We start from the raw sequence: 71,650 nt of genomic DNA on the forward strand, positions 1-71,650 counted from the left end.
CTGCACCCGTGCTCCCTCTTTCTGCAGATCTCTAGCCTCTTCCTGTACGTCTGTTACCTCTTTCTGCACTTCTCTTGCTTTTTCTACACCCTTCGTGCCTCTTTCAGCACCTCTGTTACTTGTTTCTGCACTTCTCTTCCTTCTTTCTGCACCTCTCTTGCTTCTTTCGGCACCTCACTTGCCTCTTTCAGCACCGCTATTGCTTTTTTCTGCAGATCTCTTGCCTTTTTCTGCACCTCACTTGCCTCTTTCAGCACCTATATTGTTTTTTTCTGCAGATCTCTTGCCTCTTTCTGCACCCCTCTTTTCTCTTTCTGTACCTCTCTTGCTTTTCCTGCCTGTTTCTGCACCTTTCTTGCCTCTTTCTGTACCTCTTTTGCCTCTTTCTGCACTTTTCTTGCCTCTTTCTGTACCCCTTTACCCTCTTTCTGCATCTCTGTTGCGTCTTTCTGCACTTCTATTGCCTCTTTCTGTACCTCTCTTGCTTCTTTCTGCACCCCGCATCTTTCAGCACATCTGTTGCTTTTTTCTGCAGATCCCTTGCCCCTTTCTGCACCTCACTTGCCTCTTTGAGCACTTCTCTTCCCTTTTTCTGCACCTCTCTTGCCTTTTTCTGTACCATTGTTGCCTCTTTCTGCAATTTACTTGCCTCTTTCTGCACCCCTTTTGCCTCTTTAGGTACCTCTGTTGCTTCTTTTTGTACTTCTATTGCCTATTTCTGCACCTCTCTTGCTTCTTTCTGCACCTCACTTGCCTCTTTCAGCACCTCTGTTGCTTTTTTTCTGCAGATCTCTTGCCCCTTTATGCTCCTCACTTGCCTCTTTCAGCACCTCTGTTGCTTTTTTCTGCAGATCTCTTGCCCCTTTATGCACCTCACTTGCCTCTTTAAGCATCTCTGTTTCTTTTTTCTGCACTTCTCTTTCCTCTTTCTGCACCCTTGTTGCTTCATTTTTCACTTTCCATGTTTCTTTCTGCATCTGTCTTGCTTCTTTCTGCACCCCGTTGTCTCTTCCTGCACTTGTCTTCCCTCTTTCTGTACCTTTCTTGCCTGTTTATGCATCTCACTTGCCAACTTCTGCACTTTTCTTGCTTCTTTCTACACCTCTGTTGCTTCTTTCAACAATTCTCTTGCCTCTTTCTACACTTCTCTTGCCTGTTTCTGCAACCCTCTTGCCTCCTTCTGCACCCCTCTTCCCTCTTTGTGCAACTATTTTGCCTCTTTCTACACGTCTCTTCCCTCTTTCTGTAGCACTCTTGCTTCTTTTTGTACCTCTGTTGCTTCTTTCTGCACTTCTCTTGGTTCTTTCTGTACTGCTCTTGCCTCTTTCTGCATCCCTCTTGCCTCTTTGAGCACCTCTTTTGCTTCTTTCTGCACTTCTTTCTCTCCTCTTTCTGTACCCCTCTTTCCTCTCTCTGCACCTTTGATGCTTCTTTCTGCACCCCACTTGCCTCTTTCAGCACATCTGTTGCTTTTTTCTGCAGATCTCTTGCCCCTTTCCGCACCTCACTTGCCTCTTTGAGCACCTCTGTTGCTTTTTTCTGCACTTCTCCTGCCTCTTTCTGCACCTCTGCTGCTTCATTTGTCACTTTCCATGCTGCTTTCTGCATCTGTCTTGCCTCTTTCTGCACCCCCGTTGTCACTTCCTGCACTTGTCTTCTCTCTTTCTGTACCTTTCTTGCCTGTTTCTGCATCTCACTTGCCACTTTCTGTACTTTTCTTGCATCTTTCTACACCTCTGCTGCTTCTTTCAGAAATTCTCTTTCCTCTTTCTACACTTCTCTTGTCTGTTTCTGCACCCCTCTTACCTCTTTCTGCACCCGTCTTCCCTCTTTGTGCAACTCTTTTGCCTCTTTCTACAGGTCTCTTCCCTCTTTCTGTAGCACTCTTGCTTCTTTTTGTACCTCTGCTGCTTCTTTCTGCACTTCTCTTGGTTCTTTCTGTACTGCTCTTGCCTCTTTATGCATCCCTCTTGCCTCTTTGAGCACCTCTTTTGCTTCTTTCTGCACTTCTTTCTCTCCTCCTTCTGTACCCCTCTTGCCTCTTTCTGCACCTTTGATGCTTCTTTCTGCACCCCACTTGCCTCTTTCAGCACATCTGTTGCTTTTTTCTGCAGATCTCTTGCCCATTTCTGCACCTCACTTGCCTCTTTGAGCACCTCTGTTGCTTTTTTCTGCAGTTCTCTTGCCTCTTTCTGCACCCCTGTTGCTTAATTTTTCACTTTACATGCTTCCTTCTGCATCTGTCTTGCTTCTTTCTGCACCCCGTTGTCTCTTCCTGCACTTGTCTTCCCTCTTTCTGTACCTTTCTTGCCTGTTTCTGCATCTCACTTGCTAATTTCTGCACTTCTATTGCCTCTTTCTGTACCTCTCTTGCTTCTTTCTGCACCCCGCATCTTTCAGCACATCTGTTGCTTTTTTCTGCAGATCCCTTGCCCCTTTCTGCACCTCACTTGCCTCTTTGAGCACCTCTGTTGCTTTTTTCTGCAGATCTCTTGCCTCTTTCTGCACTCCTCTTTTCTCTTTCTGCACTTCTCTTCACTTTTTCTGCACCTCTCTTGCCTTTTTCTGTACCATTGTTGCCTCTTTCTGCAATTTACTTGCCTCTTTCTGCACCCCTTTTGCCTCTTTAGGTACCTCTGTTGCTTCTTTTTGTACTTCTATTGCCTATTTCTGCACCTCTCTTGCTTCTTTCTGCACCTCACTTGCCTCTTTCAGCACCTCTGTTGCTTTTTTTCTGCAGATCTCTTGCCCCTTTATGCTCCTCACTTGCCTCTTTCAGCACCTCTGTTGCTTTTTTCTGCAGATCTCTTGCCCCTTTATGCACCTCACTTGCCTCTTTAAGCATCTCTGTTTCTTTTTTCTGCACTTCTCTTTCCTCTTTCTGCACCCTTGTTGCTTCATTTTTCACTTTCCATGTTTCTTTCTGCATCTGTCTTGCTTCTTTCTGCACCCCGTTGTCTCTTCCTGCACTTGTCTTCCCTCTTTCTGTACCTTTCTTGCCTGTTTCTGCATCTCACTTGCCAATTTCTGCACTTTTCTTGCTTCTTTCTACACCTCTGTTGCTTCTTTCAACAATTCTCTTGCCTCTTTCTACACTTCTCTTGCCTGTTTCTGCACCCCTCTTGCCTCTTTCTGCACCCGTCTTCCCTCTTTGTGCAACTCTGTTGCCTCTTTCTACACGTCTCTTCCCTCTTTCTGTAGCACTCTTGCTTCTTTTTGTACCTCTGTTGCTTCTTTCTGCACTTCTCTTGGTTCTTTCTGTACTGCTCTTGCCTCTTTCTGCATCCCTCTTGCCTCTTTGAGCACCTCTTTTGCTTCTTTCTGCACTTCTTTCTCTCCTCTTTCTGTACCCCTCTTTCCTCTCTCTGCACCTTTGATGCTTCTTTCTGCACCCCACTTGCCTCTTTCAGCACATCTGTTGCTTTTTTCTGCAGATCTCTTGCCCCTTTCCGCACCTCACGTGCCTCTTTGAACACCTCTGTTGCTTTTTTCTGCACTTCTCCTGCCTCTATCTGCACCTCTGTTGCTTCATTTTTCACTTTCCATGCTGCTTTCTGCATCCGTCTTGCCTCTTTCTGCACCCCCGTTGTCACTTCCAGCACTTGTCTTCTCTCTTTCTGTACCTTTCTTGCCTGTTTCTGCATCTCACTTGCCACTTTCTGTACTTTTCTTGCCTCTTTCGACACCTCTGCTGCTTCTTTTAGAAATTCTCTTTCCTCTTTCTACACTTCTCTTGCCTGTTTCTGCACCCCTCTTACCTCTTTCTGCACCCGTCTTCCCTCTTTGTGCAACTCTTTTGCCTCTTTCTACAGGTCTCTTCCCTCTTTCTGTAGCACTCTTGCTTCTTTTTGTACCTCTGTTGCTTCTTTCTGCACTTCTCTTGGTTCTTTCTGTACTGCTCTTGCCTCTTTATGCATCCCTATTGCCTCTTTGAGCACCTCTTTTGCTTCTTTCTGCACTTCTTTCTCTCCTCTTTCTGTACACCTCTTGCCTCTTTCTGCACCTTTGATGCTTCTTTCTGCACCCCACTTGCCTCTTTCAGCACATCTGTTGCTTTTTTTCTGCAAATCTCTTGCCCATTTCTGCACCTCACTTGCCTCTTTGAGCACCTCTGTTGCTTTTTTCTGCAGTTCTCTTGCCTCTTTCTGCACCCCTGTTTCTTCATTTTTCACTTTACATGCTTCTGTCTGCATCTGTCTTGCTTCTTTCTGCACCCCGTTCTCTTCCTGCACTTGTCTTCCCTCTTTCTGTACCTTTCTTGCCTGTTTCTGCATCTCACTTGCCAATTTCTGCACTTTTCTTGCTTCTTTCTACACCTCTGTTGCTTCTTTCAGCAATTCTCTAGCCTCTTTCTACACTTCTCTTGCCTGTTTCAGCACCCCTCTTGCCTCTTTCTGCACCCGTCTTCTCTCTTTGTGCAACTCTTTTGCCTCTTTCTACACGTCTCTTCCCTCTTTCTGTAGCACTCTTGCATCTTTTTGTACCTCTGTTGCTTCTGCACCCCACTTGCCTCTTTCAGCACATCTGTTGTTTTTTTCTGCAGATCTCTTGCCCCTTTATGCACATCACTTTCCTCTTTAAGCACCTCTGTTTCTTTTTTCTACAGATCTCTTACCTCTTTCTGCACCCCTCTTTTCTCTTTCTGTACCTCTCTTGCCTCTATCTGCACCCCTGTTCCCTCTTTCTGCACCTTTCCTGCCTGTTGCTGCACCTCTCTTGCCTCTTTCTGTACCTCTGTTGCCTCTGTCTGCACTTCTCTTACCTTTCTGCACCCTTTGCGCCTCTTTCAACACCTCTGTTACTTCTTTTTGTACTTCTCTTCCTTCTTTCTACACCCGCCTGCCTCTTTCTGTACCTCTCTCTCCTCTTTCTGTATCCCCTTGCCTCTTTCTGCACCTTTGATGTTTCTTTCTGCACCCCACTTGCCTCTTTCAGCTCATCTGTTGCTTTTTTCTGCAGATCTCTTGCCCATTTCTGCACCTCACTTGCCTCTTTGAGCACCTCTGTTGCTTTTTTCTGCACCTCACTTGCCTCTTTCAGCACCACTGTTGCTTTTTTTCCTGCAGATCTCTTGCCCCTTTATGCACTTCAATTGCCTCTTTAAGCACCTCTGTTTCTTTTTTCTGCATTTCTCCTGCCTCTTTCTGCACCTCTGTTGCTTCATTTTTCACTTTCCATTCTGCTTTCTGCATCTGTCTTGTCTCTTTCTGCTCCCCCTTGTCACTTCCTGCACTTGTCTTCTCTCTTTCTGTACCTTTCTTGCCTGTTTCTGCATCTCACTTGCCACTTTCTGTACTTTTCTTGCTTCTTTCTACACCTCTGTTGCTTCTTTCAGCAATTCTCTTGCCTCTTTCTACACTTCTCTTGCCTGTTTCTGCACCCCTCTTGCCTCTTTCTGCACCCGTCTTCCCTCGTTGTGCAACTCTTTTGCCTCTTTCTACACGTTGAAGAACCTAGACCTTATGGGTCTGGCGGCGCAGGGTACGCCTTAATCTCCTGAGTTCACCTGCTTTGTCGAACAGAGACACGGGACACTCCGTTAGGCATAGAAGGTTTGGTTTATTAGCTGCAGCTAAGTACAGTTGTCCCAGTAGTACACTCGGTATGTTCTTAGGAGACTGCCACTTTACTTCGTGGCGCACAATCTTTTATAACACACATATTTACAAAGAACACTCCCAATGCATACAGGGTTGGCCAATGAGAAGAATGTGAAAACAAGATATTAAGTAACTCAAATAAGCCTCCCTTCCAACTGTGTATGTCACCCTTCCCCAAAAGTTAATCAGTGGTAGTGTTTATAATTCGACTTGCAGGTGACAGGACACATTTGTATGCCCCGGAGGACAGTTGTGAAATGAGAGAATACGAGTAAAGAATAGCGAAGGCCAGAGGATAAAATAAAGTCAGGAAAGAATTGTGCAAACCAACAGATAGTCGAGACAGGGATCAGTCAAACCAGACAAGGATTAGTGGAGCCGGCCAGACCCTGACAACAGCTATAAACAGATACAGGAGGTTATTTGACACGTTGCAGTAGGATGAGAAAAAACAACACCTCGTTCACCGTGCTGCAACACAAAATGGCGGAAAGACACAAAATGGTGGCTAAATACGAAAACTGAATTACCGCAGACCCTCCTTTTGCCATTACTCAGGCAAGACACACAGACTCATTTTAATCTGAGTCGACGTCAATGGCCAGTGAGGTCATCAAGCTGTTGCTGCAACATCATTTTAATGCTCTGCGTCTTCCGTGGCACAGGCCTTGGGACACACATAGTGGCACAATGACCACAGATGGCGGGGCCACACTGCATACAGAGACAACAGGAAAAAATGATGGCCAAAACCACTCCAAGGAATGTTAATACCTTCCATCCCCATTTGGACAGTAATCCCCAAAACCATTCCAATAAAGACCAATCTCCTTCGTCCTGATGAATCGATTCGGAGATCACATGTAATTTGGAGATGGCTTGGTATACCGTAGGGGCGTCGTCAGGTATATAAATGCAACAGCTAGATCCGACCAATTTACAAACTCCACCACGATCCACAAGAATAACATCCAGAGCAATCCGGTTCTGCAACGTCATGAGACGATCCGCTTGAAGTTCAGCTGTGAGATTACTCAAGGCTCCCACAGTGACATCTATGGTAGTCTCAACAACACGAACCAATTGTCTCATGTTTCTACTGTTGGCCATTGGGCCCCAAAAAGGAAGAAATCCTTTAAGGAAATCACCCCCCTCTTGTCCTGCCGTGTCTTTAGAATCAATAATCCCTCTGCCATATCTGTTTCTGTGATGTCCCAAAGGAGCAGTGTAGGTAGGAGGGAGAAGAAAGGCTATATAGCATGTTCCTGAAAAATCCGTCGGTAGCCACGTGTACGCTCTATCATGGCAGACAAAATACGTGCCCTGGGATGGCACTAACGGTGGTGAATTCTGAGATGTGTGAATTTATGTATGGGAACAAACACTCTTTCCTTGTCCAGTGTCAGTAGTCTGGCCATTCATTTGTAAACAAAAGTTACCTCGATGAGGCACAGTCCAAATTGGTGGGGATTTTCCCTGTTTAACTCTATCTGTAAGGCTAGTAGCGTAACGAGTCACGTTCCAACCATCGTATGCCCGTTTCTCATCAACAGGAAGTACTATTCTCCACAATTCTAGCCATAGCCACTATTCCTTTTATCAGCGAACTATGACTAAAATCTTGCCCACTACCATATGAACCAACTGGACGTCTAAATCGGTTCTGATATGCATTTGAAAACATCACAAAATAGGCCCAAACGGAACCTTCATAAGAAAATGGGAGGGCTAAATATGGCATCCTTTGTCTGTGGTATGAGGCATAAGTCCACACACCCAGCAGTCGGTTGTGTTGACTACCAATTGGTGTTGATGCAACAACTGGACAAATGAATTGTTAAAATATTCTGTTTTCCTGATTAGTTCATGTTGGGGAAGCGTATGTAATTGATGTGGGGAGATATTAGAATGAAAAGGAAAGGAAATAGAAGTAGGGACAGATTTGTGCTGCATAGCATGAACAATCCAACCTATACAAGCCAATAAGATACTAGAAAACATAAGGACACACAATGTTATGCCACATTGACTGTACACTAATTTACAATATTTCTTTCTCATCTCTTCCTTCTTATTATTCTTTCCCAATTTGACATCCATCTTCTAAAATAGTTGCTCACGGCAATCTTCCTTACTCCCTTGGCTGTGATTATTAGCCGTCCTATGACACTGCAAGTCCTGGGGGCTTAGCCACTATACAGGTCACGAACCAAGACTCCTACCGTGACCCTGCAACCTGGACAGATGATACATGTTACGAAAGAGATGAGAATCTCAGGTGTCCTTGACCAGTCTAGGCCTTAAATTATATCGAGTTTTGTTCAGTACAGTTTGGTCCTGAAATAGTGTCTGTGGATCTGTAGTGTTCAATCGGAGATGTGGCGGTACGGCTTCCTGTAAAACGTCGTCATCTTCTTTCTCTGACCGAGTTCCATCTAGGTGTGCACTACTGAAAGGTACAAACCGGGGGACCCTTTCGCCTTCAAAATCACCTACACCCTTACGGACCCACTGGTCAAAAGGCAAGGGCACCTTTTTGCAGTGCACGCCATGGATCCAGTTCCTTTTCCCTTCGACCTTCACTGCTGTACGTGTCACCAGAAGAACCTGTCGAGGCGCCCTCCAACGAGGTTCCAAATTCCTTGTCCTCTGAAAATTTTTCACACAGACCCAGTCTCCCGGTTGGATAGAATGACCTGAGTCTGTGGAGGCCTCTGGTAAAGCGTTTCGAACCTGTTGGTGGAGAACACGTAATTTAGTGGTGAGGTCATGTAAGTAGTCAATCAGCATTGGATACTGTATGTCAGAATACTTTTTAGGGCGAGGGACTCCCCAAACATTAGCTGGGCGCCCAAAAACAACCTCGTATGGGCTGAGTCCCAAACGAGAATGTACAGCTGTTCTAGTGGATAGGAGAGCCAAAGGTAAAGCATCGGGCCAGGCAAGTCCCGTGCTAGCCTGTACCTTTGCTGGCTTAAGTTTGAGAGTGCCGTTATAGCACTCTACCAAACCCGCTGATTGGGGATGGTTCGCCGCATGGAATTTCTGGACGATACCAAGACCGGCACACACCTTTTTCATAATTTGGCCCACAAATTCACTTCCATTGTCACTCCAGACAATGCGCGGCAAACCAAACCTAGGGAGGAACTCTTTTAGAAGAACTTTGGCAGTGGACAAAGCAGTGTTGTCTTTTAGGGGGTAGGCCTCTATCCATCTGGAGAAGGCACTCACCACCACCAAAACATATTTGAGATTGTTGCATCGTTCCATGTGAATGTAATCAATTTGCAACACCTCAGAAGGATATGTTGGGGGAGCAAAATGACCTGCTGGATTTGGGGTTCCCTTTCCTGGATGATGCATCAAGCAAACGATACAATGCTTCACTAAATTATCTGCACATTTTGGAATCCCTTCGTTCAGCCACACTGGAGCCAGAAGCTTACATATTCCTTTTGCACTGATGTGGGCTGGACCATGTGCCATGGCAACTACAGGCAGTACATAGGCATCTGGTAACAGCCAACGCTGATGTTCTGACAATTCTATCCAACATTCCATCGCGTCTAACATTCCTGTACTCTCTTTCCACTTACTCAACTCTTTCTCTGTAGCCTCTCCTTGAATCGATCTCACACTTTCTATTGTATCCTCACACATTCCTGTTTCCTTGACCCAATTTGCAGGGCCGCAACATACATGCGACTCATAGCATCTCTGGCTGTTTCTTTCGCTACCTCATCCGCAAAAGCATTCCCGCGACCAACATCATCAGTAATCCTCTTATGCGCACTACACTTTATGATTGCTATCTGGGTAGGCAAAGCAAGTGACTCAAGAAGATCAGTTACCAACTGACCATGCTGTATTTTAGTACCGTGGGAGGTAAAGAATCCTCTTTCCTTCCACAAACAACCAAAACTATGTGCCACACCAAACGCATACTGGCTGTCGGTATATACATTCACTCTCTTCGCCTTAGATAACACACACGCTCTGGTCAAAGCTATCAGTTCAGCCGCCTGAGCTGAATTATGTCTGATTCGTGCTGTCTCCACGATTGTATGCAAGGTGGTAACAGCATAAGATTAAGTTGTTTCACCATTAGGGAGTTTAAAACAAGAACCATCCACCCATAGGATCCCATCCGGGTCCATTAGTGGTGTATCTTTCAAATCAATCCTACCTTTCGTCTCCTCCTCAGTACGGAGAAAAAAATCATGTTGTTCCTGAATACCTTTCTCTTCTGGAAGAGGTAACAATGTGGCTGGATTTAAAGTGTTACATCGTTTGATGTGCACATGACTAGCCAAGAGCGTCAGCTCATACCCAGACAAGCGAGCACTCGTAAGATGCTGCGTTTTCGTCCTATTTAGCAAGGTATCCACTGCATGTGGTACCATAACAATAAGAGTGTTATCTAGCACCACTCCAGCAGACTGACGAATAGAAATTGCTGCTGCTGCTGTAGCTTTAAGACAACTAGGCAATGCCTTGGCTACTGGATCTAATGTAGCCGAAAAGTAGGCACATGGCCGCTGCTTGTCTCCAAATCGTTGTGTTAAGACTGACAACGCACAACCCTCTCTTTCATGGACATGGAGCGTGAAGGGCTTACTGTAATCCGGAGTACCCAACACAGGAGCAGAGCACAGAGCAGCACGTAAATCAGAAAAACTCTTCTGACATTTGTTAGTCCAAGGAAGGGGTTGGGGTGTGTCTTTCAAAGTGAGTGCCATCAAAGGCTTAGCCAACAAAGAAAAATTTGGAATCCACTGTCTACAATAAGAGGTAATGCCCAGAAAGGCACGCACTTCTCTTTGTGTGGATGGCACAGACATTTGTGCAATTGCTTGAATACGTTCTGGGGTCAGTCGCCTTCCCTCCTTCGACAAGAGATGACCTAGATAGGTAACCTCTTGGCGGGCATATTGTAATTTAGTAGGTGAAACCATATGGTGAAGGTCAGACAAGTGACGCAATAGTGCAATAGTCACATTTTTGCAAATATCCTCTGAATCAGCAGCAATCAATAAATCATCCACATACTGAATAAGGGTAGCACCTGGCGGCAAAGGAAAAGCATCAAGCTGGCACTTCAGAGCTTGGCTATAGATGGAGGGACTTTCACAATAGCCTTGGGGTGCGCGCTTGAACCGGAAAATTCGGCCTCCTAAAGAGAAGCCAAAAATATCCCTACTCTCTTCAGCAATGGGGATGCTGAAGAAAGCATTTTTCAGATCAATAACAGAAAACCAAGCTGCCGAGGCAGGTATCATGGTTAACAGGGCAGTGATATCTGGAACGACAGGAAACTGCGGTACAACAATTTTATTAACCTCCCGGAGATCAATAACAAAACGATAAACAGGAGGCTGAGAAGGATCAGTGCGTTTAAGAACTGGGAGAACAGGACTATTGCATACATTTCCCCTCGTCTCCTCAACCACATTCTTCTGAACCAAATCATAAATAATAGCAAAAAGTGCTCTTTCACCATCATTGGGAATTTTGTATTGAGGGATGCGTGGCAATTTAGCATTGGGCTTGAGGGTAACGACATAGGGTGGGATCTCAAGACAACCAACATCATTTGGACCCATAGCCCAAAGTGTCGCAGGGAGAGAGAGCAATTCAGGTGGAAATTGATCTTTAGACAAATACATTGGAGAAGTCAGTTTTCGCCCCAAAACGAGATGTACACCAGAAGGAGAATAATATATCGTTGCATGCAGTCTTTTCAATAAATCCAAACCCAACATATTTTCGCCGCAACCAGTCGTTAAAAGAAGCGGAGCTTCCAAATCATAAGAACCAATTGAAATAGGCAGAGGACAAGAGACCGGGCTATGAACTGGGGTGCCAGAAAATCCTACGGATACGTTTGTTAAGCCAGACAAAGGTGCCCCAGGGAGTTTGGAGTGAATAATAGAACTTCTCATCGCACCAGTATCTAAAAGAAATGGCTCTGAAACACCCATTGTAGTGACATTAACATAAGGCCCATTCTGATCTACTGGAATCGATACAACTCCTCCACTTTGTCCATGGCTGTCCTAGTTAGCGTGAAGACCGTCATTCTCACCTTCAACATAGTAATCATCATGGTAATACTGTGTAGACTGAGTATTTTGCTGATCAAAGTAGTTTGTAGAATGTGGAGGTGGAGGGGAGCGCTGTGTCTGGGGCGACATACCTCGACCTCTACCCCTGGGCGCTAACTGGGAACCACCACGACCTCGTGGAGTAGATAGTCCTCCATTACGCTGTAATAAAACCGGGCAGCCATTCTTAAAATGACCTTCCTCCCTACAATAGGCGCATTGGTTAGGACCTAACAAAGGGCGCGGAATATAGGGCTCAGGCTTTTGAAACACCCTCTGAAACTGGGGAGGCTGTTGAAACTGGCGCTGAGCAGAGCGAGGAGGATAAGCTTGTTGCAGAAGAACCTTTGTTTTTAATTCTTTAGTCTTTTTTTCTTGCTTGTCTTTTTCCTCTTTGTCCCTGTTTTCGTAATATTGAGCAGTAGCCAATATCTGAGCAAAAGAAGAAACAGCCCATGAACTTTCAGAGTCTTTTAATTTATGTGACAACTCGGGAGAAAATTAAATATGAATTTATCTACAAATAATCGCTGTCCACCCTCCGTAGTCATATCCTGACCACTGTGATCAATAAACGTCTCCTCAAAACGAGTGAAGAAATCGGAGACACTCTCATCTTTCTTCTGTTTACATGCAGCTAATTTATCCCAATTAACTCGTAAGGCGGGCATCATTGTTTTCATTAAAGTAATAATTCTACCAGGGAGTTCTGTGATCAAAACATCAGGCTTAGCACCACCCACTTGTGCTCTATCCGAGGCAGTTATAGCATTCCATGTACCACCCAATTCTTGAGCGTGATCCTCTTTACGAATCCGAGCCCATAACGCTTGTGGGACTACATTTCCCATCAACATGTCAATATCGGCTAAATTCATAATACAGGCATCAACAGTCTGGGACAATTCTTTATAGTAACCAGCAGGGTTTTTACGGGGATCCGGTAAAGATTGTTTGAGGGCCAAAACATCAGATCTCTTCCAGGGCACATATACCCATATACGCTGGAAGTGAGCGGGAATAGCTGGATTATTACCTGCTTGCGCAACCTCTTCCCTCCATATCGGAGGAACCTCTCTCATTGGGAATGTTTCAATGTCTGCCGAACAGCAGGATCAGAATCAAGAAAAGTTTGTGAAGAAAATAACGACCTAAAAGTAACAAGTGTCCTTACGGCGTCCTCAACCTTAGAACCCACAATGAGTCCTTTATCAAAATTAGCCTGAACATCCAACAGACCCTGGGGAAGTAAACCCAAATCCATATCCTCCCATCCTTTAGCAAGAGTGTCACACATAACATTAAATACATATCTCTGCGTGGGCGCATCCCACTGATGAAAGGTGATCATGATATCCCTCACACTATACTGGGGACCCTTCTCGATCCATTTGCGAGCGAGAGAGTCCAATTTTTTGTTGAAACATTTTTTTATTGTTTTCAAAGCAACAACTCAACACACGTTCCACTACCCCCACCCTTCAAAGGAGTACTGTACATTTATCGTCGCTACCAATTATCCAGGAGAAGAAACATCCTTCCCACACAGTCCCCTTCCCCCCCTCCCCCACCCCATGTCAGTGTGCCCCCGTTACCTACCCCTCTTCTGATGTACCCCTGCGAGAGAGTCCAATACCACCCGTTCGTCGGAACCTGGAAGTTGACTACGAGACTGTCTTCGAGAGAAAGCCGGAGACATGTTCAGAGTCCCAAAGAAAGGGGACAAAAAGCCAGAGACAGTATCTGTTATTCGTTTGCGCACAGTAGGAGAATTAGACATAAGGACAGGGGACACAGTATTAGGCGATACAGGAGAGGAACTGGCAGTTATAAGGGGAGCCGAAGGCAAAGAAGATTGATGTTCAGGAGATGGAGACAAAGGAATCGGTGGCATGAGAGGTGGGAGTGGCAACACCGGAAGGGGCAAATGTGGAAGAACCGGAACAGGTGGGGGGACAACAGGTAACTGAACAGGTTGTAACAACGGGGGTGCATTAGCACCTTATACATAGGGCAGAGGCAATCTCAATAGGTGAGACATCAAAGGGTCTTCCTCCAGATCTTTACTTTTATCAGAAGGGGAATTAGGCAACACCGGATAGCATCTATCTATTGCCATACGATGCTGTCTCTCTGAAATTTCCATTGCATTATCAATCTCATTAACTTTAAACTGCTGTGCAGCCTGTATAATCGTCATATTTTGTGCTTTCCTATCTCGTTTTGCCTGCTTAATTTCTTTCTATTTGGCTTCCTTACGCCAGAGGCGGAAAGAGTCAAACATTGCCGGCCGGGCTTGTCTTTTGAACAATATCGCTTCCAAATTGTCTAATATGTCAGGCTCAAAACTACCATTTAGTGGCCACTGAAGAACGCCATTGTTCTTCATGTATCGGATCCATGCCTTATTAAAGGCAATGGGGCCGACACCATGTTTTGAATAAAGCTCATAGGTGGGAGTTCCAACCGGAGGAATCGGACAAGAGTCCACCAGCCGGGAATCCCTATTACAACCAAGGCAACAGAACTTCCTAAACTTACTCAGACCAGGCATCGTTATTTCACTGGACTGTTCACAAACATCAAGGGGTTAAATCAAAATAATACAGCACAAACGTACTCACCCCTCGGCTTCGGCTTTTGCAATAGCCGAATCAAAGACCCAAATCAAAACAAAATAGTGGGAGCTACCCACCAATACTTAACTAAGTGTCTTCTTACGCCAACAGTGGCCCGTCTAATGTCTCGCGATACCAAACATCATCAAAGGGACCAAAGCAGGGCGGCAGTCAGGGCAGCAGTCGTCAGCAGCCGTCAGAAAGGAGAAACCGCGCAGCAAAAGACCTTCGGACCACTTCGACATACAGGGGTCGCTTGATGTGGTTCGCGATTCCTCCAGAATTTTCTTGCGGGGTTCCTCACGATCCTCGGGCAGAACTGCTACCTCTGAAGCCGCCCCACGTTGGGCACCAAATTGAAGAACCTAGACCTTAGGGGTCTGACGGCGCAGGGTACGCCTTAATCTCCTGAGTTCACCTGCTTTGTCGAACAGAGACACGGGACACTCCGTTAGGCGTAGAAGGTTTGGTTTATTAGCTGCAGCTAAGTACAGTTGTCCCAGAAGTTCACTCGGTATGTTCTTAGGAGACTGCCACTTTACTTCGTGGCGCACAATCTTTTATAACACACATATTCACAAAGAACACTCCCAATGCATACAGGGTTGGCCATTGAGAAGAATGTGAAAACAAGATATTAAGTAACTCAAATAAGCCTCCTTTCCAACTGTGTTTGTCACCCTTCCCCACAAGTTAATCAGTGGTAGTGTTTATAATTCGACTTGCAGGTGGCAGGACACATTTGTATGCCCCGGAGGACAGTTGTGAAATGAGAGAATACGAGTAAAGAATAGCGAAGGCCAGAGGATAAGATAAAGCCAGGAAAGAATGGTGCGAACCAACAGATAGTTGAGACAGGGATCAGTCAAACCAGACGAGGATTAGTGGAGCCGGCCAAACCTGACACCAGCTATAAACAGATGCAGGAGGTTATTTGACACGTTGCAGTAGGATGAGAAAAAACAACACCTCGTTCACAGTGCTGCCTGAGTGAGGGCAACACAAAATGGCGGAAAGACACAAAATGGTGGCTAAATACGAAAACTGAATTACCTCAATGTCTCTTCCCTCTTTCTGTAGCACTCCTGCTTCTTTTTGTACCTCTGTTGCTTCTTTCTGCACTTCTCTTGGTTCTTGATGTACTGCGCTTGCCTCTTTCTGCATCCCTCTTGCCTCTTTGAGCACCTCTTTTGCTTCTTCCTGCACGTCTTTCTCTCCTCTTTCTGTACCCCTCTTGCCTCTTTCTGCACCTTTGATGCTTCTTTCTGCACCCCACTTGCCTCTTTCAGCACATCTGTTGCTTTTTTCTGCAGATCTCTTGCCCCTTTCAGCACCTCACTTGCCTCTTTGAGCATCTCAGTTGTTTTTTTCTGCAGATGTTTTGCCTCCTTCTGCACTCCTCTTTTCTCTTTCTGCACTCCTCTTCCCTTTTTCTGTACCTCTCTTGCCTTTTTCTGTACCATTGTTGCCTCTTTCTGCAATTTACTTGCCTCTGTCTGCACCCCTTTTGCCTCTTTATGTACCCCTGTTGCTTCTTTCTGTACTTCTATTGCCTATTTCTGCACCTCTCTTGTTTCTTTCTGCACCTCACTTGCCTCTTTCAGCACCTCTGTTGCTTTTTTTCTGCAGATCTCTTGCCCCTTTATGCACCTCACTTATCTCTTTAAGTACCTCTGTTTCTTTTTTCTGCACTTCTCTTGCCTCTTTCTGCACCCCTGTTGCTTTAGTTTTTCACTTCCCATGCTTCTTTCTGCATCTGTCTTGCTTCTTTCTGCACCCCCGTTGTCTCTTCCTGCACTTGTCTCCCCTCTTTCTGTACCTTTCATGCCTGTTTCTGCATCTCACTTGCCACTTTCTGTACTTTTCTTGCTTCTTTCTACACATCTGTTGCTTCTTTCAGCAATTCTCTTGTCTCTTTCTACACTTCTCTTGCCTCTTTCTGCACCCCTCTTGCCTCTTTCTGCACCCGTCTTCCCTCTTTGTGCAACTCTTTTGCCTCTTTCTACACGTCTCTTCCCTCTTTCTGTACCACTCTTGCTTCTTTTTGTACCTCTGTTGCTTCTTTCTGTACTTCTGTTGCCTATTTCTGCACCTCTCTTGCTTCTTTCTGCACCTCACTTGCCTCTTTCAGCACCTCTGTTGCTTTTTTCTGCAGATCTCTTGCCCCTTTATGCACATCACTTGCCTCTTTAAGCACCTCTGTTTCTTTTTTCTCCAGATCTCTTGCCTCTTTCTGCACCCCTCTTTTCTCTTTCTGTACTTCTCTTGCCTCTATCTGCACCCCTGTTCCCTCTTTCTGCACCTTTCCTGCCTGTTTCTGCACCTCTCTTGCCTCTCTCTGTACCTCTGTTGCCTCTGTCTGCACTTCTCTTACCTTTCTGCACCCTTTGCGCCTCTTTCAACACCTCTGTTACTTCTGTTAGTATTTCTCTTCCTTCTTTCTACACCCGCCTGTGTCTTTCTGCACCTCTCTCTCCTCTTTCTGTACCCCCTTGCCTCTTTCTGCACCTTTGATGCTTCTTTCTGCACCCCACTTGCCTCTTTCAGCACATCTGTTGCTTTTTTCTGCAGATCTCTTGCCCATTTCTGCACCTCACTTGCCTCTTTGAGCACCTCTGTTGCTTTTTTCTGCAGATCTCTTGCCTCTTTCTGCACTCCCCTTTTCTCTTTCTGTACTTCTCTTCCCTCTTTCTGCACCTTTCGTTCCTTTTTCTGTACCTCTCTTACCTTTTTCTGTACCATTGTTGCCTCTTTCTGCACCCCTTTTGCCTCTTTATGTACCTCTGTTGCTTCTTTCTGTACTTCTATTGAATTTTTCTGCACCTCACTTGCTTGTTTCTGCACTTCACTTACCTCTTTCAGCACCTCTGTTGCTTTTTTTCTGCAGATCTCTTGCCCCTTTATGCACCTCACTTGCCTCTTTAAGCATCACTGTTTCTTTTTTCTGCACTTCTCTTGCCTCTTTCTGCACCCCTGTTGCTTCATTTTTCACTTTCCATGTTTCTTTCGGCATCTGTCCTGCTTCTTTCTGCACCCCGTTTTCTCTTCCTGCACTTGTCTTCCCTCTTTCTGTACCTTTCTTGCCTGTTTCTGCATCTCACTTGCCAATTTCTGCACTTTTCTAGTTTCTTTCTACACCTCTGTTGCTTCTTTCAGCAATTCTCTTGCCTCTTTCTACATTTCTCTTGCCTGTTTCTGCACCCCTCTTGCCTCTTTCTGCACCCGTCTTACCTCTTTGTGCAACTCTTTTTCTTCTTTCTACACGTCTCTTCCCTCTTTCTGTAGCACTCTTGCTTCTTTTTGTACCTCTGTTGCTTCTTTCTGCACTTCTCTTGGTTCTTTCTGTACTGCTCTTGCCTCTTTTTGCATCCCTCTTGCCTCTTTGAGCACCTCTTTTGCTTCTTTCTGCACTTCTTTCTCTCCTCTTTCTGTACCCCTCTTTCCTCTTTCTGCACCTTTGATGCTTCTTTCTGCACCCCACTTGCCTCTTTCAGCACATCTGTTGCTTTTTTCTGCAGATCTCTTGCCCCTTTCCACACCTCACTTGCCTCTTTGAGCACCTCTGTTGCTTTTTTATGCACTTCTCCTGCCTCTTTCTGCACCTCTGTTGCTTCATTTTTCACTTTCCGTGCTGCTTTCTGCATCTCACTTGCCACTTTCTGTACTTTTCTTGCTCCTTTCTACACCTCTGTTGCTTCTTTCAGAAATTCCCTTGCCTCTTTCTACAGTTCTCTTGCCTGTTTCTGCACCCCTCTTACCTCTTTCTGCACCCGTCTTCCCTCTTTGTGCAACTCCTTTGCCTCTTTCTACAGGTCTCTTCCCTCTTTATGTAGCACTCTTGCTTCTTTTTGTACCTCTGTTGCTTCTTTCTGCACTTCTCTTGGTTCTTTCTGTACTGCTCTTGCCTCTTTCTGCATCCCTCTTGCCTCTTTGAGCACCTCTTTTGCTTCTTTCTGCACTTCTTTCTCTCCTCTTTCTGTACCCCTCTTGCCTCTTTCTGCACCTTTGATGCTTCTTTCTGCACCCCACTTGCCCCTTTCAGCACATCTGTTGCTTTTTTCTGCAGATCTCTTGCCCCTTTCTGCACCTCACTTGCCTCTTTGAGCACCTCTGTTGCTTTTTTCTGCAGATCTTTTGCCTCTTCCTGCACTCCTCTTTTCTCTTTCTACACTCCTCTTCCCTTTTTCTCCACCTCTCTTGCCTTTTTCTGTACCATTGTTGCCTCTTTCTGCACCCCTTTTGCCTCTTTATGTACCTCTGTTGCTTCTTTCTGTACTTCTATTGAATTTTTCAGCACCTCACTTGCTTGTTTCTGCACCTCACTTGCCTCTTTCAGCACCTCTGTTGATTTTTTTCTGCAGATCTCTTGCCCCTTTATGCACCTCACTTGCCTCTTTAAGCATCTCTGTTTCTTTTTTCTGCACTACTCATGCCTCTTTCTGCACCCCTGTTGCTTCATTTTTCACGATCCATGCTTCTTTCTGCATCTGTCTTGCTTCTTTCTGCACCCCGTTGTCTCTTCCTGCACTTGTCTTCCCTCTTTCTGTACCTTTCTTGCCTGTTTCTGCATCTCACTTGCCAATTTCTGCACCTTTCTTGCTTCTTTCTACACCTCTGTTGCTTCTTTCAGCAATTCTCTTGCCTCGTTCTACACTTCTCTTGCCTGTTTTTGCACCTCACTTGCCTCTTTCAGCACCTATATTGTTTTTTTCTGCAGATCTTTTGCCTCTTTCTGCACCCCTCTTTTCTCTTTCAGTACCTCTGTTGCCTCTTTCTGCACTTTTCTTGCCTCTTTCTGCACCCCTTTCCCTCTTTCAGCCCATCTGTTGCTTTTTTCTGCAGATCCCTTGCCCCTTTCTGCACCTCACTTGCCTCTTTGAGCACCTCTGTTGCTTTTTTCTACAGATCTCTTGCCACTTTCTGCACTCCTCTTTTCTCTTTCTGCACCTCTCTTGCTTCTTTCTTCACCTCTTCCCTCTTTCTGCACCTTTCCTGCCTTTTTCTGCACCTCTCTTGCCTTTTTCTGTACCATTGTTTGCCTCTTTCTGCACACCTTTTGCCTCTTTATGTACCTCTGTTGCTTCTTTCTGTACTTCTACTGCCTATTTCTGCACCTCTCTTGCTTCTTTCTGCACCTCACTTGCCTCTTTCAGCACCACTGTTGCTATTTTCCTGCAGATCTCTTGCCCCTTTATGCACTTCAATTGCCTCTTTAAGCACCTCTGTTTCTTTTTCTGCACTTCTCCTGCCTCTTTCTGCACCTCTGTTGCTTCATTTTTCACTTTCCATGCTGCTTTCTGCATCTGTCTTGCCTCTTTCTGCAACCCCGTTGTCACTTCCTGCACTTGTCTTCTCTCTTTCTGTACCTTTCTTGCCTGTTTCTGCATCTCACTTGCCACTTTCTGTACTTTTCTTGCTTCTTTCTACACCTCTGTTGCTTCTTTCAGCAATTCTCTTGCCTCTTTCTACACTTCTCTTGCCTGTTTCTGCACCCCTCTTGCCTCTTTCTGCATGCGTCTTCCCTCTTTATGCAACTCTTTTGCCTCTTTCTACACGCATCTTCCCTCTTTCTGTAGCACTCTTGCTTCTTTTTGTACCTCTGTTGCTTCTTTCTGCACTTCTCTTGGTTCTTTCTGTACTGCTCTTGCCTCTTTCTGCATCCCTCTTGCCTCTTTGAGCACCTCTTTTGCTTCTTTCTGCACTTCTTTCTCTCCTCTTTCTGTACCCCTCTTGCCTCTTTCTGCACCTTTGGTGCTTCTTTCTGCACCCCACTTGCCTCTTTCAGCACATCTGTTGCTTTTTTCTGCAGATCTCTTGCCCATTTCTGCACCTCACTTGCCTCTTTGATCACCTCTGTTGCTTTTTTCTGCAGATCTCTTGCCTCTTTCTGCACTCCTCTTTTCTCTTTCTGCACTCCTCTTCCCTTTTTCTGCACCTCTCTTGCCTTTTTCTATACCATTGTTGCCTCTTTCTGCAATTTACTTGCCTCTTTCTGCACCCCTTTTGCCTCTTTATGTACCTCTGTTTCTTCTTTCTGTACTTCTATTGCCTATTTATGCACCTCTCTTGCTTCTTTCTGCACCTCACTTGCCTCTTTCAGCACCTCTGTTGCTTTTATTCTGCGGATGTCTTGCCCCTTTATGCACCTCACTTGCCTCTTTCAGCACCTCTGTTGCTTTTTTCTACAGATCTCTTGCCCCTTTCCACACCTCACTTGCCTCTTCGAGCACCTCTGTTGCTTTTTTATGCACTTCTCCTGCCTCTTTCTGCACCTCTGTTGCTTCATTTTTCACTTTCCGTGCTGCTTTCTGCATCTCACTTGCCACTTTCTGTACTTTTCTTGCTCCTTTCTACACTTCTGTTGCTTCTTTCAGAAATTCTCTTGCCTCTTTCTACAGTTCTCTTGCCTGTTTCTGTACCCCTCTTACCTCTTTCTGCACCCGTCTTCCCTCTTTGTGCAACTCCTTTGCCTCTTTCTACAGGTCTCTTCCCTCTTTATGTAGCACTCTTGCTTCTTTTTGTACCTCTGTTGCTTCTTTCTGCACTTCTCTTGGTTCTTTCTGTACTGCTCTTGCCTCTTTCTGCATCCCTCTTGCCTCTTTGAGCACCTCTTTTGCTTCTTTCTGCACTTCTTTCTCTCCTCTTTCTGTACCCCTCTTGCCTCTTTCTGCACCTTTGATGCTTCTTTCTGCACCCCACTTGCCCCTTTCAGCACATCTGTTGCTTTTTTCTGCAGATCTCTTGCCCCTTTCTGCACCTCACTTGCCTCTTTGAGCACCTCTGTTGCTTTTTTCTGCAGATCTTTTGCCTCTTCCTGCACTCCTCTTTTCTCTTTCTACACTCCTCTTCCCTTTTTCTCCACCTCTCTTGCCTTTTTCTGTACCATTGTTGCCTCTTTCTGCACCCCTTTTGCCTCTTTATGTACCTCTGTTGCTTCTTTCTGTACTTCTATTGAATTTTTCAGCACCTCACTTGCTTGTTTCTGCACCTCACTTGCCTCTTTCAGCACCTCTGTTGCTTTTTTTCTGCAGATCTCTTGCCCCTTTATGCACCTCACTTGCCTCTTTAAGCATCTCTGTTTCTTTTTCTGCACTTCTCCTGCCTCTTTCTGCACCCCTGTTGCTTCATTTTTCACGATCCATGCTTCTTTCTGCATCTGTCTTGCTTCTTTCTGCACCCCGTTGTCTCTTCCTGCACTTGTCTTCCCTCTTTCTGTACCTTTCTTGCCTGTTTCTGCATCTCACTTGCCAATTTCTGCACCTTTCTTGCTTCTTTCTACACCTCTGTTGCTTCTTTCAGCAATTCTCTTGCCTCGTTCTACACTTCTCTTGCCTGTTTTTGCACCTCACTTGCCTCTTTCAGCACCTATATTGTTTTTTTCTGCAGATCTTTTGCCTCTTTCTGCACCCCTCTTTTCTCTTTCAGTACCTCTGTTGCCTCTTTCTGCACTTTTCTTGCCTCTTTCTGCACCCCTTTCCCTCTTTCAGCCCATCTGTTGCTTTTTTCTGCAGATCCCTTGCCCCTTTCTGCACCTCACTTGCCTCTTTGAGCACCTCTGTTGCTTTTTTCTGCTGATCTCTTGCCACTTTCTGCACTCCTCTTTTCTCTTTCTGCACCTCTCTTGCTTCTTTCTTCACCTCTTCCCTCTTTCTGCACCTTTCCTGCCTTTTTCTGCACCTCTCTTGCCTTTTTCTGTACCATTGTTTGCCTCTTTCTGCACCCCTTTTGCCTCTTTATGTACCTCTGTTGCTTCTTTCTGTACTTCTACTGCCTATTTCTGCACCTCTCTTGCTTCTTTCTGCACCTCACTTGCCTCTTTCAGCACCACTGTTGCTATTTTTCTGCAGATCTCTTGCCCCTTTATGCACTTCAATTGCCTCTTTAAGCACCTCTGTTTCTTTTTCTGCACTTCTCCTGCCTCTTTCTGCACCTCTGTTGCTTCATTTTTCACTTTCCATGCTGCTTTCTGCATCTGTCTTGCCTCTTTCTGCAACCCCGTTGTCACTTCCTGCACTTGTCTTCTCTCTTTCTGTACCTTTCTTGCCTGTTTCTGCATCTCACTTGCCACTTTCTGTACTTTTCTTGCTTCTTTCTACACCTCTGTTGCTTCTTTCAGCAATTCTCTTGCCTCTTTCTACACTTCTCTTGCCTGTTTCTGCACCCCTCTTGCCTCTTTCTGCATGCGTCTTCCCTCTTTATGCAACTCTTTTGCCTCTTTCTACACGTCTCTTCCCTCTTTCTGTAGCACTCTTGCTTCTTTTTGTACCTCTGTTGCTTCTTTCTGCACTTCTCTTGCTTCTATCTGCACTTCTTTCTCTCCTCTTTCTGTACCCCTCTTGCCTCTTTCTGCACCTTTGGTGCTTCTTTCTGCACCCCACTTGCCTCTTTCAGCACATCTGTTGCTTTTTTCTGCAGATCTCTTGCCCATTTCTGCACCTCACTTGCCTCTTTGATCACCTCTGTTGCTTTTTTCTGCAGATCTCTTGCCTCTTTCTGCACTCCTCTTTTCTCTTTCTGCACTCCTCTTCCCTTTTTCTGCACCTCTCTTGCCTTTTTCTGTACCATTGTTGCCTCTTTCTGCAATTTACTTGCCTCTTTCTGCACCCCTTTTGCCTCTTTATGTACCTCTGTTTCTTCTTTCTGTACTTCTATTGCCTATTTATGCACGTCTCTTGCTTCTTTCTGCACCTCACTTGCCTCTTTCAGCACCTCTGTTGCTTTTATTCTGCGGATGTCTTGCCCCTTTATGCACCTCACTTGCCTCTTTAAGCACCTCTGTTGCTTTTTTTCTGCAGATCTCTTGCCCCTTTATGCACCTCACTTGCCTCTTTAAGCACCTCTGTTTCTTTTTTCTGTACTTCTGTTGCCTCTTTCTGCACCCCTGTTGCTTCAATTTTCACTTTCCATGCTTCTTTCTGCATCTGTCTTGCTTCTTTCTGCACCCCCGTTGTCTCTTCCTGCACTTGTCTCTCCTCTTTCTGTACCTTTCTTGCCTGTTTCTGCATCTCACTTGCCACTTTCTGTACTTCTCTTGCTTCTTTCTAAACCTCTGTTGCTTCTTTCGGCAATTCTCTTGCCTCTTTCTACAATTCTCTTGCCTGTTTCTGCACCCCTCTTGCCTCTTTCTGCACCCGTCTTCCCTCTTTGTGCAACTCTTTTGCCTCTTTCTACACGTCTCTTCCCTCTTTCTGTACCACTCTTGCTTCTTTTTGTACCTCTGTTGCTTCTTTCTGTACTTCTATTGCCTATTTCTTCACCTCTCTTGCTTTCCTCTGCACCTCACTTGCCTCTTTCAGCACCTCTGTTGCTTTTTTTCTGCCGATCTCTTGCCCCTTTATGCACATCACTTGCCTCTTTAAGCAACTCTGTTTCTTTTTTCTACAGATCTCTTGCCTCTTTCTGCACCCCTCTTTTCTCTTTCTGTACCTCTCTTGCCTCTATCTGTATCCCTGTTCCCTCTTTCTGCACCTTTCCTGCCTGTTTCTGCACCTCTCTTACCTCTCTCTGTACCTCTGTTGCCTCTGTCTGCACTTCTCTTACCTTTCTGCACCCTTTGCACCTCTTTCAACACCTCTGTTACTTCTTTCTGCACTTCTCTTCCTTCTTTCTACACCCGCCTGCCTCTTTCTGTACCTCTCTCTCCTCTTTCTGTACCCCCTTGCCTCTTTATGCACCTTTGATGCTTCTTTCTGCACCCCACTTGCCTCTTTCAGCACATCTGTTGCTTTTTTCTGCAGATCTCTTGCCTCTTTCTGCACTCCTCTTTTCTCTTTCTGCACTTCTCTTCCCTCTTTCTGCACCTTTTGTGCCTTTTTCTGTACCTCTCTTGCCTTTTTCTGTACCATGTTGCCTCTCTCTGCAATTTACTTGCCTCTTTCTGCACCCCTTTTGCCTCTTTATGTACCTCTGTTGTTTCTTTCTGTACTTCTATTGCCTTTTTCTGCACCTCACTTGCTTCTTTCTGCACCTCACTTGCCTCTTTCAGCACCTCTGTTGCTTTTTTCTGCAGATCTCTTGCCGCTTTATGTACCTCACTTGCCTCTTTAAGCATCTCTGATTCTTTTTTCTGCACTTCTCTTGCCTCTTTCTGCACCCCTGTTGCTTCATTTTTCACTTTCCATGCTTCTTTCTGCATCTGTCTTGCTTCTTTCTGCACCCCGTTGTCTCTTCCTGCACTTGTCTCCCCTCTTTCTGTACCTTTCTTGCCTGTTTCTGCGTCTCACTTGCCACTTTCTGTACTTTTCTTGCTTCTTTCTACACCTCTTTTGCTTCTTTCAGCAATTCTCTTGCCTCTTTCTACATTTCTCTTGCCTGTTTCTGCACCCCTCTTGCCTCTTTCTGCACCCGTCTTACCTCTTTGTGTAACTCTTTTTCCTCTTTCTACACGTCTCTTCCCTCTTTCTGTAGCACTCTTGCTTCTTTTTGTACCTCTGTTGCTTCTTTCTGCACTTCTCTTGGTTCTTTCTGTACTGCTCTTGCCTCTTTTTGCATCCCTCTTGCCTCTTTGAGCACCTCTTTTGCTTCTTTCTGCACTTCTTTCTCTCCTCTTTCTGTACCCCTCTTGCCTCTTTCTGCACCTTTGATGCTTCTTTCTGCACCCCACTTCCCCCTTTCAGCACATCTGTTGCTTTTTTCTGCAGATCTCTTGCCCCTTTCCACACCTCACTTGCCTCTTTGAGCACCTCTGTTGCTTTTTTATGCACTTCTCCTGCCTCTTTCTGCACCTCTGTTGCTTCATTTTTCACTTTCCGTGCTGCTTTCTGCATCTCACTTGCCACTTTCTGTACTTTTCTTGCTCCTTTCTACACCTCTGTTGCTTCTTTCAGAAATTCTCTTGCCTCTTTCTACAGTTCTCTTGCCTGTTTCTGCACCCCTCTTACCTCTTTCTGCACCCGTCTTCCCTCTTTGTGCAACTCCTTTGCCTCTTTCTACAGGTCTCTTCCCTCTTTATGTAGCACTCTTGCTTCTTTTTGTACCTCTGTTGCTTCTTTCTGCACTTCTCTTGGTTCTTTCTGTACTGCTCTTGCCTCTTTCTGCATCCCTCTTGCCTCTTTGAGCACCTCTTTTGCTTCTTTCTGCACTTCTTTCTCTCCTCTTTCTGTACCCCTCTTGCCTCTTTCTGCACCTTTGATGCTTCTTTCTGCACCCCACTTCCCCCTTTCAGCACATCTGTTGCTTTTTTCTGCAGATCTCTTGCCCCTTTCTGCACCTCACTTGCCTCTTTGAGCACCTCTGTTGCTTTTTTCTGCAGATCTTTTGCCTCTTCCTGCACTCCTCTTTTCTCTTTCTACTCCTCTTCCCTTTTTCTCCACCTCTCTTGCCGTTTTCTGTACCATTGTTGCCTCTTTCTGCACCCCTTTTGCCTCTTTATGTACCTCTGTTGCTTCTTTCTGTACTTCTATTGAATTTTTCAGCACCTCACTTGCTTGTTTCTGCACCTCACTTGCCTCTTTCAGCACCTCTGTTGCTTTTTTTTCTGCAGATCTCTTGCCCCTTTATGCACCTCACTTGCCTCTTTAAGCATCTCTGTTTCTTTTTTTCTGCACTACTCATGCCTCTTTCTGCACCCCTGTTGCTTCATTTTTCACGATCCATGCTTCTTTCTGCATCTGTCTTGCTTCTTTCTGCACCCTGTTGTCTCTTCCTGCACTTGTCTTCCCTCTTTCTGTACCTTTCTTGCCTGTTTCTGCATCTCACTTGCCAATTTCTGCACCTTTCTTACTTCTTTCTACACCTCTGTTGCTTCTTTCAGCAATTCTCTTGCCTCTTTCTACACTTCTCTTGCCTGTTTTTGCACCTCACTTGCCTCTTTCAGCACCTACATTGTTTTTTTCTGCAGATCTTTTGCCTCTTTCTGCACCCCTCTTTTCTCTTTCAGCACCTCTGTTGCCTCTTTCTGCACTTTTCTTGCCTCTTTCTGCACCCCTTTCCCTCTTTCAGCCCATCTGTTGCTTTTTTCTGCAGATCCCTTGCCCCTTTCTGCACCTCACTTGCCTCTTTGAGCACCTCTGTTGCTTTTTTCTGCAGATCTCTTGCCACTTTCTGCACTCCTCTTTTCTCTTTCTGCACCTCTCTTGCTTCTTTCTTCACCTCTTCCCTCTTTCTGCACCTTTCCTGTCTTTTTCTGCACCTCTCTTGCCTTTTTCTGTACCATTGTTTGCCTCTTTCTGCACCCCTTTTGCCTCTTTATGTACCTCTGTTGCTTCTTTCTGTACTTCTACTGCCTATTTCTGCACCTCTCTTGCTTCTTTCTGCACCTCACTTGCCTCTTTCAGCACCACTGTTGCTTTTTTTCTGCAGATCTCTTGCCCCTTTATGCACTTCAATTGCCTCTTTAAGCACCTCTGTTTCTTTTTCTGCACTTCTCCTGCCTCTTTCTGCACCTCTGTTGCTTCATTTTTCACTTTCCATGCTGCTTTCTGCATCTGTCTTGCCTCTTTCTGCAACCCCGTTGTCACTTCCTGCACTTGTCTTCTCTCTTTCTGTACCTTTCTTGCCTGTTTCTGCATCTCATTTGCCACTTTCTGTAATTTTCTTGCTTCTTTCTACACCTCTGTTGCTTCTTTCAGCAATTCTCTTGCCTCTTTCTACACTTCTCTTGCCTGTTTCTGCACCCCTCTTGCCTCTTTCTGCATGCGTCTTCCCTCTTTATGCAACTCTTTTGCCTCTTTCTACAGGTCTCCTCCCTCTTTCTGTAGCACTCTTGCTTCTTTTTGTACCTCTGTTGCTTCTTTCTGCACTTCTCTTGGTTCTTTCTGTACTGCTCTTGCCTCTTTCTGCATCCCTCTTGCCTCTTTGAGCACCTCTTTTGCTTCTTTCTGCACTTCTTTCTCTCCTCTTTCTGTACCCCTCTTGCCTCTTTCTGCACCTTTGATGCTTCTTTCTGCACCCCACTTGCCCCTTTCAGCACATCTGTTGCTTTTTTCTGCAGATCTCTTGCCCATTTCTGCACCTCACTTGCCTCTTTGAGCACCTCTGTTGCTTTTTTCTGCAGATCTCTTGCCTCTTTCTGCACTCCTCTTTTCTCTTTCTGTACTTCTCTTCCCTCTTTCTGCACCTTTCGTTCCTTTTTCTGTACCTCTCTTACCTTTTTCTGTACCATTGTTGCCTCTTTCTGCACCCCTTTTGCCTCTTTATGTACCTCTGTTGCTTCTTTCTGTACTTCTATTGAATTTTTCTGCACCTCACTTACCTCTTTCAGCACCTCTGTTGCTTTTTTTCTGCAGATCTCTTGCCCCTTTCTGCACCTCACTTGCCTCTTTCAGCACCTCTGTTGCTTTTTTTCTGCAGATCTCTTGCCCCTTTATGCACCTCACTTGCCTCTTTAAGCATCACTGTTTCTTTTTTCTGCACTTCTCTTGCCTCTTTCTGCACCCCTGTTGCTTCATTTTTCACTTTCCGTGTTTCTTTCGGCATCTGTCCTGCTTCTTTCTGCACCCCGTTTTCTCTTCCTGCACTTGTCTTCCCTCTTTCTGTACCTTTCTTGCCTGTTTCTGCATCTCACTTGCCAATTTCTGCACTTTTCTAGTTTCTTTCTACACCTCTGTTGCTTCTTTCAGCAATTCTCTTGCCTCTTTCTACATTTCTCTTGCCTGTTTCTGCACCCCTCTTGCCTCTTTCTGCACCCGTCTTACCTCTTTGTGCAACTCTTTTTCTTCTTTCTACACGTCTCTTCCCTCTTTCTGTAGCACTCTTGCTTCTTTTTGTACCTCTGTTGCTTCTTTCTGCACTTCTCTTGGTTCTTTCTGTACTGCTCTTGCCTCTTTTTGCATCCCTCTTGCCTCTTTGAGCACCTCTTTTGCTTCTTTCTGCACTTCTTTCTCTCCTCTTTCTGTACCCCTCTTTCCTCTTTCTGCACCTTTGATGCTTCTTTCTGCACCCCACTTGCCTCTTTCAGCACATCTGTTGCTTTTTTCTGCAGATCTCTTGCCCCTTTCCACACCTCACTTGCCTCTTTGAGCACCTCTGTTGCTTTTTTATGCACTTCTCCTGCCTCTTTCTGCACCTCTGTTGCTTCATTTTTCACTTTCCGTGCTGCTTTCTGCATCTCACTTGCCACTTTCTGTACTTTTCTTGCTCCTTTCTACACCTCTGTTGCTTCTTTCAGAAATTCTCTTGCCTCTTTCTACAGTTCTCTTGCCTGTTTCTGCACCCCTCTTGCCTCTTTCTGCACCCGTCTTCCCTCTTTGTGCAACTCCTTTGCCTCTTTCTACAGGTCTCTTCCCTCTTTATGTAGCACTCTTGCTTCTTTTTGTACCTCTGCTGCTTCTTTCTGCACTTCTCTTGGTTCTTTCTTTACTGCTCTTGCCTCTTTCTGCATCCCTCTTGCCTCTTTGAGCACCTCTTTTGCTTCTTTCTGCACTTCTTTCTCTCCTCTTTCTGTACCCCTCTTGCCTCTTTCTGCACCTTTGATGCTTCTTTCTGCACCCCACTTGCCCCTTTCAGCACATCTGTTGCTTTTTTCTGCAGATCTCTTGCCCCTTTCTGCACCTCACTTGCCTCTTTGAGCACCTCTGTTGCTTTTTTCTGCAGATCTTTTGCCTCTTCCTGCACTCCTCTTTTCTCTTTCTACACTCCTCTTCCCTTTTTCTCCACCTCTCTTGCCTTTTTCTGTACCATTGTTGCCTCTTTCTGCACCCCTTTTGCCTCTTTATGTACCTCTGTTGCTTCTTTCTGTACTTCTATTGAATTTTTCAGCACCTCACTTGCTTGTTTCTGCACCTCACTTGCCTCTTTCAGCACCTCTGTTGCTTTTTTTCTGCAGATCTCTTGCCCCTTTATGCACCTCACTTGCCTCTTTAAGCATCTCTGTTTCTTTTTTCTGCACTACTCATGCCTCTTTCTGCACCCCTGTTGCTTCATTTTTCACGATCCATGCTTCTTTCTGCATCTGTCTTGCTTCTTTCTGCACCCCGTTGTCTCTTCCTGCAGTTGTCTTCCCTCTTTCTGTACCTTTCTTGCCTGTTTCTGCATCTCACTTGCCAATTTCTGCACCTTTCTTGCTTCTTTCTACACCTCTGTTGCTTCTTTCAGCAATTCTCTTGCCTCGTTCTACACTTCTCTTGCCTGTTTTTGCACCTCACTTGCCTCTTTCAGCACCTATATTGTTTTTTTCTGCAGATCTTTTGCCTCTTTCTGCACCCCTCTTTTCTCTTTCAGTACCTCTGTTGCCTCTTTCTGCACTTTTCTTGCCTCTTTCTGCACCCCTTTCCCTCTTTCAGCCCATCTGTTGCTTTTTTCTGCAGATCCCTTGCCCCTTTCTGCACCTCACTTGCCTCTTTGAGCACCTCTGTTGCTTTTTTCTGCAGATCTCTTGCCACTTTCTGCACTCCTCTTTTCTCTTTCTGCACCTCTCTTGCTTCTTTCTTCACCTCTTCCCTCTTTCTGCACCTTTCCTGCCTTTTTCTGCACCTCTCTTGCCTTTTTCTGTACCATTGTTTGCCTCTTTCTGAACACCTTTTGCCTCTTTATGTACCTCTGTTGCTTCTTTCTGTACTTCTACTGCCTATTTCTGCACCTCTCTTGCTTCTTTCTGCACCTCACTTGCCTCTTTCAGCACCACTGTTGCTATTTTTCTGCAGATCTCTTGCCCCTTTATGCACTTCAATTGCCTCTTTAAGCACCTCTGTTTCTTTTTCTGCACTTCTCCTGCCTCTTTCTGCACCTCTGTTGCTTCATTTTTCACTTTCCATGCTGCTTTCTGCATCTGTCTTGCCTCTTTCTGCAACCCCGTTGTCACTTCCTGCACTTGTCTTCTCTCTTTCTGTACCTTTCTTGCCTGTTTCTGCATCTCACTTGCCACTTTCTGTACTTTTCTTGCTTCTTTCTACACCTCTGTTGCTTCTTTCAGCAATTCTCTTGCCTCTTTCTACACTTCTCTTGCCTGTTTCTGCACCCCTCTTGCCTCTTTCTGCATGCGTCTTCCCTCTTTATGCAACTCTTTTGCCTCTTTCTACACGTCTCTTCCCTCTTTCTGTAGCACTCTTGCTTCTTTTTGTACCTCTGTTGCTTCTTTCTGCACTTCTCTTGCTTTTATCTGCACTTCTTTCTCTCCTCTTTCTGTACCCCTCTTGCCTCTTTCTGCACCTTTGGTGCTTCTTTCTGCACCCCACTTGCCTCTTTCAGCACATCTGTTGCTTTTTTCTGCAGATCTCTTGCCCATTTCTGCACCTCACTTGCCTCTTTGATCACCTCTGTTGCTTTTTTCTGCAGATCTCTTGCCTCTTTCTGCACTCCTCTTTTCTCTTTCTGCACTCCTCTTCCCTTTTTCTGCACCTCTCTTGCCTTTTTCTGTACCATTGTTGCCTCTTTCTGCAATTTACTTGCCTCCTTCTGCACCCCTTTTGCCTCTTTATGTACCTCTGTTTCTTCTTTCTGTACTTCTATTGCCTATTTATGCACCTCTCTTGCTTCTTTCTGCACCTCACTTGCCTCTTTCAGCACCTCTGTTGCTTTTATTCTGCGGATGTCTTGCCCCTTTATGCACCTCACTTGCCTCTTTCAGCACCTCTGTTGCTTTTTTCTGCAGATATCTTGCCCCTTTCCACACCTCACTTGCCTCTTTGAGCACCTCTGTTGCTTCTTTATGCACTTCTCCTGCCTCTTTCTGCACCTCTGTTGCTTCATTTTTCACTTTCCGTGCTGCTTTCTGCATCTCACTTGCCACTTTCTGTACTTTTCTTGCTCCTTTCTACACTTCTGTTGCTTCTTTCAGAAATTCTCTTGCCTCTTTCTACAGTTCTCTTGCCTGTTTCTGTACCCCTCTTACCTCTTTCTGCACCCGTCTTCCCTCTTTGTGCAACTCCTTTGCCTCTTTCTACAGGTCTCTTCCCTCTTTATGTAGCACTCTTGCTTCTTTTTGTACCTCTGTTGCTTCTTTCTGCACTTCTCTTGGTTCTTTCTGTACTGCTCTTGCCTCTTTCTGCATCCCTCTTGCCTCTTTGAGCACCTCTTTTGCTTCTTTCTGCACTTCTTTCTCTCCTCTTTCTGTACCCCTCTTGCCTCTTTCTGCACCTTTGATGCTTCTTTCTGCACCCCACTTGCCCCTTTCAGCACATCTGTTGCTTTTTTCTGCAGATCTCTTGCCCCTTTCTGCACCTCACTTGCCTCTTTGAGCACCTCTGTTGCTTTTTTCTGCAGATCTTTTGCCTCTTCCTGCACTCCTCTTTTCTCTTTCTACACTCCTCTTCCCTTTTTCTCCACCTCTCTTGCCTTTTTCTGTACCATTGTTGCCTCTTTCTGCACCCCTTTTGCCTCTTTATGTACCTCTGTTGCTTCTTTCTGTACTTCTATTGAATTTTTCAGCACCTCACTTGCTTGTTTCTGCACCTCACTTGCCTCTTTCAGCACCTCTGTTGCTTTTTTTCTGCAGATCTCTTGCCCCTTTATGCACCTCACTTGCCTCTTTAAGCATCTCTGTTTCTTTTTTCTGCACTACTCATGCCTCTTTCTGCACCCCTGTTGCTTCATTTTTCACCTTCCATGCTTCTTTCTGCATCTGTCTTGCTTCTTTCTGCACCCCGTTGTCTCTTCCTGCACTTGTCTTCCCTCTTTCTGTACCTTTCTTGCCTGTTTCTGCATCTCACTTGCCAATTTCTGCACCTTTCTTGCTTCTTTCTACACCTCTGTTGCTTCTTTCAGCAATTCTCTTGCCTCGTTCTACACTTCTCTTGCCTGTTTTTGCACCTCACTTGCCTCTTTCAGCACCTATATTGTTTTTTTCTGCAGATCTTTTGCCTCTTTCTGCACCCCTCTTTTCTCTTTCAGTACCTCTGTTGCCTCTTTCTGCACTTTTCTTGCCTCTTTCTGCACCCCTTTCCCTCTTTCAGCCCATCTGTTGCTTTTTTCTGCAGATCCCTTGCCCCTTTCTGCACCTCACTTGCCTCTTTGAGCACCTCTGTTGCTTTTTTCTGCAGATCTCTTGCCACTTTCTGCACTCCTCTTTTCTCTTTCTGCACCTCTCTTGCTTCTTTCTTCACCTCTTCCCTCTTTCTGCACCTTTCCTGCCTTTTTCTGCACCTCTCTTGCCTTTTTCTGTACCATTGTTTGCCTCTTTCTGCACACCTTTTGCCTCTTTATGTACCTCTGTTGCTTCTTTCTGTACTTCTACTGCCTATTTCTGCACCTCTCTTGCTTCTTTCTGCACCTCACTTGCCTCTTTCAGCACCACTGTTGCTATTTTTCTGCAGATCTCTTGCCCCTTTATGCACTTCAATTGCCTCTTTAAGCACCTCTGTTTCTTTTTCTGCACTTCTCCTGCCTCTTTCTGCACCTCTGTTGCTTCATTTTTCACTTTCCATGCTGCTTTCTGCATCTGTCTTGCCTCTTTCTGCAACCCCGTTGTCACTTCCTGCACTTGTCTTCTCTCTTTCTGTACCTTTCTTGTCTGTTTCTGCATCTCACTTGCCACTTTCTGTACTTTTCTTGCTTCTTTCTACACCTCTGTTGCTTCTTTCAGCAATTCTCTTGCCTCTTTCTACACTTCTCTTGCCTGTTTCTGCACCCCTCTTGCCTCTTTCTGCATGCGTCTTCCCTCTTTATGCAACTCTTTTGCCTCTTTCTACACGTCTCTTCCCTCTTTCTGTAGCACTCTTGCTTCTTTTTGTACCTCTGTTGCTTCTTTCTGCACTTCTCTTGCTTCTATCTGCACTTCTTTCTCTCCTCTTTCTGTACCCCTCTTGCCTCTTTCTGCACCTTTGGTGCTTCTTTCTGCACCCCACTTGCCTCTTTCAGCACATCTGTTGCTTTTTTCTGCAGATCTCTTGCCCATTTCTGCACCTCACTTGCCTCTTTGATCACCTCTGTTGCTTTTTTCTGCAGATCTCTTGCCTCTTTCTGCACTCCTCTTTTCTCTTTCTGCACTCCTCTTCCCTTTTTCTGCACCTCTCTTGCCTTTTTCTGTACCATTGTTGCCTCTTTCTGCAATTTACTTGCCTCTTTCTGCACCCCTTTTGCCTCTTTATGTACCTCTGTTTCTTCTTTCTGTACTTCTATTGCCTATTTATGCACGTCTCTTGCTTCTTTCTGCACCTCACTTGCCTCTTTCAGCACCTCTGTTGCTTTTATTCTGCGGATGTCTTGCCCCTTTATGCACCTCACTTGCCTCTTTAAGCACCTCTGTTTCTTTTTTCTGTACTTCTGTTGCCTCTTTCTGCACCCCTGTTGCTTCAATTTTCACTTTCCATGCTTCTTTCTGCATCTGTCTTGCTTCTTTCTGCACCCCCGTTGTCTCTTCCTGCACTTGTCTCTCCTCTTTCTGTACCTTTCTTGCCTGTTTCTGCATCTCACTTGCCACTTTCTGTACTTTTCTTGCTTCTTTCTAAACCTCTGTTGCTTCTTTCGGCAATTCTCTTGCCTCTTTCTACAATTCTCTTGCCTGTTTCTGCAACCCTCTTGCCTCTTTCTGCCCCCGTCTTCCCTCTTTGTGCAACTCTTTTGCCTCTTTCTACACGTCTCTTCCCTCTTTCTGTACCACTCTTGCTTCTTTTTGTACCTCTGTTGCTTCTTTCTGTACTTCTATTGCCTATTTCTGCACCTCTCTTGCTTTCCTCTGCACCTCACTTGCCTCTTTCAGCACCTCTGTTGCTTTTTTTCTGCCGATCTCTTGCCCCTTTATGCACATCACTTGCCTCTTTAAGCAACTCTGTTTCTTTTTTCTACAGATCTCTTGCCTCTTTCTGCACCCCTCTTTTCTCTTTCTGTACCTCTCTTGCCTCTATCTGCACCCCTGTTCCCTCTTTCTGCACCTTTCCTGCCTGTTTCTGCACCTCTCTTACCTCTCTCTGTACCTCTGTTGCCTCTGTCTGCACTTCTCTTACCTTTCTGCACCCTTTGCGCCTCTTTCAACACCTCTGTTACTTCTTTCTGCACTTCTCTTCCTTCTTTCTACACCCGCCTGCCTCTTTCTGTACCTCTCTCTCCTCTTTCTGTACCCCCTTGCCTCTTTATGCACCTTTGATGCTTCTTCCTGCACCTCACTTGCCTCTTTCAGCACATCTGTTGCTTTTTTCTGCAGATCTCTTGCCTCTTTCTGCACTCCTCTTTTCTCTTTCTGCACTTCTCTTCCCTCTTTCTGCACCTTTTGTGCCTTTTTCTGTACCTCTCTTGCCTTTTTCTGTACCATGTTGCCTCTCTCTGCAATTTACTTGCCTCTTTCTGCACCCCTTTTGCCTCTTTATGTACCTCTGTTGTTTCTTTCTGTACTTCTATTGCCTTTTTCTGCACCTCACTTGCTTCTTTCTGCACCTCACTTGCCTCTTTCAGCACCTCTGTTGCTTTTTTCTGCAGATCTCTTGCCGCTTTATGCACCTCACTTGCCTCTTTAAGCATCTCTGATTCTTTTTTCTGCACTTCTCTTGCCTCTTTCTGCACCCCTGTTGCTTCATTTTTCACTTTCCATGCTTCTTTCTGCATCTGTCTTGCTTCTTTCTGCACCCCGTTGTCTCTTCCTGCACTTGTCTCCCCTCTTTCTGTACCTTTCTTGCCTGTTTCTGCGTCTCACTTGCCACTTTCTGTACTTTTCTTGCTTCTTTCTACACCTCTTTTGCTTCTTTCAGCAATTCTCTTGCCTCTTTCTACATTTCTCTTGCCTGTTTCTGCACCCCTCTTGCCTCTTTCTGCACCCGTCTTACCTCTTTGTGCAACTCTTTTTCCTCTTTCTACACGTCTCTTCCCTCTTTCTGTAGCACTCTTGCTTCTTTTTGTACCTCTGTTGCTTCTTTCTGCACTTCTCTTGGTTCTTTCTGTACTGCTCTTGCCTCTTTTTGCATCCCTCTTGCCTCTTTGAGCACCACTTTTGCTTCTTTCTGCACTTCTTTCTCTCCTCTTTCTGTACCCCTCTTTCCTCTTTCTGCACCTTTGATGCTTCTTTCTGCACCCCACTTGCCTCTTTCAGCACATCTGTTGCTTTTTTCTGCAGATCTCTTGCCCCTTTCCACACCTCACTTGCCTCTTTGAGCACCTCTGTTGCTTTTTTATGCACTTCTCCTGCCTCTTTCTGCACCTCTGTTGCTTCATTTTTCACTTTCCGTGCTGCTTTCTGCATCTCACTTGCCACTTTCTGTACTTTTCTTGCTCCTTTCTACACCTCTGTTGCTTCTTTCAGAAATTCTCTTGCCTCTTTCTACAGTTCTCTTGCCTGTTTCTGCACCCCTCTTACCTCTTTCTGCACCCGTCTTCCCTCTTTGTGCAACTCCTTTGCCTCTTTCTACAGGTCTCTTCCCTCTTTATGTAGCACTCTTGCTTCTTTTTGTACCTCTGTTGCTTCTTTCTGCACTTCTCTTGGTTCTTTCTGTACTGCTCTTGCCTCTTTCTGCATCCCTCTTGCCTCTTTGAGCACCTCTTTTGCTTCTTTCTGCACTTCTTTCTCTCCTCTTTCTGTACCCCTCTTGCCTCTTTCTGCACCTTTGATGCTTCTTTCTGCACCCCACTTCCCCCTTTCAGCACATCTGTTGCTTTTTTCTGCAGATCTCTTGCCCCTTTCTGCACCTCACTTGCCTCTTTGAGCACCTCTGTTGCTTTTTTCTGCAGATCTTTTGCCTCTTCCTGCACTCCTCTTTTCTCTTTCTACTCCTCTTCCCTTTTTCTCCACCTCTCTTGCCTTTTTCTGTACCATTGTTGCCTCTTTCTGCACCCCTTTTGCCTCTTTATGTACCTCTGTTGCTTCTTTCTGTACTTCTATTGAATTTTTCAGCACCTCACTTGCTTGTTTCTGCACCTCACTTGCCTCTTTCAGCACCTCTGTTGCTTTTTTTCTGCAGATCTCTTGCCCCTTTATGCACCTCACTTGCCTCTTTAAGCATCTGTTTCTTTTTTTCTGCACTACTCATGCCTCTTTCTGCACCCCTGTTGCTTCATTTTTCACGATCCATGCTTCTTTCTGCATCTGTCTTGCTTCTTTCTGCACCCTGTTGTCTCTTCCTGCACTTGTCTTCCCTCTTTCTGTACCTTTCTTGCCTGTTTCTGCATCTCACTTGCCAATTTCTGCACCTTTCTTACTTCTTTCTACACCTCTGTTGCTTCTTTCAGCAATTCTCTTGCCTCTTTCTACACTTCTCTTGCCTGTTTTTGCACCTCACTTGCCTCTTTCAGCACCTATATTGTTTTTTTCTGCAGATCTTTTGCCTCTTTCTGCACCCCTCTTTTCTCTTTCAGCACCTCTGTTGCCTCTTTCTGCACTTTTCTTGCCTCTTTCTGCACCCCTTTCCCTCTTTCAGCCCATCTGTTGTTTTTTTCTGCAGATCCCTTGCCCCTTTCTGCACCTCACTTGCCTCTTTGAGCACCTCTGTTGCTTTTTTCTGCAGATCTCTTGCCACTTTCTGCACTCCTCTTTTCTCTTTCTGCACCTCTCTTGCTTCTTTCTTCACCTCTTCCCTCTTTCTGCACCTTTCCTGCCTTTTTCTGCACCTCTCTTGCCTTTTTCTGTACCATTGTTTGCCTCTTTCTGCACCCCTTGTGCCTCTTTATGTACCTCTGTTGCTTCTTTCTGTACTTCTACTGCCTATTTCTGCATCTCTCTTGCTTCTTTCTGCACCTCACTTGCCTCTTTCAGCACCACTGTTGCTTTTTTTCTGCAGATCTCTTGCCCCTTTATGCACTTCAATTGCCTCTTTAAGCACCTCTGTTTCTTTTTCTGCACTTCTCCTGCCTCTTTCTGCACCTCTGTTGCTTCATTTTTCACTTTCCATGCTGCTTTCTGCATCTGTCTTGCCTCTTTCTGCAACCCCGTTGTCACTTCCTGCACTTGTCTTCTCTCTTTCTGTACCTTTCTTGCCTGTTTCTGCATCTCATTTGCCACTTTCTGTAATTTTCTTGCTTCTTTCTACACCTCTGTTGCTTCTTTCAGCAATTCTCTTGCCTCTTTCTACACTTCTCTTGCCTGTTTCTGCACCCCTCTTGCCTCTTTCTGCATGCGTCTTCCCTCTTTATGCAACTCTTTTGCCTCTTTCTACAGGTCTCCTCCCTCTTTCTGTAGCACTCTTGCTTCTTTTTGTACCTCTGTTGCTTCTTTCTGCACTTCTCTTGGGACTTTCTGTACTGCTCTTGCCTCTTTCTGCATCCCTCTTGCCTCTTTGAGCACCTCTTTTGCTTCTTTCTGCACTTCTTTCTCTCCTCTTTCTGTACCCCTCTTGCCTCTTTCTGCACCTTTGATGCTTCTTTCTGCACCCCACTTGCCCCTTTCAGCACATCTGTTGCTTTTTTCTGCAGATCTCTTGCCCCTTTCTGCACCTCACTTGCCTCTTTGAGCACCTCTGTTGCTTTTTTCTGCAGATCTTTTGCCTCTTCCTGCACTCCTCTTTTCTCTTTCTACACTCCTCTTCCCTTTTTCTCCACCTCTCTTGCCTTTTTCTGTACCATTGTTGCCTCTTTCTGCACCCCTTTTGCCTCTTTATGTACCCCTGTTGCTTCTTTCTGTACTTCTATTGAATTTTTCAGCACCTCACTTGCTTGTTTCTGCACCTCACTTGCCTCTTTCAGCACCTCTGTTGCTTTTTTTCTGCAGATCTCTTGCCCCTTTATGCACCTCACTTGCCTCTTTAAGCATCTCTGTTTCTTTTTTCTGCACTACTCATGCCTCTTTCTGCACCCCTGTTGCTTCATTTTTCACGATCCATGCTTCTTTCTGCATCCGTCTTGCTTCTTTCTGCACCCCGTTGTCTCTTCCTGCACTTGTCTTCCCTCTTTCTGTACCTTTCTTGCCTGTTTCTGCATCTCACTTGCCAATTTCTGCACCTTTCTTGCTTCTTTCTACACCTCTGTTGCTTCTTTCAGCAATTCTCTTGCCTCGTTCTACACTTCTCTTGCCTGTTTTTGCACCTCACTTGCCTCTTTCAGCACCTATATTGTTTTTTTCTGCAGATCTTTTGCCTCTTTCTGCACCCCTCTTTTCTCTTTCAGTGCCTCTGTTGCCTCTTTCTGCACTTTTCTTGCCTCTTTCTGCACCCCTTTCCCTCTTTCAGCCCATCTGTTGCTTTTTTCTGCAGATCCCTTGCCCCTTTCTGCACCTCACTTGCCTCTTTGAGCACCTCTGTTGCTTTTTTCTGCAGATCTCTTGCCACTTTCTGCACTCCTCTTTTCGCTTTCTGCACCTCTCTTGCTTCTTTCTTCACCTCTTCCCTCTTTCTGCACCTTTTCTGCCTTTTTCTGCACCTCTCTTGCCTTTTTCTGTACCCTTTTTTGCCTCTTTCTGCACACCTTTTGCCTCTTTATGTACCTCTGTTGCTTCTTTCTGTACTTCTACTGCCTATTTCTGCACCTCTCTTGCTTCTTTCTGCACCTCACTTGCCTCTTTCAGCACCACTGTTGCTATTTTTCTGCAGATCTCTTGCCCCTTTATGCACTTCAATTGCCTCTTTAAGCACCTCTGTTTCTTTTTCTGCACTTCTCCTGCCTCTTTCTGCACCTCTGTTGCTTCATTTTTCACTTTTCATGCTGCTTTCTGCATCTGTCTTGCCTCTTTCTGCAACCCCGTTGTCACTTCCTGCACTTGTCTTCTCTCTTTCTGTACCTTTCTTGCCTGTTTCTGCATCTCACTTGCCACTTTCTGTACTTTTCCTGCTTCTTTCTACACCTCTGTTGCTTCTTTCAGCAATTCTCTTGCCTCTTTCTACACTTCTCTTGCCTGTTTCTGCACCCCTCTTGCCTCTTTCTGCATGCGTCTTCCCTCTTTATGCAACTCTTTTGCCTCTTTCTACACGTCTCTTCCCTCTTTCTGTAGCACTCTTGCTTCTTTTTGTACCTCTGTTTCTTCTTTCTGTACTTCTATTGCCTATTTATGCACCTCTCTTGCTTCTTTCTGCACCTCACTTGCCTCTTTCAGCACCTCTGTTGCTTTTATTCTGCGGATGTCTTGCCCCTTTATGCACCTCACTTGCCTCTTTAAGCACCTCTGTTGCTTTTTTTCTGCAGATCTCTTGCCCCTTTATGCACCTCACTTGCCTCTTTAAGCACCTCTGTTTCTTTTTTCTGTACTTCTGTTGCCTCTTTCTGCACCCCTGTTGCTTCAATTTTCACTTTCCATGCTTCTTTCTGCATCTGTCTTGCTTCTTTCTGCACCCCCGTTGTCTCTTCCTGTACTTGTCTCTCCTCTTTCTGCACCTCTCTTGCTTTCCTCTGCACCTCACTTGCCTCTTTCAGCACCTCTGTTGCTTTTTTTCTACAGATCTCTTGCCCCTTTATGCACATCACTTGCCTCTTTAAGCAACTCTGTTTCTTTTTTCTACAGATCTCTTGCCTCTTTCTGCACCCCTCTTTTCTCTTTCTGTACCTCTCTTGCCTCTATCTGTACCCCTGTTCCCTCTTTCTGCACCTTTCCTGCCTGTTTCTGCACCTCTCTTACCTCTCTGTACCTCTGTTGCCTCTGTCTGCACTTCTCTTACCTTTCTGCACCCTTTGCGCCTCTTTCAACACCTCTGTTACTTCTTTCTGCACTTCTCTTCCTTCTTTCTATACCCGCCTGCCTCTTTCTGTACCTCTCTCTCCTCTTTCTGTACCCCCTTGCCTCTTTATGCACCTTTGATGCTTCTTTCTGCACCCCACTTGCCTCTTTCAGCACATCTGTTGCTTTTTTCTGCAGATCTCTTGCCTCTTTCTGCACTCCTCTTTTCTCTTTCTGCACTTCTCTTCCCTCTTTCTGCACCTTTTGTGCCTTTTTCTGTACCTCTCTTGCCTTTTTCTGTACCATTGTTGCCTCTCTCTGCAATTTACTTGCCTCTTTCTGCACCCCTGTTGCCTCTTTATGTACCTCTGTTGTTTCTTTCTGTACTTCTATTGCCTTTTTCTGCACCTCACTTTCTTCTTTCTGCACCTCACTTGCCTCTTTCAGCACCTCTGTTGCTTTTTTCTGCAGATCTCTTGTCGCTTTATGCACCTCACTTGCCTCTTTAAGCATCTCTGATTCTTTTTTCTGCACTTCTCTTGCCTCTTTCTGCACCCCTGTTGCTTCATTTTTCACTTTCCATGCTTCTTTCTGCATCTGTCTTGCTTCTTTCTGCACCCCGTTGTCTCTTCCTGCACTTGTCTCCCTTCTTTCTGTACCTTTCTTGCCTGTTTCTGCGTCTCACTTGCCACTTTCTGTACTTTTCTTGCTTCTTTCTACACCTCTTTTGCTTCTTTCAGCAATTCTCTTGCCTCTTTCTACACTTCTCTTGCCTGTTTCTGCATCCCTCTTGCCTCTTTCTGTACCCGTCTTTCCTCTTTGTGCAACTCTTTTGCCTCTTTCTACACGTCTCTTCCCTCTTTCTGTACCACTCTTGCTTCTTTTTGTACCTCTGTTGCTTCTTTTTGTACTTCTATTGCCTATTTCTGCACCTCTCTTGCTTCTTTCTGCACCTCATTTGCCTCTTTCAGCACCTCTGTTGCTTTTTTTCTGCAAATCTCTTGCCCCTTTATGCACATAACTTGCCTCTTTAAGCACCTCTGTTTCATTTTTCTACAGATCTCTTGCCTCTTTCTGCACCCTTCTTTTTTCTTTCTGTACCTCTCTTGCCTCTATCTGCACCCCTGTTGCCTCTGTCTGCACTTCTCTTACCTTTCTGCGCCCTTTGCGCCTCTTTCAACACCTCTGTTACTTCTTTCTGTACTTCTCTTCCTTCTTTCTACACCCGCCTGCCTCTTTCTGTACCTCTCTTGCCTCTTTGTGCACCACTCCTACCTTTTTCTGCACCCCTCTTGCCTCTTTTTGCACCTCTGTTGGTTCTTTCTGCACTGCTCTTGATTCTTTCTGCACCTTACTTGCTTCTTTCTGCACTACTCTTGCTTCTTTCTAGACCTCTGTTGCTTCTTTCAGCAATTCTCTTGCCTCTTTTTGCACTTCTCTTCCTTCTTTCTACACCCCTCCTGCCTCTTTCTGTACCCCTCTTTTCTCTTTCTGCACTTCTCTTGCCTCTTTCTGCACCCCTGTTCCCTCTTTATGCACATTTCCTGCCTGTTTCTGCACCACTCTTGCCTCTTTAGGCACCTATTTTTTTTCTGCAGATCACTTGCCTCTTTCTGCACCCCTCTTTTCTCTTTCTGTACCTCTCTTGCTTCTTTCAGCACCTGTTCCCTCTTTCTGCACTTTTCCTGCCTGTTTCTGCACCTTTCTTGGTTCTTTCTTTACCTCTGTTGCCTCTTTCTGTACTTTTCTTGCCTCTTTCTGCACCCCTTTTCCATCTTTCAGCACCTCTGTTGCTTCTTTCTGTACTTCTAATGCCTCTTTCTGCACCTCTCTTGCTTCTTTCCACACCTCACTTGCCTCTTTCAGAACATCTGTTGCTTTTTTCTGCAGATCTCTTGTTTCTTTCTGCACATCTCCTGCAAATTTCTGCACCCCTCTTGCCTATTTCTGCACCCCTTTTACCTGTTTCTGCACCTCTCTTGCCTCTATCTGCACCTCTGTTCTCTCTTTCTGTACCTCTTTTGCCTGTGTCTGCAAACATCTTGCCACTTTCTGTAGTTCTCTTGCCTTCTTCTACACCTCTGTTGCTTCTTTCTGCACTCCTGTTGCCTCTTTCTGCACCACTGTTGCTTCATTTTTCCCTTTCCATGCTTTTTTCTGCATCTGTATTGCTTCTTTCTGCCCCCCATTGTCTCTTCCTGCACTTGTCTTCCCTCTTTCTGTACCTTTCTTGCATGTTTCTGCATCTCACTTTCCTCTTTCTGCACTTTTCTTGCTTCTTTCTACATCTCTGTTGCTTCTTTCAGCAATTCTCTTGCCGCTTTCTACACTTCTCTTGCCTGTTTCTACATACCTCTTGCCTCTTTCTGTACCCATCTTCCCTCTTTGTGCAACTCTCTTCCCTATTTCTGCACAAATCTTGCTTCTTTTGAGGAAATATGAATTTTTATGGTCAATTGTGTCCCCTATCTTAGACCCCAACGGCTCCATGTACATGCTACAAGTACATGTATGTTCCCTCCAGTTCCAGCTATGAAGACGCAAATACATGTGCGTCCAACGCCAACATATCCTCTTTCAGATCCGCCATGAATGGGTCGAATATTCCATTCCTAAGTATGATTGGCCACCGACTTTATATGGTTCACTTTTCTAGTTTTACAGTTCAGGCGAGTAGGCCCTGAATTCTGTCATCAAGCCTTTTCCTGCTTCTGCCTCTGAAATGCTCCAGCCTGGACCTGCATCCGTGTCCATGAACTTTGTCTTACTCCCTGCGCGGCTAGCGGTGCCTGACGCGGCCTGTTGCCTGCCAAAAAACTGTATTCAGCCTTCAAGTTATCTACTCCGCTCCTCATCCAATGCATTCCTGTCTAGTAGTTTAGGTAAACATCCTTCTAGCTACCGAGCAAAGGGCCCGGCCTCGCTGTCTTTATGCAAGTAATTCATAGGCCCATGGAAGATTCCTGCCCCCTCGCATCTCATGTAGACACATAGACGCTTGTACACGCACTAACAGTCAGTATAGAATAGGATCTGTCCGAGAAGACCTTTCCTTCCAGATAATATAGTTCCTTAAACACAAGATATTAGATATGATTTAGGACTAGGTTGTCCTGACACCCCAGACTTCTGTCTCCATATGTAAAGCTAAATGTCAATTCCCCTTCACCCTCTAGTTGCACGTCAATCACACGTCATGCGGCTGCGCGCACATCTCTGCCAAATATTTCTGCTGACACTGCAGGATTCTCTTATGGATCCACCCACTTGTGCCATCATTTTAAATGACGTTTCTAGTATACGCCTGTATTACGCCTATTTTCATTACGTATGTGTATTCTTATCTGTATTATCAGCTGTTACGCCTCCTGCATCTGTCTTAATGCAATGCTTTTCATATAAATATTGTTACTTGTCAATAATGTATTGCTGATCCCTTCCTGAACCTTCGTGGTGATGGAATATGACTGCCTGGTTCGAACCATAATTCCTTTGTAAGGAATAAAGTCCTTTTCAGAACCTCTAATACCACGGATTCTGCCTCTTATTTTGACTGAGTTATTCTTACTAGACTTTACCGCATAAAAAATAGTACAGGTAATTTAAATATTTACCACATAAATTGGCGCCCGAACAGGGACACTTTCTCATCTCACGCGCCGGAGGTGCGTTGCAGGCCCGGTCCCCTGCCACAGCTGAACGGACAAACGCGTACCCGCAGGATTTCCTGTATCTCCCTCCGGCCAAGCGGGGGTGACTGAGGCTGCGATCAACACCCAGACGAGGCGGTGAGAAGTGCGAAGTATCCCGACCAGAGCCTAGCTGAGAGAGCAAGATCCGAGGTATACAGAGGCCCACCAGGTTCCGAAGTTCCGAGTCCAGTCGAGTCCAGTCCGGTCCAGTTCAGTTCAGTTCCGAGGCCTTCCGTTCCGTGCTACCCGGTGAGTACCGTTGCTGGGGAGGCAGTTAGACGTGCACATTAATTTGTGCCGGTCCTGACGGGTTTGGGTACACAGATCCGGTCTGCACTGTTTTAGCAGTGTATCTGTACTGTTTAGCAGTATATCCAGAATGTTCATGTATATAACTCAGTATTATCTAGTATTAGTATTATGCCAGTAACTAGTTTTCTTCTAAATTATCATTGTTCGTTAAAAGTTAAATGTTAAATGTTAAATGTTTTACTGTGTTCAAAAATTGTGGTATGAATGAGTGTTCATTATTGTGTTTATTGTATTAATTGTGTTCAAGTCCAGTTCGAGTAAGAACCAAGTAGTAAGGTTTAAAGATGCCGTTCTTTTCAAAATTAAGACAGATCAAAACTAGAAAAGGAGTACTCGAAGAAGCTGTTCCCATTCCACCTAGGGACACTCCAGGGTACTTCATGTATCATAAACATGGTCTAGATGCCGTATTATATCTTGATTTATGGGTGGATTACACCAAGGATCTAGCAGAAAGTCAGAGGTGGCCCGCAGCTGGGACATGGGATGCAGATTGCATCATGAGAGTAGAAGAAGAATTATGGAAAAAGAAAGCCAGACAGTCACAGAAAGATGCCATTGAGTTATGGCGTAAAGAATCGCATAGGCGCACAGAGAAAGCGCTCAGACAGGAAGAGAAAAGTAGAGAGAACTCAAATAGAGCCCGAGAAAACGTATTAGTTGAGGAAGGTATCCGAGTAAAAACAGAACAAGTAGACAGACAACGAAATGCTCTTATGAATGGTATGTATCCTCTTTTAGCCGAAGGTTTACCTAAGGCCACCCCGGGAATACCGAAAGATTTGCCACCCCCATTACTCCCAATTAAAGCACATCCCAAGACCGCAAAAGATATTTTCCTTTCCTCCTATTTAGACGATGTAGCTCCCGAATATGTTAATGATCCACCACACACGCCACCTGTCGATGGTGCTCAACCTCGATCATCTACCCCCACCTCCGCAACAACAAACTCCTCCGCATAATCCAACAGGTTCATCTGTTTCCACCGCTTTTCCTGCATCCACAGTTTCTACCTTGCATCCCACAAATCCTTTCGTGCCTAGCACCTCAGAAGGTGCGACAGCAGTTTTTGCCACGCCACCATCACGAAGTAAATCGTCTCTTAGAGATTTAGCAAACCAACGTACACCCCAAATAGCAACGTCCGACACGTTTAAAGAACATCTTATAGATTGTAGATATGATCCAGTGCCCGGTAAAAATGATAGAATGCTGCTATCATCACTACGTATACGACGAGCTTCACTATATTTAACGACGCTACCAGGAATGATTAAACATTTAGACAATATATATCGCTTTGTCCAAACAGGGCAAGGCCCTGAAAGTATTGACGAAGCCATGGAATACCAGAAAGCGGATATACAGAGACAACTGTTACGTTTCTTCATAAACTGCTTGATCAGAGACAGAGATAGGTCCGAGGTAGACCAGGATGAAATGCAAGTACTTACCCGATGGGGTCAGAATATATCAGAGGGAAAACATGATAAACAGACATGTATAGTAGTTATGTGCCGAAAGATCCGCAAAGAAGTAGAACGAATACATAAAGCCAGATTAGAGGCAGACAAAACTGAATCAGAGGGAGAGGAGGAGGAAGAATCAGAAATGCCCACAGGACAATTAGAAACGATAGCTTATGTAGGTAGGGGAAGACCTTGTAACAATACCAGATACTTTGATGACCCGATACGTCCGATACGTCCAGAATGTAACAGACGTCTTCAAGCCCTTATGCTAAATACGAAGTCCCCTGAACACTTATTCCAGGCTGCTGATAAATTACTCCGAGACCGAAGGGGGTATTATATGCTCGATTCCATGGATGAACAAGAATTAGCCAGGTCAGCAGTACAATGGGCTGACAGTTCTGAAAAATACAGTGATGATGCGTTAGCACACACGTTTTTGAACCTTACCCCAGACGAACAACGTTTAGCTGGTATATACATGATACAACACCTCCTTATATTATATAGAAGCCAATACTCTGATCCTGGTCCTCTACCCGATATACTGATAGAATTACTCACGAACAAATGGAGAGGTTCAGGTACTGACTTAATTAAAGAAATTCTGGAATATCGACACCAGTACATTGTCTTCGTATGCCCAGAACATGTTTCAGTTCCCCCCAAGTTGGAAAGAAAAATGTATCACATAGACAGACAGAATCCCTTACGCGAAGTACACCCAATCAGAGGTGAGGACAATATTTTTAAGCGCGTGTTTGTGTACGCGCCCATAACTAAAATTGAATTATTAGAAATGAAGAAAGTAGTACCTAGCCATGACAAAGACCCAGCAGGTTTCCACCGTGAGATAAAAGACATGTTACTCATGGGAGAGTATACTTACCCTGACATTATGAAAATATTAAAAGTCCTATTACCTGCCGGTATTTACGAGAAACTCAAAGAAAAGGAATGGGAGGTGGGAGACCAAAAGATAGATTGGACAGCGTTAGAAAACGAAGAAAAGGCCCGAGCTGCAGGTTCAGGGCTTGGGGAAAGGACTACAGCATTACCAGGATTATTAGTGCAGGTACTACCACGTTTATTAACTACGAAAAAGGAAGACTGGGGTGCAATCTCAGCCTGTAAACAAAAACAAGATGAAGACACTAGTGATTTCTATTCCCGATTTGAAAAATGTTTTGGTATTAATAGTGGCATAAAAGCAAGTAGTGAGTCATATCCACATCTGTTTGTGACAAAATGAGTTGAAAATTCTCTGCCCCAAGTTAAGAGTAGAGTATTAAAATTCGAGAGTACTTGGCAAGGTAACACACCGTCACAGATGTTACAAATGTTACAATATCATCACAATAGAATCAGAGAAGAACAAGAACATGAACAAAGACGTATGAAAGACACGAAAATGAAAATGCTAGTGGCCCAGTCAGTTCCAGCTGACGGTCATAAAAAGGGTACGACACAGTCCAATGATTCAACGGGTCCTGTTAGAGGGACATGCAACTATTGTAAACAGCCAGGTCATTATATACACGATTGCGCAGTTTTAAAACATAATATCTCTACGGGTATAACGAAGGAGAGACCACGTCCGCCTAGACAGGATCAGATCCAACCACAAGTACCTCAGAACATACAGCCTATGCCAGCTGTACAACAGACCGCACCACAACAACAACAACAACCACAACAACAGCCACAGCCTATTGCTGCAATACAAAACACGACACAACAGATGTACCAGTATGCACAAAACGACTACCCTGAGTATCAGCGCTACACATGAAATAGCCTAGAGAGGGAAGTTGGCCTACCCCTTATCGAGGTTCCCGTAGATCAAGAGGGTCCTTATGTACAGAGTCAAGTATTAGGGAAAGACCGAAAGTTTCTACTCGATACAGGGGCAAGCAGAACCACTATCAGTCACAGCGAAGTCCCAGGGGCACCCCTCTCAGGCTCACAAAATATTTCCCTTGGTTTTTCAGGAAAGCCCACTATTAACGAAATATCGCAACCACTTGCATTCACAGTGGGTCCATTGACACGGACTACAGATCTATTGCTTACGAAATCATGTCCAGAAAACTTGTTAGGTATAAAAACATTGAAAGCTCTAGGAGCTGTAATATGTTGTTCTCCGGAAGGAGTACGACTATTTTTGCGTGACTTTAAAGGTCACTACGTGTCTAGAGACATGGATCACCGGTTACAGAATCTACCTGCACATTTATGGGCACAAGGCCCCACTGATGTAGGTTGTATGCACATTACACCATATCGAGTCACAATCAAAACAGGAGTGGTACTACCACGAATACGACAATACAAGTTACCCCCAGATGCTGTAGTGGCTTTACTGCAAATCATTGACGAGCTCATTACACAAGGAGTGGTTGTGGAAACCGACTCCAATGTATGTAATTCCCCGATAATTCCGATTCTTAAACGAACTGATCCAAAAGCACCACCAGTATATCGATTAGTTATTGATCTGCGAGAATTAAATAAATGCATTGTACCACAATACCCCGTGGTCCCAGATATCTCTTCATTGCTAACAGCCATAGATTCAGAAGCAACGTTCTTTACTGTAATTGATCTCAAGAACGCTTTCTTTAGCGTCCCAATCGATCCGGAAAGCCAATATTTGTTCGGATTCAGTTTAAATGGACGAAGTTTTAAATTCGCACGCGCACCTCAAGGATTCACAGAAAGCCCCAGCATCTATAGCCAAGCACTAAAAAGAGAACTTGACAGTATCCACATGCCAGCTAACACTGCCCTGCTTCAATATGTCGATGATCTGCTGATCACCGCCCGAAGCGAACCTGAATGTGAAAAAGCATCACTGACGGTTTTACATTTCTTAGCCGACAAGGGGCACAAAGTGTCCCCTTCAAAGCTGCAATTCTGTGTCCAGCAAGTTGTGTACCTTGGGCACTTGCTGTCCAAGGGGGGAAGACAGCTTACACCCAACCGTATCCAGTTAATTGTTAACATGCCGCCACCTAAGACACAAAAGGAGGTACGGGCATTCATAGGCCTCACTTCGTACTGTAGGCAGTGGATCCCTCAATATGCATTTCTAGCGAAACCACTCATTCAGTTGACAACACAGGAGGCAGCGACATCGACTGTCCTCCCTTGGACTCAGGAACACACACAAGCTTTTGAAAGCTTAAAGAAAGCTTTATGCCAAGCACCTGTTTTAGCAACGCCATGTTACAGTAAACGTTTTACACTTTTTGTTACAGAACGTGAAGGCACTGCTTTGTCAGTACTCACGCAGGAACAAGCAGGATCACACAAGCCATGTGCTTATTTTTCTAGTACATTAGATCCCGTAGCTCAGGCTCTTCCTGCGTGCCTGAAATCAGTCGCAGCAACAGCTTTAGCAATCAGACAAAGCGATGCCATAGTATTAGGACATCAATTGACAGTACAAGTACCACACGCAGTAGAGGTTCTCTTGAACCGGACCCAAACACAACACTTGACTATAGCAAGACTGACGGGTTATGAATTAACATTGTTCCAGCCACACATAGAAATCAGACGTTGTAGTACATTAAATCCTGCCACACTTTTGCCATTAAGTGGAACAGACCCATTGGCACATGATTGTATTGAAGTTATCACTATTACGACGAAACCCAGACAAGACTTGACAGATATTCCATTATCAAACCCAGACCTGACATTGTATGTAGATGGTTCATGCATGAGAACAAATACAGGAGAGTTAGTGGCCGCTTATGCAGTCACAACAGATACTGAAATTATTGAAACAAATTGTATCGATACCTTGTCAGCTCAAGCAGCAGAGCTCATCGCTCTGACACAAGCCTGTATTCAAGCCAAAAATAAGAAAGTCAACATATACACAGATTCACATTATGCATTCGGAGTCGTCCATGACTTCGGCGTGCTTTGGCGAGAGAGAGGTTATTTAACTTCTCACGGTGCCCACATCCAGCACGGTCCCCTTATTCAAGCTCTGTTAGATGCAATACATCTGCCTACTGCAATATCAATTATGAAGTGCAAGGCCCATACGAAAGTGACTGACATTATTTCTCAGGGTAACGACCTAGCTGACAGAACAGCTAAACAGACTGCTCAGAATCAGACTCGTCCAACTGACACGACAAAGACAATAGTTCCGACACCAACACACTGCATGACAGTTAAGGATCCCGCCCTTGATGTAATTGACATACAGACACATGCTACACCAGAAGAAATAAAGAGATGGACTGAATTAGGAGGGATCCAAACGGATCAAGGATGGATGACGAAGGGAAAATCTATATGGTTTCTCCCCGACTCAATGGTTCAGGTCATCATTAACACAATACATAGTCCAGCGCACCTGGGAGAGAAAGCTATGCTAGACAGTATTCAACACATTTGGTTCAATAAACACTTGCGAGCAGCAGCTAAACAGAAAGTACGTACCTGCATGATTTGTTGTCAGTTCAATCCAGGAAAAGGCGTACCTGTAGAACAGGGTGGATTTCAACCCCCCGATCACCCTTTTGAAGTCCTCCAGATGGATTATATCCAGATGGAACGATGTCGAGGATTCAAATATGTCCTCGTAGTTGTATGCGCTCTTTCCCAGTGGACAGAGGCGTATCCCGTCTCAGATTACACTGCCCCGACTACTGCCAAGCAGTTAGTTCGAGAATTCTTCCCACGGTATGGTTTGCCCCGTATCGTGTACTCAGACAATGGCCAGCCGTTCTCATCCGAGCTAATGAAACATGTTTCACTTCTGTTAGGCTATCAATGGAAATTCCACTGTGTCCGACATCCCGAGGCAGCAGGTCTCGTGGAGCGACATAATCAAACTCTGAAAATTAGACTGTCCAAAGTATGTAGAGAAAAAGGTGTTGACTGGATAGTAGCTTTACCGGTTGCGCTCTTTTACATGAGAATGGTAGCACACTCTCGAACAGGGCTATCCCCGTATGAGGTGATCTTCGGTAGACCACCAAATATGTGGGGGACGCCTATACCCCGTAAAATAACTGATGTTGATTGTAATATGCTGACAGATTACCTGGCTTCCTTGATGTCTGCACTACAATCTTGTCGTTCACAGGTAGCTGCAGCTTTTCCCGATAACACTGAGGTGAAGCCCCATGAAGTGGTTCCAGGTGACCTGGTACTGGTGAGGAACTTCGACAGAAGGAACCCGCTGGAGCCTCGCTGGCAGTCACCTAAACTCGTCTTATTGACCACAAGGACAGCTGTGAAGATTGAGGGACGTAAAGGGTGGTTGCACTCGAGCCATATCAAAAAGTTTCATGGACTATCATCCGACTTGAATTTTCAGCCCTACATTCCCTCACAGACTGACTCAAAACTCCCCCTGGTTGAAAAGACTGGAAAGGAGAACTATAAACTGAAACTAAGGTCTAGCAAGTCAGACAATTCGATTGTTTAAGTCCTCTCCAAGGTGAATCGGTTGAATTTGTCTCTGACATGTATCCTCTAGACCGAAATAGAGAGAGAAATAGACAAACAGCTTAAGAAACAGGCGTACTGTAAATCACTTCGTGGTCACTGCATAGTGACATTGTTAATTATGTTTTTTCTAAGTCTTCTGATTATCATTGCCAGTATATTATTACACATGTATTACCCTATTTCCAAACGTGCTCTCAATGCTACTGCCGAACATTCTTTTAGCGAATTACCCCCGCATGAGTTGTCCTATAGATTTGCGCTGCGCAACAACACATTCATTAGTATGTTACATCATTCTCATCAGACCAGCAATGCTACAAATTGTTGGATATGTGGCCGACTCCCTCCCTATCAGAAATATAGGGGAGTTCTGCCCCTCTTTCCGTATCCATTCACACACAATGGCTCCTGTGGAGCATGGTTTAGTTTGATTAATTCCCTAGATTCAAATTCAGTAGTTTATCAAGACAACTGGGTTTGGGGAAACCTGAACCTAGTTTTACTTAAAGTCTGCTACCCTAACAAGGAGGGACTTCCCAAAAGAACAGGAACTGATCTAGAAAATGAAGTATATGGACTAGGTAACTTTACACTTAATCTCATGATCCTGAATGTTGAATCCGAAGCTACACCAATCTTGCCCGCCATGTCAGTATTTCCAGTTAGAGGCGAATTATGTGTAAGAAAGAATGGTTCAATACACATGGGCCATAGTAAATGTACCACTGTAATAGAATTCAGTGATAAAGGCAAGTCTACATTTAGAGCTTCTCGTCACTCCTACTTCATCTGTGGTCACACCGCATACATACGCCTACCCCCAGATTGGGATGGTACCTGTTACATTGCATTCCTTCTGCCACCTGTTTTCCTAGCCCCGTCTGATTATCATAGGAATACCCATTTAGTACACAACAGACAACAGAGAGATCTCCCGATTGTCGATTACACCGAAACAGCATGGGAGCAATACACAGATTTCAATAAAGGTTTCTTTCCCTACATAGGTACAGTCACTAATAGTAAGTTGATACGTAGATTAACTAGAACCCTTGAAGCAGTAGTGAATGAAACTACTTCCGCCTTAGGCAACTTAACAGAGGAGCAGTCTGCAATGCGGATTGTTGTTCTTCAAAATCGTCTTGTCCTTGACGTCATCCTGGCCGATAGGGGCGGAGCTTGTAGGGTCATCGGATCAAGTTGCTGTGTTTTCATACCAGAAAACGCGCCGTCAGTATATAAAGCCATAACTCGACTTCATAAAATTGTAAGCCAGATACATCAGAATCCAGGCACCTGGACTTCGTCCGGTTGGTTCTGGAGCGTGTTGTCAGCCTGGGGATGGAGGATCCTATCCTTCCTAGGTATTGGCTTTCTCATACTATTCAGTTGCTGCTTGTGTCTACAATGTGGGCCAGCGATTTGTGGTCTGTGTGCCACATCGTGTATCCCGCCTTCAAATTTTCATTCAAGATCCCGGAAGAAGAAAGAAGAATAAATGATGCTATATGAACAGATTGATGGATTGATGAAGATGGATATTTCATGAGGGTCCGTAGGGGACAAGGAGGGAATGAGGAAATATGAATTTTTATGGTCAATTGTGTCCCCTATCTTAGACCCCAACGGCTCCATGTACATGCTACAAGTACATGTATGTTCCCTCCAGTTCCAGCTATGAAGACGCAAATACATGTGCGTCCAACGCCAACATATCCTCTTTCAGATCCGCCATGAATGGGTCGAATATTCCATTCCTAAGTATGATTGGCCACCGACTTTATATGGTTCACTTTTCTAGTTTTACAGTTCAGGCGAGTAGGCCCTGAATTCTGTCATCAAGCCTTTTCCTGCTTCTGCCTCTGAAATGCTCCAGCCTGGACCTGCATCCGTGTCCATGAACTTTGTCTTACTCCCTGCGCGGCTAGCGGTGCCTGACGCGGCCTGTTGCCTGCCAAAAAACTGTATTCAGCCTTCAAGTTATCTACTCCGCTCCTCATCCAATGCATTCCTGTCTAGTAGTTTAGGTAAACATCCTTCTAGCTACCGAGCAAAGGGCCCGGCCTCGCTGTCTTTATGCAAGTAATCCATAGGCCCATGGAAGATTCCTGCCCCCTCGCATCTCATGTAGACACATAGACGCTTGTACACGCACTAACAGTCAGTATAGAATAGGATCTGTCCGAGAAGACCTTTCCTTCCAGATAATATAGTTCCTTAAACACAAGATATTAGATATGATTTAGGACTAGGTTGTCCTGACACCCCAGACTTCTGTCTCCATATGTAAAGCTAAATGTCAATTCCCCTTCACCCTCTAGTTGCACGTCAATCACACGTCATGCGGCTGCGCGCGCATCTCTGCCAAATATTTCTGCGGACACTGCAGGATTCTCTTATGGATCCACCCACTTGTGCCATCATTTTAAATGACGTTTCTAGTATACGCCTGTATTACGCCTATTTTCATTACGTATGTGTATTCTTATCTGTATTATCAGCTGTTACGCCTCCTGCATCTGTCTTAATGCAATGCTTTTCATATAAATATTGTTACTTGTCAATAATGTATTGCTGATCCCTTCCTGAACCTTCGTGGTGATGGAATATGACTGCCTGGTTCGAACCATAATTCCTTTGTAAGGAATAAAGTCCTTTTCAGAACCTCTAATACCACGGATTCTGCCTCTTATTTTGACTGAGTTATTCTTACTAGACTTTACCGCATAAAAAATAGTACAGGTAATTTCTGCACTGCTCTTGCCTCTTTCTGCATCCCTCTTGCCTCTTTCTGCACCTTTCATGCTTCTTTCTGCACCTCTCTTGGTTCTTTATGTACCTCACTTGCCTCTTTCAGCACATCTGTTGCTTTTTTCTGCAGATCTCATGCCCCTTTCTGCACCTCACTTGCCTCTTTAAGCACCTCAGTGTAGGAGAGTAGGATCTGCCTCACATGGTTACCCCCACTTGTTGCTGCTGTAACACTGTTTTTCAACTTTAGTCTGGCTGGGGCCCTGCTATTCAGGACCCCAGCCTAGCTGCTTCCTCTCTAATCTGATTCCATGCACTTTAGGTACACTCCAGATTGGATTCTGGGGTACCCTTGTGAGTCCCTAGTATATGGTATGCTTTGTACCCAGGGCATAGGTACCACAGAGGCCTACCAGGGGCTAAAGCATGTATTATACCACCCCTGGAAAGCCCTCCAAAATGGCACCACAGGTCAGCTACTGCAGCCTGGGTAAGGTGGTGCATGCACCCCTTTCTGAAATATAGGTTCACTATATCTCACCTATCACTGCACATAGAAACCTATCAGTCCCCCCTATGGCAGGCCTTATCAATCCTGAAGGCAGGGTGCTTGGTTATATGTGAAAGGGTGCCCAGGCATGAGCTGAGCCCCTCTGCAGCCTTCAGAATCTATTCTCCGGTGTTGTCAGTAGTGGAGCCTAACCATATACTCTTAAGTGCATTATAACTAAAACGGTTAATGCTAACTTTGGCCTGGCTGCACGGAAACATGTCATGTTTGGTATCAAACACCTTGGAATCATACCCCCACATCAATGACTGATGTGAGAATATGATCCCACCCTTCTAGAGGGAGAGACATGACAGCAACGGTATACCCAGTACTAACTTAACAGAGCCCTGGCATCCCAAAATGGATGCTGCAGCCACAGCCACGGGTCTGGCCTCCTGCTGCTGACCGAACCTCTGGCAGGGTAGGCCTGGACAATAGGTTTCCTGTCACAGGGAGGTGTAACCACCTCCCAGACAGGTTGATGTGTATTGGGGCTGGGTGGGCGCACTCTCAGTGCTTTGAAGTCCTGCACTGGGGGCACATTTGGTGTCCCTGTGCATAGTTCAGCTCAAACTGGTTCAGGGGATTCCAGCCCCTGCTCTGGCATGAAACTGGACAAAGAAATTGGGTGTAGCCACCCCTCTTTCCAAACCCTCCCATAGGTGGGTCCCCAGAGTTAGTCCAACCCCTTCCTTAGGTATAAGTAAGGAACCCCTGACAACAGGAATTTAGATATCCCTGGACGAAACTCTGCAACTGAATCCTGGAACTTCGATGCTCTACTAACGACTAGAGGACTGAAGAAATCTCCCTTGGTGTCAAGGAGTGACTCCCCTGCTTGGCAGGCACCAACAAAGCAATTGCTGGTCTGCATCTCCGAAGCTGCCGCTGGACACTGAAGACTTTGCAGCCCAGGAAGAGGATTTCCAGACTCCTCAGAGTCTGATCCAATACCCCAGCAAAGCTGAGACCCGCAGCCCTCTTGAGTAACGTGGAACCAGAACTCCTGGTCATCATGCACATTTGCAAGTGCATTAACTTCTCGACGTCTCTTGAAGTCGTGCTTGGGGTTACTTGTTGCACCCTCCTCGAGCAGAGAATCCACCGAAGATTGTTGGCCTAGTCACCCGAGTGACCCGTGGGCTGCCATTTTGTGATTCCTCTCGAGGTCCCTTCGCGATCCCTGGTCCGTCGACTGGTGGGTCCCTGTGAAGACAACTTTGATTTTCCTTGGGCTTTCCTGGTTGCTCCATACCTGCCCTGACTCCGCACCAAGTGGTGAGTCCCTCAGACCTTGCTGGTCTGCACGAAGCATCTTTCTCCTTTCTGCATGGTTTGCTGTTGCCAAGGCTTGTTGGGTCCAATCTGGGCACCGACGCTGCAGTACTCGACATTCTTCGTGGGACAGCTCGAATCCAGCTCCTGGTCATCCTCGACGCCTCCTGGTCCTTCTGGCTGAAGAGTCAAACTTCACCTTATTCACTTGAAATTACCCGACATCGGTGGGCATTCGTCTATTGTGCACCTGTCCCCTCTGCTTTCAGGTTCTTCTCGACTTTGATCCAGGCTTGGATCTCTTCGGACACTTCGCATTTTCCCAGCAGCATCACTTCTTTGCCAGCTCGCATTGAAAACGATGACGCGACCTGACACCATTTGACACCTGTGCACCCGGCTTCCCTGGGTGAGGTAACTTGAGTACTCTGGTGCTCCCATGGGTGTTGACCCTAGAACTTCCTAAGTCCAAAAGGGTTTGGTCCTAGCTCATCTCTAAGTGTCCCTAATCTTTAAAAACCTAACCGCAACTTTCCCCATAGAAGCTAACGGGAGCTCGCGGCTGTGTTCTCACACTGCACACGGCCCCGTGGGTCCCCTGTGTCACTACCATGGGTGGTTCCTTGGGGTCCCAGTGATTCTATAGGCTCTAGGCCTTGTGTCTAGTTAAGTTGTGGTTCTTATACCACTATTTTAGTACATGGTTTGGCTCACCCCTAGGGCCTGACGTCGATTTGTGCTATCTCACTGTAATATTTGAAGTATAATTTATGTGTTTGGACCTCTAGCCTCATAAAGAGACTGGTAGGGTGTGTTTAGAAATAGATACACATATTCTATATATATACCGGGTGTGGTTGCCTTTCATTTAGCCATTCAAGAGATTATAGCTTGGTAAAACAAGCTGCTTTACATTCCTTCAAAACTTAGCCTGAAGGCTGCTCTCCATAGCTACCACTAGGATAGCTTTCAATAAAGGTTGTCTTAAACCTATCATCAATAAGGGGTTGTTTGGACTGGTGCAAGGTGCCCACTATAATTAGTGGACAGAATATACCAGGCCAACTTCTCACACTCTGTTACTTTTTACTGCAGATCTCTTGCCTCTTTCTGCACTGCTCTTTTCTCTTTCTGTACTTCTATTGCCTCTTTCTGCACCCCTGTTCCCTCTTTCTGCACATTTCCTGCCTGTTTCTGCACCTCTCCTGCCTCTTTCTGTACCTCTGTTGCCTCTTTCTGCAATTTTCTTGCCATTTTCTGCACCCCTTTTGCCTCTTTCTGCACCTCTCTTGCTTCTTTCTTCACCTCTGTTGCTTCTTTCAGCACCTCACGTGCCTCTTTCAGCACCTCTGTTGCTTTTTTCTGCAGATCTTTTGCCTCTTTCTGCAACAGTCTTCCCTCTTTCTGCAACTCTCTTGCCTCTTTCTACATCTCTCTTCCCTTTTTCTGCATCAATCTTGCCTCTTTTTGTACCTCTGTTGCTTCCTTCTGCACTTCTCTTGGTTCTTTCTGCACTACTCTTGCCTCTTTCTGCATCCCTCTTGCCTCTTTGAGCACCTCTTTTGCTTCTTTCTGCAATTCTCTTTCTCCTCTTTCTGTACCCCTCTTGCCTCTTTCTGCACCTTTGATGCTTCTTTCTGCACCTCTCTTGGTTCTTTATGCAGCTGACCTGCCTCTTTCAGCAGCTCTGTTGCTTTTTTCTGCGCATCTGTTACCTCTTTCTGCAATTCTCTTGCTCTTTCTACACCCTTTGTGCCTCTTTCAGCACCTCTGTTACTTCTTTCTGCACTTCTCTGACTTCTTTCTGCACCTCTCTTGCTTCTTTCTGCACCTCTCTTGCTTCTTTCAGCACCTCACGTGCCTCTTTCAGCACCTCTGTTGCTTTTTTCTGCAGATCTTTTGCCTCTTTCTGCAACAGTCTTCCCTCTTTCTGCAACTCTCTTGCCTCTTTCTACATCTCTTCCCTCTTTTTGTACCTCTGTTGCTTCTTTCTGCACTTCTCTTGGTTCTTTCTGCACTACTCTTGCCTCTTTCTGCATCCCTCTTGCCTCTTTGAGCACCTCTTTTGCTTCTTTCTGCAATTGTCTTTCTCCTCTTTCTGTACCCCTCTTGCCTCTTTCTGCACCTTTGATGCTTGTTTCTGCACCTCTCTTGGTTCTTTATGCAGCTGACCTGCCTCTTTCAGCAGCTCTGTTGCTTTTTCTGCGCATCTGTTACTTCTTTCTGCAATTATCTGGCTCTTTCTACACCCTTCGTGCCTCTTTCAGCACCTCTGTTACTTCTTTCTGCACTTCTCTGACTTCTTTCTGCACCTCTCCTGCCTCTTTCTGTACCTCTGTTGCCTCTTTCTGCAATTTTCTTGCCATTTTCTGCACCCCTTTTGCCTCTTTCTGCACCTCTCTTGCTTCTTTCTTCACCTCTGTTGCTTCTTTCAGCACCTCACGTGCCTCTTTCAGCACCTCTGTTGCTTTTTTCTGCAGATCTTTTGCCTCTTTCTGCAACAGTCTTCCCTCTTTCTGCAACTCTCTTGCCTCTTTCTACATCTCTCTTCCCTTTTTCTGCATCAATCTTGCCTCTTTTTGTACCTCTGTTGCTTCCTTCTGCACTTCTCTTGGTTCTTTCTGCACTACTCTTGCCTCTTTCTGCATCCCTCTTGCCTCTTTGAGCACCTCTTTTGCTTCTTTCTGCAATTCTCTTTCTCCTCTTTCTGTACCCCTCTTGCCTCTTTCTGCACCTTTGATGCTTCTTTCTGCACCTCTCTTGGTTCTTTATGCAGCTGACCTGCCTCTTTCAGCAGCTCTGTTGCTTTTTTTCTGCGCATCTGTTACCTCTTTCTGAAATTCTCTTGCTCTTTCTACACCCTTTGTGCCTCTTTCAGCACCTCTGTTACTTCTTTCTGCACTTCTCTGACTTCTTTCTGCACCTCTCTTGCTTCTTTCTGCACCACACTTGCCTCTTTCGGCACCGCTGTTGCTTTGTTCTGCAGATCTCTTGCCTCTTTCTGCACCTCATTTGCCTCTTTCAGCACCCATGTTGCTTATTTCTGCAGATCCCGTGCCTCTTTCTGCATCCCTCTTTGCTATTTCTGCACTTCTCTTGCCTCTTTCTGCATCCCTGTTTCCTCTTTCTGTACATTTCCTGCCTGTTTCTGCACCTCTCCTGCCTCTTTCTGTACCTCTGTTGCCTCTTTCTGCAATTTTCTTGCCATTTTCTGCACCCCTTTTGCCTCTTTCTGCACCTCTCTTGCTTCTTTCTTCACCTCTCTTGCTTCTTTCAGCACCTCACGTGCCTCTTTCAGCACCTCTGTTGCTTTTTTCTGCAGATCTTTTGCCTCTTTCTGCAACAGTCTTCCCTCTTTCTGCAACTCTCTTGCCTCTTTCTACATCTCTCTTCCCTCTTTTTGTACCTCTGTTGCTTCTTTCTGCACTTCTCTTGGTTCTTTCTGCACTACTCTTGCCTCTTTCTGCATCCCTCTTGCCTCTTTGAGCACCTCTTTTGCTTCTTTCTGCAATTGTCTTTCTCCTCTTTCTGTACCCCTCTTGCCTCTTTCTGCACCTTTGATGCTTCTTTCTGCACCTCTCTTGGTTCTTTATGCAGCTGACCTGCCTCTTTCAGCAGCTCTGTTGCTTTTTCTGCGCATCTGTTACTTCTTTCTGCAATTATCTGGCTCTTTCTACACCCTTCGTGCCTCTTTCAGCACCTCTGTTACTTCTTTCTGCACTTCTCTGACTTCTTTCTGCACCTCTCTTGCTTCTTTCTGCACCACACTTGCCTCTTTCGGCACCGCTGTTGCTTTGTTCTGCAGATCTCTTGCCTCTTTCTGCACCTCATTTGCCTCTTTCAGCACACATGTTGCTTATTTCTGCAGATCTCGTGCCTCTTTCTGCACCCCTCTTTTCTCTTTCTGCACTTCTCTTGCCTCTTTCTGCATCCCTGTTCCCTCTTTCTGCACATTTCCTGCCTGTTTCTGCACCTCTCCTGCCTCTTTCTGCATCCCTGTTCCCTCTTTCTGCACATTTCCTGCCTGTTTCTGCACCTCTCCTGCCTCTTTCTGTACCTCTGTTCCATTTTTCTGCAGCTCTCATGCCGCTTTATGCACCTCACTTGCCTCTTTCAACACCTGTTGCTTTTTTCTGCAGATCGCTTGCCTCTTTCTGCAACAGTCTTCCCCCTTTCTGCAACTCTCTTGCCTCTTTCTATACCTCTCTTCCCTCTTTCTGCATCACTCTTGCCTCTTTTTGTACCTCTGTTGCTTCTTTCTGCACTTCTCTTGGTTCTTTCTGCACTGCTCTTGCCTCTTTCTAAATGCCTCTTGCCTCTTTGAGCACCTCTTTTGCTTCTTTCTGCAATTCTCTCTCTCCTCTTTCTGTACCCTTCTTGCCTCTTTCTGCACCTTTGATGCTTCTTTCTGCACTTCTTTCTCTCCTCTTTCTGTACCCCTCTTGCCTCTTTCTGCACCTTTGATGCTTCTTTCTGTACCCCTCTTGCCCCTTTCAGCACATCTGTTGCTTTTTTCTGCAGATCTCTTGCCCCTTTCTGCACCTCACTTGCCTCTCTGAGCACCTCTGTTGCTTTTTTCTGCAGATCTTTTGCCTCTTCCTGCACTCCTCTTTTCTCTTTCTACACTCCTCTTCCCTTTTTCTCCACCTCTCTTGCCTTTTTCTGTACCATTGTTGCCTCTTTCTGCACCCCTTTTGCCTCTTTATGTACCTCTGTTGCTTCTTTCTGTACTTCTATTGAATTTTTCAGCACCTCACTTGCTTGTTTCTGCACCTCACTTGCCTCTTTCAGCACCTCTGTTGCTTTTTTTCTGCAGATCTCTTGCCCCTTTATGCACCTCACTTGCCTCTTTAAGCATCTCTGTTTCTTTTTTTCTGCACTACTCATGCCTCTTTCTGCACCCCTCTTTTCTCTTTCTGCACTTCTCTTGCCTCTTTCTGCATCTCTGTTCCCTCTTTCTGCACATTTCCTGCCTGTTTCTGCACCTCTCCTGCCTCTTTCTGTACCTCTGTTGCCTCTTTCTGCAATTTTCTTGCCATTTTCTGCACCCCTTTTGCCTCTTTCTGCACCTCTCTTGCTTCTTTCTTCACCTCTCTTGCTTCTTTCAGCACCTCACGTGCCTCTTTCAGCACCTCTGTTGCTTTTTTCTGCAGATCTCTTACCCATTTATGCACCTCACTTGCCTCTTTCAACACCTGTTGCTTTTTTCTGCAGATCTTTTGCCTCTTTCTGCAACAGTCTTCCCTCTTTCTGCAACTCTCTTGCCTCTTTCTACATCTCTCTTCCCTCTTTCTGCATCACCCTTGCCTCTTTTTGTACCTCTGTTGCTTCTTTCTGCACTTCTCTTGGTTCATTCTGCACTACTCTTGCCTCTTTCTGCATCCCTCTTGCCTCTTTGAGCACCTCTTTTGCTTCTTTCTGCAATTCTCTTTCTCCTCTTTCTGTACCCCTCTTGCCTCTTTCTGCACCTTTGATGCTTCTTTTGAAAGACTGGGCAATTTCTAAGACCCAGTGGTGCCAGGGGACAACACCTGAAACCTTCGGGGTTCACCTGTTTTGGCGTACTTAACAAACAGAGACACGGGGTTCTTCCTCTGGCGTCAAAAGATCGTCTTTAATGACTGCAGTCAGGAACAGAAGTCACAGAAGTATCATGCAAGATAGATTCTAAGGAGACTGCTCGATTTGTACAAAGTAGGTCGCTCCTTAAATACTGAACATTCTGCTTCGGGCAAACATTCCTGCAAGTTTACAATTATTCCCGTTTCTGTATTCCAAACAATAAGATCACACAATATCACATTCCCATCTCCAGGTGTCTGGCCTTCAATCACATGTTTCTGACATCCCTCTATTGAAAGGCCGGACCGCCCCATAATAAAATTGGTCACCTCCTCATCATAAAAGGCCAAAGGGAAAAGCAGGAACAGATGCAGAAAATAGAAGAGTCAGATAAGACATATTCGTAGGCTAATAAAAGAAGGGTGGTCTATTGTGTCAGGGTCAGTAGCTTGGCTCAGGCAGGACAGGACAGAAAACCAGTACGGCAGGGTCCGCCTCAGGCGACAGGGTCAGTGTAGGAGAGTAGGGTCTGCAATCCTATGATCACCCAGATTTTTTGCTTTTGCTTCATTGGTTTACGACTTTCTCCGGCTGTGGGCCTGCCAATCAGACCCACAGCCTAGCTGTTCTCTCTCGAAATTAACACACCTGTACGTTAGGTGCATCCACTAATTGGAACTGGGCCGCCTTGTCAGTCCCTGTCTCAGCATACCACAGGTATCCAGGGCATCGGTGTACCCAGGGCCTACCAGGGGCTGAAGCATGTATTATGCCACCCCTGGAATGGCCGCCCAAATCTGACACAACTGGCTGCACGACAGCTGGGGCCACGTGGTGTAATCACCCGTTGCTGTAGGTGTAGTATTCCTACACCTAAACCCTAAAATGGACACATGGATTCCTATCAGTCACTCCTATAGCAGGCCTTATCAATCCTGAAGGCAGAGTGCAGGGGATCATGTGGGACGGTGCTCTGGCGCGAGCTGAGCCCGTCGACGGCTTGCGGAACCAAGTCCTAATAGCCGTTCCATGGTGACGCGGGCCAACTACTTTTAATGCAATTGCTAACTTTGGCCTCACCTCACCTATACATGTCGAGTAAGGTGTCATACGAATGGGAATACGAACCCCTCGCCAGTCCTGGTGACGGGGTTAGCATTCCCCCCTTTTAGAGGGACACGACATGGAAGTAACCTTGAACCCCGGTTAAAGTTGACTCAAGCCTCAGCATCACAAAATGGATGCTGCCACCAGACACAAGTCTGACCTCCTGCTGCTGGGGGACCTTCCAGCAAGGGGAGCTTGGACAAAGGGTTTCCTGTCGAGGGCGGTGTTAGCACCGTCCCAGACAGGGTTTGTGTATCCCAGGTAGGCAGGGCTGAAAGGAAGGTGATTGCAAGTGGCACCCCGGTGCTCACTGTGCATAGCCCGGCTCAAACCAGTTTCGGGGGCACACCAGCCCCTGAGCTGGCGCGAAGCCGGACAAAGGTTAGGGGTGTAACCACCCCCCTCCTGGCTCCACCCATAGGTAGAACTTAGTCACGGGCCAGCCCCTTTTCTTAGAATAAAGGTAGGAGCGAGTCCCCTTCCCAAATTGGATAATCAGATAATCGGATAACTCCGAATCACGAACCACTTTCCACGAAAGGAACTCTTGACTATTTCTGAAGACTCTCCCTTGTGGCTAAGGAGTAGCCACCCTGCACCAGCAGGCACCACCTAAGCGCTTGCGGTTTGCTGTAAGTCTCTCCTACGGATCAAGACTGCCCAGCTCGACGAGACCCGAGTACCCTGCCATCTCTGACCTTTTACCTACCTCATCAGCCCAGCTGAGAGACGTAGGTGTGACGAGACCTGCGGGACCGGCTATCTTCAGAACCTGCACGACGCTTATCTAGCACGCCCACCGAGGGACCCTCGAGTGAGTGCACCTAGGGTTTGAGAAGCCCTAAACCCTGAGCAGCTCCAGCATCGAAGTCTGCCTCCCCAGCATCCCCGAGATCTGCGTGGGGGCCCTTCCGCTCCTTGTTGTTCACCGCGTTGTTCGACCACTTGCCGACCGGCTTGTGGCCCTCTTCACGACGCACCACGATTGTTTCATCACTAGTCTGGTTGCTCCAGACTGGCTCTTGCTCCCCTTCAACAGAGGAGTACCACGGACCCTCCTGGTCCACTCCCGACGCCATCTTGACTCCCCCGCTTGGGTTGCCACTGCCAAGATCCGCTGCCCCTGCCTGGGCCCAGCATCATCGACAGCAGACACCTTCGTGGGACAGCTCGCCCTCCATCCTGGTCGCCGCCGCGCCTCCTGGCCCGAGGAACAGCCGAGTCCGACGTCACCCACTCACCTGGTCGAGGTGACTTCAGCCGGTACCCTCCTGGTACCCACACGATCGCTGGCTAGCGGTTGAGAACTGAGTCCCCTCTGCTTTCAGGTTTCCTTCATCACCGATCCAGGCGTGGATCGCTCTGAACATCGTCACTGGTCGCCTGCCAGCAACTGCTTCTTTCAGGCTCCTGAGACTACACGAGGACTCCCGACATCTTGCCGAACTTCACGCAGACGCAGCCTCCGGGCTAGGTAACTCGAGCATCTCGGTGCTCCATCGCAGGTTCGCTCTACAAGTGTCCAGTTCCTTTTTCGTTTAGTCCCACTGATCGGATCACTCCGGAATCAGTACCTCCAGACTCTAACCATTCGCATTTCACTGTTAGTGTAGATGGTTTCTCGTGCCCCTCGGGCATTTGTGTAAATTGTGCAACTGAAGTATTTTCCTAAGAGTTTTGTAGTGTGCTTAGCTCCCTGACTCATAAGGAGCCAGGGTAGTCTTGTTATAAATAAATATCCTTTTATTTTCATAACAACTTGTGTGGTGTCCTTTCACTTGGTGTTCAAGGGGTATATGTGATGGTAAACAGCTGGCTTAACACGCCCTCTAGAGTTTAGCCTAAAGACTGCTCGTATCCACGCTACTAGGATAGCTGGTCTAAAAGGTTGACTTACAACCAATCATCAATAAGGGTCGTTTGGAATGATACACAGTGATCACTAGAATAGTGAGCACTACATATCAGGCCAACTTCTCACATTGGTGAGCAGCGGTTGGGATTTGAGCTTGCTGTTGTTTTACCACACACGTATCCTAAGAATATCGCAGTGAAAGATCACATAAGTACCCAGGTACATATAACTTAACTTAGAATACTCCGAGTTCTACTGAACCGGCTGTTGTAGTGTAACAGGGCTTAGCACACCCTGACTACAACTCTTAGCAAGGGATCAGTAGGTAAACCCATAGTGTAGGTAGGTGCAACACTTACACCTCACTAGAAAAGCATGTCGATCCACGGAGAGTCTTCGCAGACTCCCTTAGTGGTCAGTGACCCTCCACAGGTCGTGTCACGATATGCAACTCTTAGCTTCAAGGAGATGCGACAACTGTGTCCCTCCAGGAAGCTAAACCAGGGTTCTAACCCTACCATCGCAATTCTGATAGGTCTCTTAGAGGCGTACGATGCTAGGAGGTCCTCTAACACAGGTCCCCCAGTGCAGATGGGAACATGCCGCCCTTAGAGGGAACCCTCGGTGACCCAGACCTCGACCTCCGCACAGAGGACGAGGACGAGTTGTCGGGAGACGAGGCAGACAAAGGTCCAGTGGTAGTCGGCAGGCTTACAAGGACCAACTTAAGCAGGCATGAGAATGGAGCTGGGGGAGCCCCGGGCCCACGCTCAAGCAGGCTTAACCTTGGGAACGGACGAGCTAGGTCTCTCTCCAGAGGCTCTGGCAGATCGGTTCATACACATGTCTCTCAGGCATCTTCTCAGAGAGGAATGACTTCCCCTCAGAGGAGGGAGCATGAAGCGAAGATGCGGGAGGTCAATCTGAGGATCGAGCGGGAAGAACTTGCCCTCGCCAAAGAAAGACTTGCCTTGGCCCGAGAGCAGAAATTAAGTGGGTTAGATCCCGCTGGTGGCAGCATTCTCAATAGAGAGAAAGACAGGGGTATAGACACTAGACACCTGAGTAAAATAGTGCCCCCCTTTAAACAAGGGGACGACATCCACAAGTGGATAACTGCCTTGGAGAGGGCCTGCACTGTCCAGTGCGTCCCCCCAAGTCAGTGGGCAGCTATACTGTGGCTTTCCTTTGAAGGTAAAGGAAGGGACAAGCTCCTCACTACAAGAGCTGAGGATGCTAACAACTACCAAGTCCTGAAGAACACACTGATTGATGGGTTTGGCTTAACCACGGAACAGTAACGGGTGCTGTTCCGGGACACCCAGAAAATTCAGTCTCAGGATTGGGCTGACTTTGTCGATTGTGCCACTAAGGCTTTGGAAGGCTGGTTGCTGGGTAGCAAGGTTACTGATTACACAGGATTGTACAATCTTATCATGCGAGAACAGATTTTAAATAACTGTCAGAACCAATTGTTGCATCAGCACCTTGTCGACTCGGATCTGACCTCTCCCCAAGAATTGGGAAAGAAGGCGGACAGATGGGTCAGAACAAGGGTCAAGCAGAACCAGAATCAGAACCAGGGTGGTCAGAAGAAAGCAGACCAAAAGGGTAACAAGAACGAACAAAATGACCAGAAGTCTTCGACAGGTCCCCAACAAACCAAAGAGGGTGGGGGTCAGGCTTCACAGAAGAAGAAGACTCAAGAAGGCCAGTCAAAAAGGTGGTGCCAATACTGTAAAAGTAAGACTCACTGGTTTAGTGAGTGCACCAAGAAAGGAGGGCAAACTCCTACCACTGCAGCCCCTAAGGCACCTGCGCCCCCTAGTACAGTCAGCAGTGGTAGTGCGCCTCCCAAGGCATTAGTTGGGTTAACTTTGGGAACCGAGGGGAGTGACGACTTAGTCGGCACGCTCACTCAGGCCGTCCTTGTCTGTACAGGGGATATGGATATGTCCCCTGATGCCAGTCCCAATACTTTGGGCAAATACAGGCAGACACCTTTGATAAATGGAAGAGTGGCTCAGGCCTACAGGGACACGTGTGCCAGTGTCACCATGGTGACGCCTAACTTCGTGGACCCTGGACAGATCATGCTAGGTACCAGTTACCTAGTGACCAATGCCAGCAACGTCACTACCAATCACAGTATGGCAGTTGTTGATTTCTCCTGGGGGGGGGTAAGTGGCCCGAAAAAGGTTGTGGTTAGTTCAGACCTCCCCGTAGAATGTCTGTTGGGCAATGATTTGGAAACGTCACAATGGTCAGAAGTGGAGCAGAGGACTCACATGGAAATGTTAGGTTTGCCAGCACATGTCCTTGCTGTGACCAGGTCACAGGCCAAAAGATGCCCCACTGAACAGGTGCTGGATCCTGGAAGAACGGACCAGACACCTTCCAAGAAAAGGAGCAGTAAGGGTAAGGCTTCGCCTTCCCCCTTGCCCCAGGTCGTGGATCAAGTCTCCGAGGAGGCTGACCTTAAAGAACTGAGGGAAACTGAGCCGCAAGAGCTTGAACCTGGTCAGGTTGAGTTTCTGGGCTCAGGGGGACCCTCCAGGGAAGACCTGGGGAAGGCACAGTTAGACTGCCCCTCACTTGAACCCCTCAGACAGCAGGCCGCTGCTGAGGCTGCAGGGAACGCCACAGGTACCCACAGAGTGTACTGGGACGATGGACTCCTGTACTCTGAGGCAAGAGACCCCAAACCTGGTGCGACCAGGAGGCTGGTCATCCCCTTGTCTCTGAGAGGTTTCCTTCTCACCTTGGCCCACGAGATTCCCCTTGCAGGTCACTTAGGCCAGAATAAGACTTGGGACAGAATTGTTCCACACTTTCACTGGCCCCACATGTCCGAAGATACGAAGGAGTTTTGCCGCTCCTGTGTCACTTGCCAAGCCAGTGGTAAGTCAGGTGGCACGACAAAGGCCCCCCTCATACCACTACCAGTGGTGGGGGTACCCTTTGAACGAGTGGGGATCGACATTGTCGGACCAATGGAACCCCAGACAGCATCAGGGCACAAGTTTATACTGGTGGTGGTGGACCACGCCACCAGGTATCCTGAAGCTATTCCCCTTAGGACCACTACGGCACCTGTGGTGGCACGGGCCCTACTTGGAGTGTTCTCCAGAGTGGGCTTCCCTAAGGAGGTCGTCTCAGACAGAGGTGCAAACTTCATGTCGGGATATCTGACTGCTATGTGGAAGGAATGTGGTGTCAACTACAAGTTCACCACACCCTATCACCCACAATGCAATGGGCTTGTTGAGAGATTCAACAGGACCCTAAAAGGGATGATTCACGGACTACCTGAAAAGCTTCGGCGGAGATGGGATGTCCTGATACCCTGCCTCTTGTTCGCCTACAGAGAGGTCCCGCAGAAGGGGGTTGGCTACAGCCCTTTCGAGCTTCTGTTCGGACATCCTGTAAGGGGACCCCTTTGTTTGGTAAAGGAAGGATGGGAGAGACCTCTCAGAAAGCCGGCATCAAACATTGTGGACTATGTGCTCGGTCTCCGCTCGCGGATGGCGGAGTACATGGAAAAGGCGTCTAAAAACCTGGAGGCGAGCCAAGAATTACAGAAAGCTTGGCACGACCAAAAGGCTGTCCTGACTGTGTACCAGCCTGGACAGAAGGTGTGGGTGCTGGAGACAGTGGCCCCAGCAGCACTCAAAGACAAATGGTCTGGGCCCCACACGATCATTGAGCAAAAGGGAGAGGTCACCTACTTGGTAGACCTGGGAACTCCCCGGAGCCCCCACAGGGTGCTCCATGTAAACAGGCTCAAGGCATATGTCGACAGGGAGGGCATGGGCTTGCTCATGGCCACAGATGAGGGACAGGAGGAGGAGAGTGACCCTCTCCCAGACCTGCTCTCTCAGAACCCTGACGATGGATCAGTAGATGGTGTTGTCTTTTGTGGCAGCCTCTCTGGACATCAACAAGAGGATTGTAAACAGGTTCTTCAATCCTTTCGACATATGTTCTCTCTGACACCCAGTCAGACCAAGTGGTGTACCCACGAGGTCGACACTGGGGACAGTCTGCCCGTAAAGAGTAAAATCTATCGGCAACCTGATCATGTCAGAGACTGCATCAAGACAGAGGTGCAGAAAATGTTGGAGCTGGGAGTCATTGAACCCTCGGACAGCCCCTGGGCTAGTCCCGTAGTGCTCGTGCCGAAACCTCACACCCAGGGCGGTAAGAAAGAGATGAGGTTTTGCGTGGACTACAGAGGTCTCAATGCGGTCACTAAGACCGACGCCCACCCGATACCAAGAGCAGACGAACTTATCGACCGGTTGGCCTCGGCCAACTACTTAAGTACGTTTGACCTGACAGCTGGGTATTGGCAAATCAGGTTAGCTGAGGAGGCCAAGCCCAAAACAGCATTTTCTACCCCGGGTGGGCATTATCAGTTCGTGGTAATGCCCTTTGGTTTGAAAAATGCACCTGCCACCTTCCAAAGGCTGGTGAATCGAGTTCTCACTGGGTTGGACGACTTCTGTGCGGCGTATCTGGACGATATCGCTGTCTTTAGCTCCACCTGGGAGGATCACCTGGTCCACCTGAGGAAAGTGTTAGAGGCCCTGCAGAAGGCAGGCCTCACTATCAAGGCCACCAAGTGCCAGATAGGGCAGACACAGGTTGTATACCTGGGCCACCTTGTAGGTGGAGGCCAGGTTCAACCATTGGAGAGCAAAATACAGGCCATCCAGGACTGGGCTCCTCCAACCACCCAGACTCAGGTTCGAGCTTTCTTGGGCCTGACTGGTTATTACCGGAAATTTGTCAGAAATTATGGATCCATTGTGACCCCGCTAAACGACCTGACAAGTAAAAAGATGCCAAAAAAAGTTCAGTGGACAGCAAGCTGTCAGAAGGCATTCGATGACCTAAAGCAGGCCATGTGCACAGCACCTATCCTAAAGAGTCCAGACTACTCCAAACCATTCATTGTCCAAACAGACGCTTCGGAGCTGGGTGTGGGAGCTGTTCTATCGCAACTGAATTTTGATGGTCATGACCAGCCCATAGCTTTTATTAGCAGGAGGCTGACCCCCAGAGAGAAGAATTGGTCAGCTATTGAGAGGGAGGCCTTTGCTGTGGTTTGGGCCCTGAAGAAGTTGAGGCCATACTTGTTTGGCACTCACTTCAAGATTCAGACCGACCATAAGCCCCTCTTGTGGCTCAATCAAATGAAGGGTGAAAACCCCAAACTACTTAGGTGGTCCATTTCCCTACAGGGGATGGACTTCACAGTGGAGCATAGACCTGGCACTGATCATGGCAATGCAGATGGGCTCTCCAGGTATTTCCACTTAGAGCAAGAAGACTCACCTGGTCAAGGTTAGCTTATTGTCCCGAAGTTTGGGGGAGGGTCATGTAGGAGAGTAGGGTCTGCAATCCTATGATCACCCAGATTTTTTGCTTTTGCTTCATTGGTTTACGACTTTCTCCGGCTGTGGGCCTGCCAATCAGACCCACAGCCTAGCTGTTCTCTCTCGAAATTAACACACCTGTACGTTAGGTGCATCCACTAATTGGAACTGGGCCGCCTTGTCAGTCCCTGTCTCAGCATACCACAGGTATCCAGGGCATCGGTGTACCCAGGGCCTACCAGGGGCTGAAGCATGTATTATGCCACCCCTGGAATGGCCGCCCAAATCTGACACAACTGGCTGCACGACAGCTGGGGCCACGTGGTGTAATCACCCGTTGCTGTAGGTGTAGTATTCCTACACCTAAACCCTAAAATGGACACATGGATTCCTATCAGTCACTCCTATAGCAGGCCTTATCAATCCTGAAGGCAGAGTGCAGGGGATCATGTGGGACGGTGCTCTGGCGCGAGCTGAGCCCGTCGACGGCTTGCGGAACCAAGTCCTAATAGCCGTTCCATGGTGACGCGGGCCAACTACTTTTAATGCAATTGCTAACTTTGGCCTCACCTCACCTATACATGTCGAGTAAGGTGTCATACGAATGGGAATACGAACCCCTCGCCAGTCCTGGTGACGGGGTTAGCATTCCCCCCTTTTAGAGGGACACGACATGGTAGTAACCTTGAACCCCGGTTAAAGTTGACTCAAGCCTCAGCATCACAAAATAGATGCTGCCACCAGACACAAGTCTGACCTCCTGCTGCTGGGGGACCTTCCAGCAAGGGGAGCTTGGACAAAGGGTTTCCTGTCGAGGGCGGTGTTAGCACCGTCCCAGACAGGGTTTGTGTATCCCAGGTAGGCAGGGCTGAAAGGAAGGTGATTGCAAGTGGCACCCCGGTGCTCACTGTGCATAGCCCGGCTCAAACCAGTTTCGGGGGCACACCAGCCCCTGAGCTGGCGCGAAGCCGGACAAAGGTTAGGGGTGTAACCACCCCCCTCCTGGCTCCACCCATAGGTAGAACCTAGTCACGGGCCAGCCCCTTTTCTTAGAATAAAGGTAGGAGCGAGTCCCCTTCCCAAATTGGATAATCAGATAATCGGATAACTCCGAATCACGAACCACTTTCCACGAAAGGAACTCTTGACTATTTCTGAAGACTCTCCCTTGTGGCTAAGGAGTAGCCACCCTGCACCAGCAGGCACCACCTAAGCGCTTGCGGTTTGCTGTAAGTCTCTCCTACGGATCAAGACTGCCCAGCTCGACGAGACCCGAGTACCCTGCCATCTCTGACCTTTTACCTACCTCATCAGCCCAGCTGAGAGACGTAGGTGTGACGAGACCTGCGGGACCGGCTATCTTCAGAACCTGCACGACGCTTATCTAGCACGCCCACTGAGGGACCCTCGAGTGAGTGCACCTAGGGTTTGAGAAGCCCTAAACCCTGAGCAGCTCCAGCATCGAAGTCTGCCTCCCCAGCATCCCCGAGATCTGCGTGGGGGCCCTTCCGCTCCTTGTTGTTCACCGCGTTGTTCGACCACTTGCCGACCGGCTTGTGGCCCTCTTCACGACGCACCACGATTGTTTCATCACTAGTCTGGTTGCTCCAGACTGGCTCCTGCTCCCCTTCAACAGAGGAGTACCACGGACCCTCCTGGTCCACTCCCGACGCCATCTTGACTCCCCCGCTTGGGTTGCCACTGCCAAGATCCGCTGCCCCTGCCTGGGCCCAGCATCATCGACAGCAGACACCTTCGTGGGACAGCTCGCCCTCCATCCTGGTCGCCGCCGCGCCTCCTGGCCCGAGGAACAGCCGAGTCCGACGTCACCCACTCACCTGGTCGAGGTGACTTCAGCCGGTACCCTCCTGGTACCCACACGATCGCTGGCTAGCGGTTGAGAACTGAGTCCCCTCTGCTTTCAGGTTTCCTTCATCACCGATCCAGGCGTGGATCGCTCTGAACATCGTCACTGGTCGCCTGCCAGCAACTGCTTCTTTCAGGCTCCTGAGACTACACGAGGACTCCCGACATCTTGCCGAACTTCACGCAGCCGCAGCCTCCGGGCTAGGTAACTCGAGCATCTCGGTGCTCCATCGCAGGTTCGCTCTACAAGTGTCCAGTTCCTTTTTCGTTTAGTCCCACTGATCGGATCACTCGGGAATCAGTACCTCCAGACTCTAACCATTCGCATTTCACTGTTAGTGTAGATGGTTTCTCGTGCCCCTCGGGCATTTGTGAAAATTGTGCAACTGAAGTATTTTCCTAAGAGTTTTGTAGTGTGCTTAGCTCCCTGACTCATAAGGAGCCAGGGTAGTCTTGTTATAAATAAATATCCTTTTATTTTCATAACAACTTGTGTGGTGTCCTTTCACTTGGTGTTCAAGGGGTATATGTGATGGTAAACAGCTGGCTTAACACGCCCTCTAGAGTTTAGCCTAAAGACTGCTCGTATCCACGCTACTAGGATAGCTGGTCTAAAAGGTTGACTTACAACCAATCATCA

Source organism: Triturus cristatus, chromosome 1_1 (genome assembly GCF_964204655.1).
Source record: "Triturus cristatus chromosome 1_1, aTriCri1.1, whole genome shotgun sequence".
Lineage (NCBI taxonomy): Eukaryota > Metazoa > Chordata > Amphibia > Caudata > Salamandridae > Triturus > Triturus cristatus.